Genomic DNA, 66927 nt, shown 5'->3' with positions numbered 1-66927 from the left:
AGTCGAATTCCTTCCCTCTGTTGTTTGGACGTCAACATCAGAGTTCCTTACATTGCAAGGCACCCCGCTTCTCGTTAGTCTTGAACCCCTTAAGCAGATGAGGGCCCATCTTAGAAGGAAAAAGATGTTTTTGCCCTGCTTTGCACATTGCTCTCTCCTAAAAAAAAAAAAATTATCAGTTCCGTTGGGCGGTAAATGTTCCGTGTTCAATGTCGAGAACTTTCCTTGAGTACCAGCGTTTCTTCTCATTCTCATGCATACTGTAGATATTTTGTGGCTCCAGGCTCTTGTAGGACTCGGCATTTGGGTAGAGGCCCCGACATCCAAGAATACCTATCGTTGGTGTTCGTAGAATCCAAGTACAACAATGACTAGCCTTGTACTTTGTTAGCTCCTCTGTTCAGTTTTTCTCTGCTGATGTCTTGAGGGACGGGTTCGCCCTCAACATAGCTGCATACCGCATCTAGGAATTCAGCGTCCAGGTCTCTCGACTCATTATGTCGTTATATGACAAATCCGCCTCGTTTACAAATCATGGCGTTGTCTCACTTAAGACTTCTCCACATACATAAATGGACAAAATATGACTGACAAGCCAGTCTTAGCGTAGTTTGACAGCTTTACGGAACTCCCCTTTTATCAGGTTAGAGCCCATTTCTAACAGAGAAAGTACTGTCACCCTTACTGATGACCCTTTTGCAGCTGCCAGGTCTAGCTTTCGCTTGATATCTAGTGGTCCCTTGACCCTAATCCTCTCTTCTCTGACTTTGAGTTCTTCTTCTCTCTCGCAACTGACTACAATCTGTACCGACTTAACAAGAGACTCGTCTGGTAGCTGGTGTGTTTGAGATGTTATAAGATTAACGGGGGGGCGGGGGGGGGCTGTCACTTTGACTGATTAATTTTGATCCTGAACAGTCTTGCTCCATGATGACTGAAATTTGTCTCGCGTTAGCAAAAGATAAGATGAAAAGGTGCTATATGTCTTGCTGAGAATTTGCCATGCCCTCATGTAGTGTTAGCTTCCCGGAATATCAGAAAAGACAGGGTACGGCACCTTGAACAGGTTTGATGGCCTATCACCTCCAAAGCATATGGTTTTACTCTGTCACAATATCTCGCAGCATAATTCCTATCATTAGAAGACCCTCTTACAATTTGTTTGTTTGGTGGTTATACCACTCTATAGCTTTGCATAATTATTATTCTGACATAAATCACGTTTACGTTTTGTATATAGATTGACGTTTTATCCTATAATTGAAATTTGCAACGCGCATTCAAAAGCGATGATCACATCCTATAGATCAAATGCGCAGTGAGGAGGACTCTTAGAGAACCTTATTGAGAGACTCGAAAAAATGACATCGGGCCTGAGTTTTCTTGTTGTCCCTCCAGGTCTCGTGCATCCATCGAAAATAGTCACCTTTCATGAGCTTTCTTTCGCACGCCAAGTAATACAGGTCTTACCGGTTAGCACTATTGACTTTTGGGGCCTTGAAAACCGGTCACATCGAGTTAACTTTTTGACCCAACAAGGTGCAACTCGGATGCTAAAATAAATAAGTAACCTAAGTACTTAAAATGTGACCTGAAGTTGCTTTGATTTTTCACATAGTGGCTTGAGACTTTGTAATGTTGCAGCATTGATGGTCTTTTAGTTATCTTCCGGCGTAACTTATGAACTCATCCTCGTCAGCATATTTAAAATCAAGCACGATTGAACTAGACAACGAGACGCCCTTTCCTTTGGGAAGCATAAATAGGCCTGTAGTGGCCCATCCTTCTCACCCACCCTTTCCTTTCTCATCTCGATGCTTTAAGGTCAAAAAGTGCTCGAATGGATTACTATAAATTAATCATTAAAACTTTTAAAGGGCGAAGTTTGGGAGTGCAGTCTTTGACAGAGAGATTATACAATATAATAAACTACGATTAGAAAGGGAATTCTTGTTGAAACACCAACTTTAGATCACACTACCTTCGGAATACACGTCACAAGTTTTCTTTTCTAATTTATATAGCGATCAAAATTTGAAGATATATAAATGGGAATGGTATGTAGTGTTCAGCAGAATTGAGTAGAGGGATGTAGCTAAGTGTGTCTGTGTCTTTATTGTTCAAAAGATAAAATTACATATCTTATGTTACATTAAAAAGAAAAGGATGTAAATAAGCTTAGGTGTATCTAAATAAGATAAGTATATACGTGGAAACAAATACAAAAGTCTAATACAGGAAGTACACTTTTACAAAGCTACATTGTACTTAAAAACAATTCTATTAAAAAATGTATTCTTAAAACGGTTTGTGCGAATGGCGGGCATGACAGGGGATTTATTTCTCAAATTATACCTCGTGATCTTGGTCTCAGGGAAGTAGGCTCTAAGAGGATGGCTCAGGATAGTTGAAACCTTGCGACAAATTTTGTGATCTTGCGTTTTAAGTAAGTCACCTATCATTAATTTCTTAGATATGTAACTACGTTTAAAACAACGATCTAAAAACTGCTGGGCTATAGTTAGCTCTGACTCAGAGGCCCCATGCACAGATAGAGCATAAGTAATATTAGGTAGGACAATGGAATTAAATAAAACATCTACTTCTGCTTGGCTACATCCTTCTTTGCGGAGGCATCTGATAACGTATAAACATTTATTAGCTTTACCTAACTTTTCTTTTAGGTGAGTACTGAATTTGCAGTTCGGCTGAAACGTGAGAACAAGAATGGTTATTGTACTAGTCTGAGGTATGCCAAAAATACTTTTGTAGGCCTCAGCAGTGTGACCTTTTTTATACATAACAAGCTCTTTACATTTAGTAGAATTTGAATTCATTCTATTTTGGCTTGCCCACTGTAAAAACTGATTTATTAAGTCTACAGAGTGATCTTTATAATAATATACCGGAGCAATAATCGTACAGTCATCAGCGTATTTGAAACCAAGTGTCTCGTTTCCTAATTTAATTTCCAGATCGTTAAGAAATATATTGAACAAATAAGGTCCTGAAACACTACCCTGGGTTGTGCCCTTGTTAACTGTTTTCCAATTACAGACATGATTCCCGAAAATAACTCTTTGTTTTCTATCTCGCAAAAAACCTAACCACCAGTTTATGATATACGGGTTAAGTGGTAGACTCTTAAGTTTCTCAGCAAGGAGTTGATGGCTCACAGAGTCAAAGGCCTTACTGAAATCCATCGCGAACATCCGCACTGCCTTGCACTTGGGATCATCAAGAAACTTGCAGATCTTATTCTGTATAAGTAGCAAAGCATCTGTGCAGCTCCCTCCTTCTCTATACGCGAATTGACTATTCAACAGCTGTTCTTCTACCGGCCTTTGGGCGTGAATCTTATAGACTGCCTTTTCCAGGGCTCTTGCTATTACAGGGGTTACGTTGATCCCCCGGAAGTCCCCTCTTGCCACTGGAACATCAACTTTTGGCAGTGGGTTTATACTTGCCCTTTTCCACGATCTAGGCCATTGGTGCGTAGCGAGAGACAAATTCCATAGCTTAGTAATGATTGGAGTGAAGATCTCCGCATGGTCTTTCCACACCCAATACGGAATTTGGTCAGGACCAGTTGCAGTCTTCTTTAGAGTACTCAGTGAGTTCCATACATATCGTTCACTAATTTCCGGGACTTTCACCTCAGGACCAATTTCAAGTAACGCGGGCTCAACGTAATCGCCATCCGTACACAGGTCACCGAAATACTCGTTCAAATCTTGAGCGGTCTCTCTATCCAGCGAAACGTTTGTGGACCGCCGGCGTTGAGATATCAAGTCTACGTTTTTCCACCATTCTCTGCTCCCCATTTTGCCCTCCAGAAGCATCCTTCTGTTTTCGCCAATAACCTTCAACACATTTCTATTAAGCTCTCTATGCTTATTGGTGCGTAAAACAGAGATGCGAGACTTGCTACGTAGCATGTATTTAACTAGCGGTGTCATCCAACTTGGATCACGGGACGAAAGGGAAACCGTTCGTAAAGGCATGCACCAGTTAATATTTGACAGGATCTTCAATTCTAAGATGTTCACAGCTGTTTCGATACTATCCGCCTCCAAAACATCATCCCAGCATTCTGATGCGAGGGCAAGGTAAAGAGCTTGCTTCCTATGCTCACGACAATCCCTAAATTGCACTTTCTTACGAATAGGCTTGAGTTTCTTGCCCGCTGGAACTATAAATCCAATGTGATCCGTCTTAATCAGCATCTTTATAGATAAAGTTTTTCCGAAGAGCTCTGGCCTATTTGTAAGACAATTATCCAAAAATGAATCCCCTCGTGTTGGAAAATCCACTAAAGCGGTCCAACCAGTAATACGTTTAAGTCTCGTGAGATCAAGGTGATTAAGATCGCCACCGCAAACAATAGTAGCGTTTGGGTGATTATCCAGCATTGTGTCAAAGAAATTAAGAAGATAATCCATTAAATCGCATTGCTGGTATGATGTTTTCGGGGGGTGATAAAGACCAGATAAAATAATGTAATTCCCACTTGGCAGCAACACAGTCAGGCAAATAAACTCGTATAAATTAGAACGATAAACATCAATAACTGAAAGATTACTCCTTGTATAGATAGCAACACCTCCCCCATTCCTTAGATCGCATCCAGACCAATTCCTATCCCTTCTGAAGATATTATAACCCGAGATATTAACCACCGTATCGGGTACCTCAATTTTTAAATGAGTTTCCGACACAACACAAGCATCGATGTCATTATTTCTTAAGTCGGCTTCCAAAGCCACAACCGCTCGCACCCGACTAGTTGTTTTCCCCAAACTACAGATATTAATAAACAAAAGTTTAGGGACAGCAAGCTGACCAGAACTAACAGAGGTGTGTTCGCGGGACACCACTTGTTTTGGTACACTGACGAGATTGCTAGGGGTTCGTCGTTTTTCAACCCGCAGCCGGGGAATAGCAAAACCACTTTCCGCCCTTCGTCCAATGACGACAGAAATATTCTGAATAGTTCTCTCCTTCACATGCTGAACATTTTTTCTCAAACCTCCCCGATTACCACGAAACCTGAGCAGCTGTAGTTTCTTAAGCGTCTCTAAGACAGGGCTCGAAGGTTTACCAGATTTCTTTCTCAAACCGAGTAAATAGTTTCTTCCATAACATGGAATCTTACTTTCGTCAGACCAGGTTTGCTTTCGTAGATCATAGCTCTTCTCTGAAGAAATAGGACCAGGGTTCGTCTCCACATCCATAAAAACTGTAATGTCTATCGTTAACAGGGAGCAATCCGTCGCCGCAAGCAGTATATAACCATGTTTAACCCATTTCATGATAGGCCTTCGAAGTCTATCATGGCGGTGCGCCCTTGTTGAGTAGCACTTACGAGCTGAGAAGGAAATTCCAAAGACGTCGCAACCAACCGAACTTTTTCCTCTCCAAATAGGCTTGAGAGAGTCAAAGTCTTCATCCAAGTATATATTGTAATAAAATTGAAGCTTAAAATTGATTAAAATAGCTAATAGAAGAGGAGCCAATATCCTCGTGGCCGCCATACTCGGCGCCTGCGCTGATGATGTCAAGCACAGGTAGCAGGAGGGTTTAGTCAAAGGGTGCATCTGACATACACCACTACTCCACTTTACTTGCAGGGGAAAAAAATTCCATGTTTACAAAAATAAAACATTCCTGCTTCGTAGCTGATTTTATTTGGAGCTAAGATATCGCTGCTCGTATCTGTTGGAATTTTTATCAATGCACGATGGATTTGACGCGTTGCTTACATAAATAAGACAGACTCCAAACTTACAGCCCTAGCAACTCAGTGTTGTTTCTGTAAATGCCTGATGGTAATTTCTTCAACTGGTTGTTGTTCAAAAACCTACCAAAAGTAATAGAAAGGGGTTTTAATTACGTTGTGCTTATGAACATGGTGCGGGCACCGTGTATGCTCGAAAATGACGTATATTTGAGAGTTATAATCTGCTGACAAAGTCATATTGTCCAAGAACGGATGTCTTCTGTCCAATTTTTTTTTTCATGTAGAGACCTAAGATTGCACCTTGTCATTTAAGGTAGTCCTCATTATAATCCAGGCGACATTGATTGCAGAGAGGGGGAGTTTAAGAAATACCAAGACACAAATTGTCTGAATAGTTTTTTTCAACTTTACATACATATTGTATTCACTTGTACCAGCAGAAATGATAACGCCAGATTTAAACTTATTTCGCTAATCAAAGTGTAGATGTGAAGTATTTTTTCTGTTTAACGTAGCTTGTAGAATGGTTGAAAATCAAAATAAACCCGGCATGTTAGTCTTGTGGTAAGGCTCTATTAAGCAAAATGTCTCTCAAGGTATGGATGGGGGAGGAATGTTATTACAGAGAGTCGTCCACAATGGAATAGAGAGACAGTTTGTGTTCAGACTAATTTTATGCTGTATTCTATACTATTTTCAGTGTTATATCTGAGGATATATAACAAACAAAATCTCTGCAAAAAACTTAAATGTTCCTGCCTGCCCCCTTTCACAAATTTAAATCATTTTAGGCAAAAGAGTTAAAAAACGGAGAAAAAGCCCCCAGATAATTGTGAACAAGTTAATGATTAAATTGAAATGAGGCGGGACTCTACTCATTGAACCCTAATTAACATGCTCAAAAATAGTGTATATAAGTAGCAGAGGTACAAAACCAAGCTTCTAGCCCCAATTGGGCTTGTCAGCTTAGTTGATAGGGCACTGTACCGGAATCACGGAGGTCATGGGTTCAACTCCATGAAGGCCTGGGTCCATTTATCTCCGGGTTCCTTTATTTCTTTGTTCAAATGTCTTTTTGGGATAATTTTCATTTTTCTTTTTAGAGTATGCAATAATCAAATTTTGGACAAAGAGAATTAGACTGTATTTTCTTTCAAAGCTTTCAGATCTGAAGCCAGATTTTAATTTAACCCTGGGTTATCTTAACCCAGCTTTGAACAATCCGGCTCATTGTTTTAAGGCTCTATTTCCACAACTGCTTTAACAGTGTTCATTGCTGTGATGATCGCTCATCTTCAACTTTAACGTAGTTTTAGTTGTGTCGAACGTGAAAGCTTTTTGACCGGACGGAACCATCGTAGCACAATTTGAATTATATTCGTCATCTCAGGCTAATATTCAGTCCAGCAAATCAACGTTAAAATGCTTTCAGGTTTAGCTAAATCAAAAAATTCCAACCGGCCTTTAACCCTGGCGAGAAACAGCTTTGAAGTAAATGAAAATACGAGTGACTAGTGGGCATACCATGCAGTGGTGATTGATGATTGAAAAAAAGATACTTCTGTTGATAGAGTGCCAGATGAAATTGTCACTTCAATATGGACTTGTTCATGCCACTCACATGGCCACTGGTCCTTTGTGGCTCACAAGGTGGAATTAAAAAAGTTGAGTGAAACTTACCGGACATTAAAGTTCGAAAGGAATTCCACTTGTCACCTTACACAGAGGGATTACATGCCCTCCCTTGGACCCCACCCTTTGTTCAAAACTTGATGCCCTGTGGCGTTGCGGTAAAGACTGAATTTAGTTAGGTGCAATGCGTTCTCAAGTAATCCCTCTGAGTATGGTGACAACTAGAATTCTACTTGGGCAGTGTTTCCAGAAAGTAAGTTCACCGATATTTTAAGCCAAAGGTGAAAGTGGCATAGCATGTCTGTGGCTGTGTCTGAGCGAACTCTGCCAATTAACCTATTTCACTGACCCATTCAGACTCCTTCTCACTGATGAATTCCTCTTGATACTCTGTGAGCCTTTTGCCGTGCCCCGTTGTGCCTTCCATTCTGTACTGTTATGTTAATGTCCGTTTCCTTAAATACTTCCTTTCACACTTTCTGTCTTGTCTGGCTTTACAATAATCCATCACTTCTTTTTGTTTGAAAAGAAGCCAAAATCTGATACATGAGCGGATCGCTCCATCTTGACTGTTGCCTTTTTCCATTCCACGTCATCACAAGTCCAATGAATGGCGCTTTGCTTCATTTGAATTCCAACTTCTCCTTTTTCAATTTGATCTGTTTTGCTCAACTACAGTCTCACTCTATTAGGACTGAAAATTGTGTTCGTCTCACCTATCAGTAATTATTTCACATATCTGTATGTGAGATAAATTACATGCTTAGCTTTTTACATTGGGGATCAAAGGGTCTATTAAGACTGATGTATCAAACAATAATTCAAATCTGGGACTTAAGCGACAAAGTATAATTATTGTAATGCCTTAAATCCCACTAACTATCCTTAAAAGTATCTGTTTATGTCCTCTTTTCTTACTATTAAAAGTCAGTAGGATTAAAATCGCTCGATATTTCTACTGAATATGTCTTTTGGCAAGTCCTTCAATTGGACGTTGTCCAAACTCCTGTCAGCAAATGACGATAGTTAGTTTGTGTAACAAGCATTCAGCTGCTTTATCAATCTAAAGGCATCATCATTATCATCAATACATTCAAGTAGCTAGAGATGTTTTGGGTAAGAACCAATCAAATCCATCTCTAAATTTCGCTCTTCGTGGATGTCGATTATAACATCCATCTATAATTTCTTCAATCAAATACTTATGGGGATAACGATAAATTTATTAGATTTCCTTTTTACCATTTGCGACTTATTCGTTTGATTCCTTTTAACCATTTACGACTAATTCAAGTAAGATCCTTTGTCTTACAGAGAATCTTACTTGAAGGTCAATAACCTTTGGGGACATATGAAACACCTCTATAAAAATGTAAAGAATATTTCTGGACTCAGAACCGAGTACTTCCATTTTATTCTACAACGTTTGCTCGACTTTTGCCTAGTGGTTTCATTGAAACTTGGTTCATCATCCTCTGACACCTCGCAAGCGTAGAGCGGCAAAATCTCATAGTTGTTTATTTGATGTCAGTGTGTAAATAACGCTCCTTATCTGGTTTATCTGGTTAGATAGATAACTTTATTAAAAATCCATTACAGCCAGAAGGCTGGATTACAGACTGTACAAATGTTTACTTAATACTAAATACAAAAAGAATAAAAATAAATTAAAAAAGGCTAAAAAATACTACATATGTGCATTGAAATTCATGAACGGAAGAGCAAAAATACTATTGATATATATTATTATATTTATTATACGTAATGAAATTTAAGAGATAGCTGCATTATACACGATAAAGCCATGAGTAAATAGCCGCGTTGTACATAATAAAACTATTCTTCAGTCTACTTGTTCGGCAAAAAGGATAAGTAAACTGGCCAATTAGTACTTAACTATTACGTTCTTAAATGGGTTCAAAGTTTGGGTTTCAACGTTAATGATACTGGCTAAGGTGTCCAAAGCCGACTAGTTCTGATGAGAAAGGAATTTGATAAGTAGTTGTTTTGCAATTATAAGGAACAAATTTGATGACAGTGTTCGTGTGGCGCGTGGTTCTTGCAACATGCTTTACAAGTAATACAGAACCATTCATAGAGACAAGGTTATGCGTAGCCTTGTAGAAGAATATCATGTCCAAAAATTCGTGCCAATACGTGATGGGTAGAAGTTTCAGCGATTGGAGTCGTGTCCTATAATCTATAGATGTTGAGAATGATAAACGTAAGATGAACTTTGTGGCACGTCTTTGGATGGACTCTAACTTGGAAATTAGTTCAATGGAATGAGTAGCCCACACTGGGGTGGCATAATTAATATGGGGGCGTACCAGGCCGACGTATGGAGTGCACCTCTCAGGTGTGTTTATGGTGAATCTAGCATTCCTCTGGATTTATCCCAAGAGCTTGTTTGAACGGGCCGCTTACTCGTAACCCTGGTTGTTCCAGGTCAAGTCACTGGATACAGACACACCTAGATCACGCTCGGCCGCTGTAGACTTGATGACACAGCCAGTAATCTGGTAGCTTGCTGAGATTGGACGTCGTTTCCTTGTAATGGTTTGGACCTTGCATTTGGTCACGTTGAAAGACAATTCGGAGTCAGCGGACCACGCAGAAAGGCAATCAAGGTCCTCCTGGAGAGAGGCACAATCGTCCTTGGACTTTATCTCTTTATAGATTTTTGCATCTTCCGCAAACTTCATTACCTCGCTTGTTTCTTACGGCACTTGTGAGACTGTTCACATAAATAAGGAATAAGGCTGGTCCCAAAATGGACCCCTGCAGGACCCCGGAAGTGACTGGTAGATCACGTGAGAATGCAACAAGTACGGTGACACATTACCGTCGGCCTATGAGGTAGGAACTAAACCATCATAGTAAGTTTCCGCCGAAAGCCGCTTCTTGGAGCTTGTGCAATAAAAGGTCGTGTCTGACTTTGTCGAACGCCTTAGACATGTCGAGGTTAACAGAGTCTATATGACTTTCCCTATTCCAAAGTGAGCCGATGATGTCAAGCGATTCGTGCAAGTTGGTTATACTCGATTTGCCACTCTGGAATCCATGTTGCCTGGCACATATAAGCCCGGATAGTTGTTCCTTGATACTGTTAAAAACACAACGTTCCTTAACTTTGGGAACGATACTGAGTAAAGGGATAGGGCGGTAGTTTTCGACGTATGCTTTTTCATTCTTTTTGTGGACAGGTACTGTGCCAGCTTCCCCTCACTTGGAATGTTACCCTCACGTAAAGATCTATCAGACAACACGATTAAAGACGGAGCGATGATAGCATCGGTCTCTTTGAGGAACCTGGCAGGAATCTCATCGGGGTCGGTAGCTTTTTCAGGTTTTAACGCCTCAAGAATTGATTGAACTTCTTGCACTTGTCCGAAATGACGGAGTTTGACGTAGAGTCCTCTGTGAGCAAGATTGAGTTCGCAAGACGACTGTGTTATCCGAAGTCAAGCATTCTTAGCCCATTCCACCGGTTGTGGTAAATATTAAGGGTGTAAATGTTCTGTGTTGAATGTCGAGAACTGTCCTTGAGTACTGTCACATCTCCTAATTCTCATGCATGCTGTAGATATTTTGTGGCTCTAGGCTCTTACAGGACATGGTATTTGGTTGGAAAACCCTGACATCAAAGAATGCCGATCGTTGGTGTTCGCAGAATCCACGTGTAACAATGACCAGCCTTGTGATTTGCTAGCTCCTCCGTTCAGTTGTTCTTTGCTGATGTCATGAGGGACGGGTTCGCCTTCAAATCGTTGCATACCGCACTTAAGATTTTTTAGGGTCCACGTTTCTCAGCTCATTATTTCGTTGTACGAAACCATGGCGTGGTCTAACGTAAAGACTTCCCCGCATACACATATGGACATGGAGAGGGAATATCATCGACTGGCCAGTCATACTATAGTTTGATAGCATTACAGAACTCCAGTTTAATCTGGCTGATTATAATTGCGTTCCGTTATTGCAACAATAAGTAGTAGTGATGTTGCATTTCCAGTGGCTCTAGTAGATCCTGGTTCTTAGGAGGTAAGTCAAAGGATATTTTAAGCCGAAGTTGAAGTCAGCACAGCATGCCTGTGCCCCTTGTCTGAGCGAACTTTGCCAGTTGAACTACCTCACTCACCCAATCAGACACCTTCTCACTGACGCAGTCCTCCTGGTACTCCCATGAGCTTATCGCCGCGACCAGATGTATCTTCGCTTTCATTGTCATGTTAATGACCTTCTCCTTAAATACTTCTTTCACACTGTCTTTCTTGTTCGGCTTTGCGATAATCCAGCGCTTCTTGCCGTTTGAGAAGTAGCCAAAATCTGGACCTAGGGTACTCAACATGTCTCACTGTCTCTTCATCTCTGTATTAGAACCTGTCCCATCTGCATCATCGGCGAACGAGCACTGCTTTTCTGCGGATGTTACATGTAGACTCGTGATCAGAGGTTGGATGCTTAGAGCACAGAAAACCATTGCGATCGGATCTCCTTGTGTGGTACTTTCTGCTCAGTGACAGGATCTCTCTACCGCCAGTGATAAGTTAATAATTGTCTCTACGTCTTAGTCACGAACGTGCTTACAATGTTTACCTCTGGTTTTATGATTTTGTAATCGTTCCTTTGAGCGTCAACAACGCGCACATAAAAGCTGAGTTAGCATTCCTTTAAAGTAGTTTTCCCATTGATTTCAGTGGCCTTGTCATCCTTGACTTCTTGAAGTTCTGTAGATGATTACCGATAAAGGACAAAAATGGGAGAATTTAAAATAATGAGAAAAAACCTCTCAATAGTCATATCAAAAATTATAAACAGCGTGTTAAATTGAGCAGGTGCGAGCTAGAACGCTATATTCAGGTTTATAATGCCAGGTATAGTCATGACTTAAAATAAAAATTACGTTTAAAATAATTTGCTTCAGACTTCAAAAGAGATGATTAAAAGAAAACTGGCATGTTAGTCTCCTGATTAGGCTTTATAAAGCAAAATTTTCATGCCCTACAGTCAGTCATATGTACTCTGTGGCTTTGAACTCTAAAGCGGCAGATGGGTGAGAACGTTGGTCTGCAGTCAGTCGTTCGATTTTACCTATGGATGGTCCTGCAAGTAACGTGATGGCTTTGACAACCGTCAAGATCTAATGGTCTGGTCTCAAATACTTAGAGCTTGTCAGGCGTTACAGAAAGTGACTGCCAGTTCTTGGTTTTGCCGCTGTGGCTTTGTCTAGTTGTTAGGTCATTGTAGCGTCTGCTAACGGGGGTGCTTGAGGCTCGTCTGGAGTGGCTCGGATGGATGACTGCTGGAGGATCATCTTTTGTATCAGGGAAGCCATCCAAGATTGTGCTTTTTAGCCTCTCTAAAGTTGGGTCACAAAATCTGTCTCTCTGGGTTTCATTGAGTTGGTGATCTGGAACGGAAAGGAAGTGGTTGGTACGAGTGCCATCACAGTCCCCTATGAAAGCTCTCGATAGATAGCCGGCCGACAGCATACCTCTCCTGGGCTTGTAGCTTGTCTTGTAATCAAACTGCTGAAGTGGTGACAAGACACTCTAGCTTCTTGAGTACTGATGCTAAGGGCTTCTGCATAATGAAGGCCAGGGCTTTTTGATCAGTCCGCAAATGTCTTTCTTAACAAACACATATTGGTGGTTATGCTCCATGCCAAAGACCGGGAACTAAAATTACTTCTCGATCATAGAATACTTCCTCTCTGCCAACGGGAGTGTCACTGGTTCACCATGCTGCATCAGTAAAAGGTCAAGTCTATTCTTGGACGCGTCTCCCTGGCCCTTTGTTGGGTCACCCTTTCTGAAGTACTTGAGTTCTGGTGTTTTCTTCAACAGCGTCTTTGATCTCTTCGAAGGCATCTCTCTGGTCATGAGTCCAGATCCACTCACATTGCATGTCAGTCTCACTTTACTAGGACTGAAATTTGTTTAGTGCTCGAAAACTGTGTTTGTCTTTCCAAGTAGTAAGTATTCCACGTCTTTAATACTTTATCGATCCTACCTTTCTCTTCCTTAGAGGCAAAGGGCAAACCAGACTGTATATCGAGGGCTTCTAACGCGATATATGTGATGGAAGACACTACTCGATAGATGTCCAGCTTCGAGTGTAAATCGAGGGTAAACTACATGTTTGACAGGTTTGATGGCCTATTAGCTCAAAAACACATGGTTCTACAAGGTCACGATATCAAGCACCACAGTCCTACCATTACAAGACCCTCCTACAATTTGGGAGGGAAAACAACAAATCGTGCATAATTTCATGCAAGTCGAGGTTCATATTCTGCATTGGACGTTTTTCGATTATGGTACATCACAAAAATCCTTCTCGGATATTCTTTAATTGAGAAATTGAAGCTTGCGACCGCTATCTACACTTGATTACAAGCAGATTTATTGCCAATGAAGAAAATCTGACTAATGGGTATACCTCTCGACAGCCTCACTTAATCAGCATTCTAGCATAAATAACGTTTACCTTTTTTACTCAGATTCTCGTTTTATTGTGGAATTGAAACTTGCAATCCTCATTCAAAAGTGATGATCACACCCTCTGGACAAAATGCACAGTGAATAAGACTCTTAGAGAGCCTTATTGAGAGATTCGCATAACTAATATCGTGCGTGAGTTTTCTCTTCATCCATCGAAATCAAGGACGATTGAATGACACAACGAGACGCACTTCCTATTGGGTAGAAAATGTATGCCACTAATGCCAATTCCCCCCCTCTCCCCTTTTCCCACCTCGACGCTCTAAAGGGAATAAGACTGAGAAGTGCTCGAATGGGTTACTATATATTAATGATTAATGATTAATCCGATTTAATTGGGGTAAATAAATACCAAGTAGATAGAAACTACACCTTTCCTACGTGTAAGATGGATTCAATAGACGACGACGCTTTCCAATGTTTATTCACTAGATGATACTTTATAGAAGCTTTTCTTTGTTTTACTGGGTTTCTTTTCAATCAGACTGGCCAGTTTTTGTGCGAAGAAACCTATCATGGAAAATTTCTTAAATGCGAAATTTAGGAGTGTAGTAATTGAGAAAGGGAAACTAGGAAGGGGCTTAGGAAAATTTTAAAATTGCAGTAAATAGCTGCTTAGTTCTAATGATATCCTTACCGAGATGGGATGAATTTGATGTGTTTTTACTTAAGTAAGGCAACAAGCTTACAAGTATGTAAGCTGGATGTTGTTATTGGAAATACCAAATAGCCATCTCTCTCACTGGTTGTTTCGTAAGAACATACCAAAATAAATTCAAAGTGGGGCTGACAACATCGTTTTTGCACATAAAGTTATGTCATTAAATTTGTATGCTCAGAAATGTTTTTCACTCATTGTTTGACCGCCACAGCTGAGTCATGTCACCGAAGACAACCTAGGTTCTACACTTTTCAGTAAAAGTTTTCTTGTAAGCAATTTGATTGGTTCATTTACTCTCTGTTTTCACTTTTCATTTTCGGTGCCTCTGTCTGATCAGAACTATGAATGTTTACTGTAAAAAAAAGTCAGCGTGCTCTGATCTGCTGGTATCTGGCCCAGTGCGCGATAGATTTTAGGCATTTTTTACAGAAAGAAGGATGAGTGCTAACTTACAGGAAGAACAGCTTGGTATTGTTACTGAATATGCCTGATGGTAATTCCTTCAACAGGTTGTTTTTCACGTCCCTGACAAGAATTGATAGAGGGTGTTGTTCATTGCCATGTATTCGATAATTACGTTAAATTAGAGTGTATATCCGGTAATGCTGTGCTTTCTTGTATGCTTTGATATGGAGGCTCAAACAAATCTATGTAAGCCTTCCTTCTCTATATGAATATAACCTATTTTTACATAACTAGAACGGTAAGTGAGCATGTTCCATTTTCACGTTGAGTGTTTTTTTTTAATTTTTGGAGACTGCGCCTTAGTTCTTAGATTTGGGAGCTGTATGTAAATTCAGAGCTTGAAGGAGGGGGAGGGGGTATTAGTTAAATTCCATGAACATTAAAAAAGCAGGGAGGGGATTTCGTAATCTCTAGCGGGGAGGCTCCCCAAATGAAGAAGATTTTATCGGGTAGTCATTATTGTACGGGTGAGAGTGGTGCTGCGAAGAATTGTGTTCGGAGCCAATTTCCAACGTTTCTATAAGTCCGGGGGAGGTTATCCTAAGGCTTGATTAAAGAATATTGTCCTTCGCAGGACTACCCTCATCCGGATGATTAGGCCACAAGGTCACACGTCAGTCCGTGTCAATGACACAGTGATTGAAGGAATGAGTTCAAGTACACTTGAGGTGTTCAAATAAAGGTTGGGCGGAGCTGGTCATGATTTTTGGGAGCTAGAAAGACTCAACATTATAACTGCAAATTACTCGGAAAGGTGTCCGTTAGTTCACTATTACTCACATTCATATTTCTGACACGGATAAGAAATAGTTTTGGCTTACAGCAATTCCAGCTGGGTATAATTACTGAAGATTCCTTGGGGCAAGTCTCTCAGCTTGTTGTTGCTCAAGTACCTATCAAGATAACGTTAGAAACGTGTAAAGTACATGCTGAATACAACCGTTACGATAAGAATGACGCCTGAACGTTAAATATCTTCACTATGAAAACTATAAGGAGATACATAAAGAAAGTAACTAATAAATTATTGATATCGTATCATGAATCATAGTTTACTCTCGTCAGCCTAATGACCCATCACCACCAGATATTTTGCCACTTTCTGAAGAGTAGGGTTATTAAAAATAGAGATAGTCCAATTGAATGGAAAGATAGCCCATCGGCGGGAACTTAATCAATAGTCTTTGTAGTTTCTTAGTTTCGCTATATCTATTTTTGACCCCTGGCTGGAGAGTATTTCTTTCTCCAAAACACCATACACTGATCTGGCCAGGGCTTAAACCCGGACCTGTCCATCTGGAGTCAGACACCCACACCAGTGGGCCACTGAGCTTTGCAATGTTAATAGCAGCACTAGCAATTGGCTCATGCAGCGGTTCCTATTATTGGCGTTCTTTTACTCCTTTTGGTATTGAGCAGCTGTTTTATGGTTCAAATTCCATGGATCGAAGAGTTTATTCCTTACCTGTAGTCTTCATATAAATAATGTTTTGTTTCCCAGACATCAATATAGTTATATTGATTTCTGGTCAGTTATTACATCAGTGAAAGTGAATAAGTAGGGCAAACTAAGTTCGTCGCAGACAAACAAAACTTAACTGATGAGTTTGTTTTTTTCACTTTTTATTTCAGTGACGTATTATTGAACAATTCCAGCTCTGTATACTGCAACCTTTATTGAAATTAAGAGTTAAAACTTAAGTTGAGTTTAGATTCTTCGTAAGCGTGGCTTGACAACTTATTACACTCTTTGATCAACCCGATAAAGCAAATCCCTCATTTCCCACTTTGTTATTATACTACACGTTAGGACATACGCGTTACTAGTTTTAAGAGAGGATCAAGTAAAGTGACTGAATCCCACATGCAAGCCTTATTCTTGAACTTATCTCTCTTAAACTATTTTAAGATCACACCCTTCCTTGTAGATCCTAGGAGGATATAGCCAATCCAACGCAGAAAATCGTGCACATTAAGAATTCCCACGACTCGACTACAAGTTATGGTACATTTACATTGTCCTGTGGTTGTCCTAATTGATTTGAGTCTTGCAACAACATGAAAGTAATTCCTTTGAGAATAAGGCCTACGATAGCATAAGAGGAATTCCTCTAAGAATAGGGCTTTTAGTGGAGAGGCATTCCTCTGGGTCAATATTTCCTTGTTTATAACTTTTTTAATTACACTCACAATTTTGACATGGCAGGCAGAAATTTCCATGGAATTGAATGAAGGCTTTTTCCACTACAATTCACACTAACGATAGTTTGGTGGAAGACGTCACATTCGCAAGGGTCTGGGCACTCTAAAATGAGGCAAAAAATGATTGGCCGTTAAAATTTCGTCAACAAAGGCTTCAAACTTGAAAGAGTTAAGTCAGTTGTTTTGGCAACGAAGGATGTTTCATTTTGATAGAACATTACTGTAAAATCAAAATTACCAAGATTAGAGGAACGCTTCAGAGCTACGATGTAAATTAACAGATCATGAGTCAAAGATGAAAACCGGAACCAAAACACGAACTTCAGTTACACTGTATGCAGGCGCCAAAATCGACAAACTGTGACATAGTAACTTCACTTGGAATAGAAATAAGTTTAAGCATATAAATGTGAATTTCCTTTGGTTGTCATCATATACGTCGTTTCCTTCACTAGATAACTATCATACCAATAATTAATATTCAAACCTAAAAACAACATACAAGTTAAATTAAAGTGATATAGAAAGATTAATTTTGAAAGGTTAAATAAGATCCAACCACCAAAGTAGCTAAAACGTTTTTTTGGGTGGTTAGAATTTTGAGCAAATAAAAAAGTACAGGTTTAGACAATCCAATTATGCAAAGTGCTGATATAAATCAATAAAACCTCACCTTCAATTCTGAGGCTGATGTTCCTTCTTGACACCTCTCCATCTCCTCTTACCTCGCAGCTGTAATTCACGTTGTTTTCCGATGTTACTTTAAGCTGAAATGTTATGCTGGTACTATTTTGAACAGTGACACCATCTTTTCTCCATACAATGTATGGAGCCGGCGCACCTTTCACTGGGCACCACAGTTTAGAGGTTCTGTTCAAAAATACATACTGCGTCTTTGGAGCTTGGTCCATCGTAGGATTGACTGTATCAGTTAAAAAAAAAAATAATAATAATGTCAGGATGACTATGGTGCATGTATTCAGAATACCTTAGAAACAGTATGGACGTGATAATCTTTTCCATTCGTGTGTGTTTAAAACTTGAATGTGAATGAAGAAAGATGAAAAGGAAAAGAGTCCATATGTGGAAAGAAAAAAGAAGCCTTGCTTTAAGCAAAAGAGGTAAAGAAATTCGTCACGGAATGGCGAAATAATCTCATCAAAACGAATAAATCATCGTAGCTTGGGAAATTTTCGCTGCCCACAGTCGATCACCAACCATTCATTTTTGCCGCGGCGTGCTTAGGCCGCTTTTTAAGTTGAAAACAAAAAAACAAAAAACCTTGAACTCAAAATTGCCGTTCGGCAGAATTGAACTAAAGGTCTATCACAGGTTACTGTTAAATAGCTACCGCAAATCGTGTTTTTGCAAGGGGTCTCCTGAGATTCTGCAAGACGCTTCTATGTTTCTATTAGGAGTTAGCATTCTAAGTTTTTCAGTTTTGACATAACTTGACATGTGGTTACCCAAACGCTTGAACTGTTGGGAAAACCTTGGAAGCATATAACAGTCTACGTCGTCTGCATGCCAATGTGCATTTCTTTGAAGAGTCAATAGAGTATGTAAACTTCACTAATTGCCTTGAAATTTGGTCCGAAGACTCTTAAGATACTAACCTAAAAGGCTTTGTTAGGGAATTGCGTTTTCCAAAATGGATCTCCCGCAATGGCCTCCGTCGTAATGCAAATCGGTTAAGTTTTCATTGGTAAACTTGACAGATAAATTGCAAAGCCTATAGGAATATCGAAATATCCTCACACAATTTTGAATACCAACCTCTCAGAATTGAAATTGTTCAGAAATTGTAAGTTGATTTCGAATTGTTGCGCTTTTTTGGTCTAAGATTAGATCGAGCTGAAACGTCATCACACTAGTGAATTAATTAGCTACTTATCTAATTTGTATATAAGGAGGTATATAGCACTGCACTGATGAGGCCCAGAAGGCCGAAACAGTACTCTCTGCAGTTAGTTATATATATATATATATATATATATATATATATATATATATATTGATTTATTGAAAGAAACATCATGCCTGTTTCATTGATGGATCTGGCGGTATAGAATACAGAGATAGAGTTATAGAAATCTGTCCGGATAAATTTTAACCACATGTATCGTCCACTGGATCGCACTACCCCAGTTCCGTAATCTCCACAGAATTCACCAAGAAGATTTGTTGCCTGATTACTGCCATCGCGAATTTCAAGATTAAATCCCCATAGACATGTTTGTGGAAAGTAGCTGCGTATCGTAAAGTTTAATTCCACATAATGTCCCCGTGGAACTAAAATAAAATTTTTTCCATCGAACTCCTGCACTCGTTCCCAGCCTTGTGCTTGCTTATCATATTCCAACAAACCTGAAATTACTGCAACAAATCAATTAGTCTGGTTTCAACAAAAACAATTAATTGTTATTAGATTTTAGACCATTAGAAAAATCGTTACAAAAATACACTTTACTTTTTTTTTTCCTCCGCACAGGAAAGAGTGAAGCAGTACCTACAAATCGACCTCTGCTTGAAATGGGACGAAAGACCCACAAAACGAATGACGATTTCAAAACTTCAAGGTTTCAACTTCAACGGAATTTTAAAAAATACGAATATTACTCCGCAGAGGTTATCCTAAAATGAGCTATCTCATTCACAGAAATAAAATAAACAAAAGCTCAATGAAAAAATAAGCAGAGACGTTCTGTAACGTAAGTAGCTCAATAACAGAACAGAAATTTTCGGTCAGCGCTGGTGCTTACTAAGCTTGGGATATAGCCACTACACCAAAGAGTCTCCGATTCCAAATGGAAATTTTTCCACCGTTTCAGAATTAAGAGCGTCAATGTAATTTCAGCAGAACATGCAGCATATGCCTATTTGGACTTCAAATGGGACAATCTTGACGTCCGGACATTTTGTAAGAAAGAATGCGCCCATTTCACATCATAGTTTAAGTTGTATGATACACTCATATTCAAGAGATAACTCTTCCTCATCTTTCAGCAGATGCCATCTTCGTTCATCCTTTAAGTCTTCAATACCTGTTTTCCCTTCCCAGTGGCGCCCATCCCACCCATAGAGCCTCCCCTCCCTTAAAATTAGAAAAAAAATTTAGAAAGCTTAAAAATTTTAGATAATGGTTGTAAACAGCCGAGGCGCTTACAGAAAACAAGGATGAAACTCCAGTTGGCCATTGAAGATACCATCACGATGTTGTGAGCTGAAGAAGAAAAGTTAATATGCTTTATTTTTTTTTTCTGCTCGTGAATTTAAATATCTATCCTTTTGGTAGCCATCGGTTGTTAACGTTGTCAAAAAATATTGTGTACTTGTTTAGAACTCGTTTAAGAGTTCTATCTAGGTACAATTATAAAAAGCGTCAGTTAATATGCTTCTATAAGTCCAAAAGCAATCGTTATCCGTCGATGCCGATGATTTGGCCTTCGGTTTTCCTTTCTTTATATCTTAGATTATTTGCCCTGGGGAAGTGGAAAATTCTGTCTGGTTCATTATAAATTTGAGGTACGCTGTCGTCGATTGACTCAGCGCGTTGACCTTTATCTTCATCCTCATCAGACGCCAGTTTAAATATTCTAGTATTGGAAGCAGACGTGATATGTTGACTTATCTTAGAACCACCTCACTATTCATTGTAAGCCTTCATCAAGCCAAGTGAGATTTATAAATGTAATTCATGTAGACGCACTGACAGGCAATATTAATTGTTCTCAAAGAGAAAATTATATTTATGTATACTTTTATCTTCGACGAGTTGATTGACACTTTTCTATAAACCGTTATTTCACCTGAGTTTTGGAAATCATTGCTAGTTTGAGAACCAACTCTGAAAAAAAGTGTATTGAAAAGAAGCCGAATCTCTTGTTCGGTCCATTACGTAGGGACCAAGATTGAAAACAGCACGATCCTTTATTATACGGTTTATTCTGGATAGTCTATGAACGATGAATCTTGTTTTTCTCGACACCTGTTTCCTGAAAAAAATATGTTGATATGTCGAGAGAGTTGACTCTTCTTTAAATCTGAAATTGGGATGGGTCATTCTGCTGAAAACTTTACAAGCTTCCTGCTTCTTGTTTGTGCTCTGATATCATTTGAATTTTTCATTTGATCGAGTTGATTGTTTTCCAAAATTCTAAACACCATTGTTCTTGACAATGTCATGTTGTTGGTGGAGGGGAATGAGATTTCAATAAATTAATCTAACGCATAACTCAGAGATACTATGATTAAAAATTGAAAGTAATCAAGTTTATTTTGCAGTAGAGAATTACTTCGGACATATTAGAAACTAAATTTCGGTGAAGCAGGTAGCATATTCATCAACAGGATTGACATCTCTACAGATTGCGTACATGCATTTATCTTGCAATGAAAAAGGAAGGCTCGCCGCCTTTAGATAGAAAGTGTTCGTAATAGAATGACTAGGTTCTTCATCGTTCTATAATTTGTTTGTAATTCGAAAACCGTCACTATTCGTTCTTTTTGGCAAGAGAACGGCCATCGCTCTTTAAACAACAGATGTTTCAATATCTATATAAATATACTAGTTATATTTTGCATAATTTATGGTGCGAACGTCGCGAGAAACTATTTAAAGTGTTTTTTAATCATTGGATGAAGAAAAGCCGCAGAAATGTTGGGTTTGCGATTTTGTGGTTTAACCGGTCTCGTTCTTCTCAAAGTAAATCTGCTTAATATCATCATATATTGAAGATAGAAAGAGAAATTGCAGTTTGTCACTCTACTGCAATAATCGTTAGACAGCACATCATCAAAGAACTGACAGAAAAAAAGATCTGTATGCGTTGCGCACTTTCTATATCACGTAAAAGAATAATTAATTCAGCAATTTTTCAATTTCTTATCAGGACATAGATTTTTGAACAAGGCTTCTAGAAAGACTCCACAAAATCGAAGAGTTGTAAACTTTTTTTTAAAAGATTGTGTTCGTTTCTCGATGAATATCACTGTTTATCGTTCACAAACTGACTTCTTCCTGTCTTTTTTCTCAGGTGTCATTTGACTTTCAAATTAACGTTTGAACAACTTAAAAGGAATATGTTTCCCTTTCATTAAAATTCGCATCTCTATTGTAAAATACCATTACAAAACATACACTCTTGTTTATTATTTCGATTATAATACTACTATTTGCGTTTTTCGAAGAAATTAGACTCTTTTCTATATCGATCAATTGGTTGATTAATATGTTTAACTTTTTTCGTGTCCTTTGTTTCTCAAAAAAGGCGGAAAATGCACCTAACGATAAGAATCACAAAAATAGAGAAAAAAAAACTAAATTGATCGAATTACAGAACTTTAGAAGCTAGAATAGTTTAAGATAAATATTGTGGTAACAAATAGAGCAAAAATAATTTTATCGAAAGGATCGCCATCTGTCAACATCTATGAAGCTTATTTCCTATCAACAAAAAAATTCTTTCTACTTTCAGATATAACTTTTGTACCGTAAAGTGAGCGAGAGAGATGAATTAAACTATTATGAAATAAGAACAGAAAGAAACAAAGCTCTTATATTTAGTACCTGAATGTTGATTGTCCCTTTACTCTGAAAGAATCTGATCGCATTTATCCGCATAAGCACAAGATAATTAATTCACAGGGGTAAAGGGTTTTACAGCTGTTTTAACTGTTGTTTTTAATAAATTAAGTTTTAAATAGACAAAAATTTCCATCACGTAATTTTCTAAGTCCACGTCTACCTCAAAAGATAACTGAAATAAGGTATATTTGTTTTTTTTTCTTTTCCCTTTTCTCTTTGAGCAGTTTTAAAAACTAATTTATATAATGTTGCAATGAACTGAATAAACTGACTAAATTATATGACTAACGTGACTATTCATCGGCAACCAACGCTTTTATTATTTCATAACAGTATTTGACTTTCAAATCCAAATTATGCCAAATGTTTTACCCTAAATACATTTTTTTTATTTTTTTATTTTCATGAACACAGACTTACTTTTTTGAACCGAGAATCCAAAACTACGGATCTCATCTCAAAAGCATTTTCATTTTCTTCTTTTATCAACTTCTCGTAAACGAAACTTATTTCCGCGTTATAATGTCCCTGGATTGAAAATGACCCGTCAGTGGAAAGATAAATATGTTGTTTACCGACTGGGAGGTTCTTAGGGTTTAAATCTCCGTTAGAGGGCACGGTTTTCAAGTTTACCCCACAAGGATCTTCCTCAGCCGGTTGATAGTTTACCATCACTTTCTCTTTTTTTTCTCAGTTCGTGAAGGGGGGGGGGGGGGGGTGTATTTTACAATTTTCTGATCTGATCGGTTCTAGGAGCGGGCAGTCCCGCTTCTTCCCTAACCGCCCAACCCCCCCCCCCCTCCTCTCACACACCCACACACGCTCACAGCGGGTGATATCCGTCAGGTGATGAGTTGTGTTCTATGTAGATATCCATTTTTTGCCAGCGGGGGACAGCGTGTTTAAAGCCTTTCTCATAGATCACTACTACTAAGGTTGACCTACAAATGACTTATGTAAAGTTTTACTCCTCAAATCATTTTCGTTGTTTGCGTAAAATTGGTTTCCAAACAAATTTGCTATCGCAAATATATCATTGATTGGGTTATAACTCTTGACACGCGGTCTAAACACCATAGGTATTTTTCACTCCTTTGCAAAATGACTTGGAGAGGTATTTATTGGCATTTTAATTAATAATCCTCATGTTTAGTCATTTAATGCCTGGATTCTCCTAATTTTTTCGGTGAACAAAATTTATAGTTATGAGTTCTTCTAAACTAAACTTTCGGTAAGTTCTTTCAATTGGGGCTTCCACATCAGAAACCGAAAGAATTCAGGGAGCGAAAGCTGAATTAAATCCCCTCGTTTCTTGTAAAGTTATCTCTTCAGTTAACCATGGCAAGGAAATAAGATGTAGAAGCGCCATTACGAGCAAACGAACAAATTCTACGAACCGTGACTTTCCATGTCATTTAGTGAGTAGCATTACCATTGAATAATCGTAAATAGAGGCGGACAATACTTTTCGATAGATCATTTGACTGGTTCTTAAGAAAATGTAGAGTAATCTTCGCTGTCTAAAGCAAGTGTGAAGTGTCAAAAGCAAGCCAAGTTCGCTTTGGCTTTGCTTTACTGCGCTCTGTGATTGGTCCAGAAAACTTGCACCATCCTGTCAACCAATCAAATCTAAATTAAAAGCTAGTCGCGAATTGGTCAGTCGCGTTTGCCCACGCTTCAGGCAATGTACTTTAACCCTTTAACTCCCTGAAGTGATTACCAAGTAACTTCTCCCTCTAGTATCCTTACATTATACAGCAAACAGGTAAGGAGAAAACTCAGACTCATCAGGTACAATTTATTACCTTGATTGAACACCTAATTCTCGTAATCAATTAACAAGGAAATGTGTAGTAGCTAGAGGGGAGAATTGAGAATCAGATCTTGGGAGTTAAAGGGTTAATTGTCACCTTTCTCAATCACTAACCGAGTTTTGGTTTCTACGCTGATTGCTCCAGAGTGGTCGACGAATTTTTAAGCGTTGCGCATGGAAAGTTTCCAAAATTAGGGTATAAAATCGTGTCATAGTCAACTGATGCCGAGAAAGAGGCATACTCTGATATCATTTACGAATAACCTCATTACTAAAAAGGTTCACAGTTTTATTACTTCCTTTTATTTTTCTTGCTCGACTTTGTTTCAGGCTTGCCAGATTTCTTAGATGCCTTTCTATACAGATAGTACAAAATCACTCCAGCCAGGAGCGGCCAAAATCCTATTTGCAGCAGTAACTTTGGATCGAACAGCGACTTCCTCTTAATGGACATGAGCTCGGTGGTAAAAATAAGTACAGAGTCGGCTATGTGTGAATAGAGCAAAAATAAGAAAATGTTAGGATTTGCTTTTTATTCAGTAACGTAGAATGATATTAATATCATCATTAGCAGAAAGATTTCTTCATAACCCCATACTATTCTAAAACAAATCAAAGATGTAGTCCTAAAGGCAAAATATTGTTTCTGCCATTATTTTTTTTTAATCCATAAACTATCTGCATAGTGAAGAATGGGGCTGCGCAGAAATCTTGCTAGGAGAGCGAAAAGGAAAGGCTTCTTAACCATTCCCATTCTGTGTTATAACAAGAAATTTAAAAGAAAATTTTTCCCTATTTGGCTATTACCACATATCCAATAGATATCTTGTTCATGATTGGTCAATGACTCATGCTAAATAAAATAAGTTCTAGCTTGCAACACAGGATTTACATATTGCATGTGCTCAGAATTAAAGACAAACAAAAAATGCTAAGTTCTAAACATTTCAAAAAACTTTAATCTTGGTTGAAATGTCATAATTATTTTATCAAATTGTCATTACAAAGAAAATATGAGCATTTTCCGACTCATTGGAAATTTCTTATTCTAAGTAATGTGTGACTGAGGACATACAAAGAGATTTGAAAAATGACTTAAAAATCAAAATTCATACAAACTGCTTTTGCATTTAATGATTAATGGCTGCTTGTGATGTTCTGAAATGTTTTGGTTGTCCAAGTTCAATTAACCCTTTAACTCCCATAAGTGATTAACACAAAACTTCTCCCTACAATATCCATACATTCTTCAGCAAACAGGTCATGAGAATATTCAAACTTATCAGGTAGAAGCTGCTATCTTGATCTAGCATCAAGTTCTCATAACTAATTTATAAGGAAATGTGTAGCAGCTACAGGGGAGAATTAACAATCAGATCTTGGGAGTTAAAGGGTTAAGTAAACTTCCCAAATATCACTTGTGTCATAAATCAGGACTTGCACTTGTGCTTAGGCAATTTTCTGTATTTATAGGCCCCCTTAGTTCCCCCATGGTCATTTTTACAATCAACATTTACTTACGAGGAATAACATTCTGAATTCCACGAGCTTCATACCCTAGGTGAGGAGGGATGATCAATTTTCTTTTTTCACTGAAAAGAGAAAAAGTAGAATCGAGGACTGTTGAAAAATATCAGCCTGAGCACTGCTTCTTTAAACTCATTTGAGGGAGCTACAAAAATGATCAACCAAAAGGGTTTTTGAATTTATTTGTAGAGAATAAACAATGTGAAAAGAAGAATAAGAAAGGCAGTTAAGACAGTAAGGGGCTATGAAGCCCAAAGGGAGTTTTACTTAAAAGTTGCCATGCCAATCTTATTGTCAGTTATGTTTGCAAATAGCTTATTTCAAATTAATAGAACTTGGAAAATAGTACCAATCCATGGGCACAATTTTTTGCACCCCAACTTGTCGCTTAGAAGTAAAATTTTAAGCAGGTATTTTTTTTCCACTTGAGGAAATCCTGCTAAGCTAAGACCCACTTTAGAAGAAATCCCTTCCTCAATGGCACTAATTGCTAATGACAAAAACCTGCTCATGATGAAAATATTTGACCTTATTGTTGTTTTTTATCACATACTGTAGTATGTATAGCACTTGGATGGTATATTTGGACCCAACATATTGACCAGCTCTCAGTTGGTAGAGCACTGCACCGGTATCACAGAGGTCATGGGTTCAAATCCAGTACGAGCCTGAAATTTTTTCCAGGTCCTATTTTCAACTACTCATTTCAGTAGAGTTCTTAGCTGCGAGGATCCTTTAATTTCATCTCTTCGCTACAGTGCAAATATATGAATTTCATATATCTAAAATCATTATACGCATACTGTAATATTTCTAAATCTTACCCTATGCACATTCCTTTTATACCCATCTCCCAACCTGTAAAAAAAAAATTACAGAAATAAGTGAAAAAATTAAGGTGGCAATTACTTGTAAAGTGGTGAACTTTCTGTCACTGCAGTTCACATATTAAAATCTTAACATCTCTAAAAGGGCTTTAACTGAGAGCTTTTAAAAAAAGTATTACCAGCCAGGCAAAAGAAGAACTCAAAATATTGGAAGTCATTATTATTCATCACCTGGATGGTTTATTTGGACCCAACATATTGACCTGCTCCCAGATGGCTTGTTAGCTCAGTTGGTAGAGTGCTGCACTGGTATCGCAGAGGTCATGGGTTCAAATCCCATACAGGCCTGAATTTTTCTCAGGTCCCATTTTCAACTACTAGTTCAGTAGTGTTCTTAGCTGCAAGGATCTCCTAAATTCGTTTCTTCACTGCAGTGCAAACATATGAATTTCATATGTCTAAAATCACTATACAGTAATTACACTTTGGTTTTTATTTTCAATGATGCTCACTACATTAGATATCACAAAAGGTAACCTCATATGATCAAATTCACTAGCACACTTGACTGAGGACACAGTGGTTCCTTTCTAGTTTAGCTTTTAATGTTTCCTCCTTATAATTTTTATACCTCACTATGTATGTCTACATGACCAACAAAATGTCGCATAGTTGTAAGCAAAACTATAGTACCTAAATAATTCCCAAATCATAAGTCAAGAGAATACTTCATTCACATGAAATGAAGAATTGGGATATCTTAGCATCTCTAAAATTGTTTTAACCCTTTAACTCCCAAGATTTCTTTAGCAATTCTCCTTACAGTCTGCCAAATGATTCTCATTATGCCAGTTTGGAGAATTTGGTATTGGATCAATTAGTAATCCCATAATTGATATTTTTCTTAATTCTCATCACTTGTATGGTACAGATATAGTAAGGAGAAATTCTGTCTTGGTCACTCATGGGAGTGAAAGGGTTAACTGGGAACTTTTAGAAAAGAGTCAGAAACCAGATAGTAAAAGAAGTCAAAATCTTGCAATTAGAACAATTTTTATTTGACTTTGTATAAGTATTGACAGTAACCATGTTTGATTTTATGGTTTAATACTTCATGTTTCTATGTGATTGGCCAAGAACACTTGCTCCATATTCTCAACATATCAGATTAAAAAATAAAACCAATTGCCAGTCAAGTGCTCACTTGAGTTTTCTCATGCTTTATGCAATTTAATTGTTGCCAAACTGTGTTCTCGTCAGCTCATGATTTTAAAATGTTTTACCTTTTTTGCTCTAGAGAGCAGTTGACTGATAACTTTGGCTTAATGGCTTTATGAATCCGAAATTAAATCATCCTGATAGTATAGCAAAATAATCAGAGGTCCTGATGCAAGTTACCTTTGATAACCTTCCCTTTGCCCAACTGGAACTCAAGTGGCTCCCTTCCTTTTGCCAGGGATGAGTCAAACATTTGTCCATTCACCAGTGTACCCTATAAGAGTTCATTGAAAAATTAAGGAAATTCAAACATTTGCAATAGCTACATTTTTAATAAGAATTGAGAACAGGTTTTTACTTTTTGTTGTTGTTTACTTTGTGCTATTGTTAGTTTTTTTTTATTTTTTATTTTGACGGTTTATTTTTGTCTTTTTGTTTAGGCAGTCTAATTTAAAATGATAACAGAAAGCTAAAGGGAGAGGATGCCAAATTCTATTTACTTATAACAGCTTGGCACCCAAGTGGTTAAAACAATTTTGGTTCAAATTTCTGGCTTGAAAAATGTAAGGATGTGAGCACATCCTTTCCTTAGGAATTCACTGTAATGCTTTCAAGTAAGAAGCAGACAACATGAAAGTCATACATGTACATACTGTATAGTGAACAGACACAATGTTGCCATTATCTGCTTTGTCCTCACATGTAGCAGGCTTGTACTGAAATAGAAAGATCATATGATTTTATATAGAATACTTCATGGAAAGTCTGTCCATATGGTAATTACACACAAGTCAGCAGTTAAAATATTCAAGGACTGAGATTTCCGATATAAAACCAACAAGTGCAGACAGATAATGACATAACATAAACATATTTACTAGCTCTACTAGAAGCTTCTAAACTAGAAAAAGAATTGAAAACTCAAAATTTCATCTAGACTAATAAGTCTTCATTTTTGCATTCTTTCCTGATTAGTGTGAAAATTTCTATAATTTAAGAAATTAAATAACTGCATTCTATGCAAACCCTAGGGGGAATTTAAGTAATGTCTTTAATCTCTTGGATCTGATTTTGCCGCCTCACTTAATTATATTTACAATACTCATCTAATTTAACACAATTTACTTGATTATGTCTATTGCCCACCAGTTTCCAAATTTGGCAATAAAATAGTTCATTGAAAAGAACACCAAAAGCCATCACAGAGCAGAGGATATTCAGATTACTGTGCAGACCATCTTTTCTAATGCTAAAATTATAGTGGCCCAAGCTTTTTTTTGTTTACAACTATTTTGAGAATATTCTTAACAAAATTGTTGTGTCACTCGTATTCTACTGAGTTTCAACACAATACTTTGAATGAAAATTCTAGTAAATGTTTTAATGAGACTGTAGGATTTTCCCTTCTCAACTCCATTTTGTTTGTCTTAATTCAACAATATATACACAGTCAGGTATTTGAACTGACTCTTCAGAAATGCACAAATCATACTTTTTCTCTAATATATATTACAATTAAAATCTTGTGCTTATTGGATTGGTACATGTATGAATATAATTCATTGTTACATTGTATGAGTTACGTTGTATGAATCACATGTGAACCAGTTGCACCCACTGATCTATTGAAAACCAGTCTACAGATTTCTAATAAGATCTATGCTTTTAAGTCCTTACAAATTATATTTCATGTAAACTAGAAGATCAAAGCCATGGTATTAACCTAATCACTGCTGCCAGGAGACGAAATTTGTAATAAATTATTAATTTCTAGCATCACTTTAGACCACCTGTCGTGACACTCCTTCTCAAATAGCCCAGACTATTATGTAGTGTACATGTATTTGAACAAAAAAAAGCAAAAATGTTGATAGTTATTTGATTTTCCACTTTTTTTCCATGAGGAGCGCTTGAAAAAATATTATTTTGAATATCGATGAAACAAATACCGCGATAAAAGGACAAAAAAAAAAAAAAAAAATAGCGCGTGATATTTTAGTATCTTTCGCCCGCGAAGGACTAATGTCGTTCACATTTACCACAGAAGTGTTATCAACTGGCATACACAATACATATCAACAGTTTAATCGATATTCCAACAACAACCTTTAGCTTAGCCTCTTTTGGCTAACAAACGAATATGGATTTTTTTTCAGTATAACATATTTTGCTATAAAGTTCACCCAAAGTCCTCCCGTACGTACCGTACGTATGCAAAGTTTAAAAACTTAAGCTTCTAATTTTCTCGACTGCATAACAAAATCCGCGCGGGTAGGTTATCGCGACAAATTTCGTGAATTTTCCCTCAAATAATACCAATTTCACAAACTTTATAAACGTTCGCTTTTTTTTTTCGAAGAAAGATAAAATCCAAATTCAAAATTGCAGAAATTAGCACCCGATCGATCACAAAGAAATACTACCAGTAATTTAAGCACAAGAAGCTTGTCTGAGATTTCAATCTCTTCACATACCTCAACAATAGTTTATAGATCCTTCTTCTTTTTGGCTCCAGCAGCATACCCACATGAAAAAAAAAAAAGTACCACAGAACAACAATCTTAAGTTGTTCTTCATTGGAGATCATCATTCAATTTACGCGATCTTTGAGTGTAATAAAATGTCGGCTGTAATCTAATTGTGGCAAGCGGAGGCAGGCGACTCTTTTTGCACCTCGAGAAAGCCTGGGAATGAACCTCAACTCAATATGGCGGACGAAGAGAGCCCAGAAGAATCGGAGGAAAAGATTGACTCTCTAACGCATCCAGAAGTGATGGCTCTCTTTGGTGAAAAAAATTGGGGGAAGACAGTGGAAGATCCACTCCTTATATGTATATAATTTTATATACCTTTTAATAAACTTTCAGCTGTAGTTGTCATCCAAAATGCGACAGTGCATCACCTAAAGAAGGCAATACAAAGACACATCTTACTTAAACTCTCCAGGGAAGGAGGTCTGCATATTGTCTCTTGGTAAGTGGATAAGGAATCAAATAATGTCAAGTTTACATAGTATGGTTTAACATAGTTTTATATTTCTGATTGATGTAATCAGATGGCCCCTATACACTGTACTTGAAAAATCAACATATCAGTCCACTGCATTGTGTGATTGATACATATTTATGTTTTCAGCCATGAAAATTTAATACTGAATCAAACAATATAACCTGATATTCATTTATTCGACCATTAGCCGACCATTAAGGACCTGTCTTCTCATTAGCTTTCTGCATGAAAACTTGTCAATATTCATAGTACAACACTCAAGGTGGTTGAGGGTTAGATATTAACTTTAACTGTTCAACTTATACACAAATCTAATACGTCAATAGAGATGATGGAATTGAAATGCTTACTATCAAATAGCATAACAGCTGATCAGTAACAAAGTAGACCTTTAAGGGAATAATTAATGAGTATTGAAATACTCCATTGACAGCAAGCTATAATCCACCAATAATTACAAACCATGGTGCTACAAATAGTGACATATCAACTTTTGACCTCAACACCTGATGAAGGTGTTGATGGATTAAATGAATGTTGATCTATCAATTAGCCTGACTCTGACATCATGAGACAAACAGTTTAATGTTTGTTTACTTATACACAAATCATAATGTAATATAATTTTGTAATTAAAAACTAATAGGAAGTACATTTGGAAAACTTATTGGTTGTCATTTGAAGGACAGAAGCTAACAGAGAATCATCAACCTCTCACATAGTAAGTCAACAGTAGATGTAGTTATGTAGAATTAAACAGTATAATAGTTTGACCCTTTTACTCCTTAGACTGACCAGCATCTAATTTCTCCTTACAGTATCACCCCTGAATCAAACATTAAGGTCATGAGAATTAAATAATGATCAACAAATACCAGAGCTCTTGATTGTTAAGCAAAATCTCCATGTCAGCACTGTAGGAAATGTACAGAAAACAGCACAGAGAATATGCACACTGATCTTTGGGTGTAAAGGGTTAATTATCTGGGTGAGGGGCTCCTCTGCCTTTTTACCTTCCACTTTTCTTATTTTTAAGTTACAGCCATTGAATATATGGTGGTAAGATGGTGACAACTTCGCTTTCCATAGTTTTATGTCTTTGCGCCCATTTTGTCATTAACTTCCTTTTATAACTGCAAGGTGATTTTTAATGATAAATAATAGATCTTATATTCATCTGAAGGTGTTAGACTCCTTATAAAAATTAATGTACTTCTTTTCTTTGCAGAAGTCTGTAAGGAAAATGAAACTCACAAGATTCTACCTGAGGCAAAACATAGAACCCTTGGGTAGTTTATGCATATGCATTGGTAGTCTCCCAGTTGGCCTTGACACAAGCAAATACAAAATTTTGATTGGCAACATTCTAGGAGAAAGTAAGTTCTGTTTTGTTTGTTTTTTAGATGCTTCTAAACAAGTATCTTTGTTTTACGAGGGGCTAATGTACGTTTCCTGAGTCCTCGTTCCCCTGACCATCTGCCATGTCCATTCAGCTATTTAAGAGTGACAGAGACCCTGGTAACAAGATTGACGACACCTTGGTGACCTAATATTTTACACATTAAAATACTCAAAGGGAGGCTTTTGGCTGTTCTCATATTTTTTCTTGTAATTGTTTTGTAGCCATGGAATTTTGTGAGGTGAAAAGTGTGTTTTCAAGTTGTGGTGAGTTACTAGTAATCCTAGAGCTCAGTTCATGTATCTAATAATTAAGACACATTATTATATCACTGGCAGTGCCCATGGGAAGTATAAAGTGAATTCTGTGTTCTTTCTGTAGAGCATTTCCTAGAAGTACTTTAAAAAACAGATGAACTGAAAAAGACTGACTGGAATCAAGATTTCTGTTTCTTGCATATCGGTATTCTCTTCCTACAGTTAAGGAGTTATGCCTATTTTGATTTTTTTGTTATTCCCTATAGCCTGGACTGTTCCCCCCTGGAAGCCAACCCCTTCTAGTACTGGTAAACTCCAAAAGTGGTGGTGGTCAGGGGGCAGACATGTTCACAGCTTTCCAGAGACTGCTCAACCCTAATCAAGTGTACAGCCTCTTAAAGGGAGGCCCATTATCAGGGTATGTTAAACTCACTCCCCCTCCATATCGAGACGAATTCCCACCCAAATTTGTTGAGGTTACACGGAAGTTGTTTACTTAGTAAGAACTATTTCCTTAGACTCTTGTGTCCACGAGAATTGACCGAGGCCGAGCTAATCAAGCCATAGTGCAGATATGGGTGGGTGCAGAATCTTTCCAGTGCAGATTGCACCCTTTAAAGGGCGATACCCATATTTACATGAGATGACCCAATGTCTCCCCCAAGCCTCGCTTTCAAGATGGAACAAGCAAGGAAGTGGTAAAGATTGATGTAAAATTTTTAGTCCAAAAAAGGCATGGGGGTTAGTTTTCCTTATATGACGTCGTCCTGCAGAAGAGCGATTTGTATTTTGTCGTATAGGTTGCTTCCCAAATTAATCATTTACAGCTATTCTTTACTCAAAACTATAAGCCTTGTCTTCTTCTGTCAGCTTTGTCCCATCGTCTTTAAATCGCTGAATATCTAAAATATGAATCGATTTGTATCTTTGTTTCAGAGTTTATGCTTTGAGATCTATTTCTGATTTTCGTGTCTTGATCTGTGGTGGTGATGGCACAGTTGGCTGGGTGCTGTCATGTTTGGATGATGTTGTTCAAGAGATGAAGTGTAAGCTACCTGCATCAGCAGTTCTTCCTCTTGGCATTGGTAAGTGGATTTTTTCCAAAGTATTCGTGTTCCCCACGATTTAGAGCAAATTTATTTCCAGAGACAAAAGTACCTTTGTACGTTTTGTTTTTCTGCGATATGTCATAGATTTCAAGACTCGTTCAACAAACTTGGTCAATGGGATGGAAATCTGAAACTAATCATGACTTAGTCATTCGTGTTTTCTAGGCGATATAGACCCTGGAAAGTCATGCAGATTTTCCCTTTTTAGGCCTGAAAAGTTCGTAGTATTTGAAAGTAAATCAAGTAGTATTGATTACTGAAAGTCTGGAACTCTATACGGTAATTATATGAGCATTTTCAAGTTACGATTGTAGCGTATTTTGAAAAGCTGCCGTTCGGGTGGTATAGCAAAGTGAAAAGAAAATGGGTGGGAAATTGAACGAGACTCTCGTATGAATGAATCTCTCTCGTGATTTCTATAGTAACAAGAGAATTAGTGGCAAATTGAATGAGATTCCCAGCTTATATGTATTCATCTCTCTCGTGATTTCCATAGTAGCTAGAAAATGAGTGGGAGATTGAACGAGATTCTCAACTTACAGGAAATGATCTCTTTCGTGTTCTCCATTGGGGAGGTGGCTACTCTGGTGGCGAGAGTCCTGTATCGCTTCTCATGGCCGTTGATCAGGCACACGAAGTGTTTCTTGATAGATGGTGTTTCATGTTTGATTCAGCGGACACTAACGACAGTGTGCTTGGCTCGATGGGAGGAAGAGAAGACAATCCTAGTATTTTTACCATGAATAATTACTTTGGCAGCGGAATTGGAACTGAGCTTTGTTTAGATTTTCATCTCCAGAGGGAGGAAGAACCAGATAAATTCCATAGCAGGTGAGGATACAAAGGATTCAATATACAGGTTACAAAATTAGTTGTAGTGTCTTCGATCGAAGAAAAAGGGTGTTGATTGCGAAAGCCATTGGATGGTAACAAAGGTTCCATAGTCTTCTGAGATGTACTGTTGTTTCATCTTTACTGCGTTTAATGTACTCAAACTCCGGATAAATTTTAACTTCCGTTGAAAGCTCTTTTGAAAAGGGATAGGTTGAAAAAACCCAGACTTTGTGTTTTGCAATTTATTGTTAGTGCGACTCTGTTGAATCTCTAATTCCCCCCTTTTTTTTTTTGGTTTCTTTTTGTTTCAGGCTTCATAACAAAGGAGTTTGCTTTAGAGCAGGTATAAAGAAAATGGTCAAAGGCTACTCGCGGACATTTACTCAAGAGGTCGAAATAGAGGTGATTAATCTGTAGGACGATGGTATTGAATTGCTGATCACAATGAAAGGGGTGTACCGCTGACTATAAGACCTCTTATTGCTTTTTGTTTACCCTGAAAGCGGGCTCATGTTTGGGTTTCACCATACTGCCCCTTTTCGGGCACAGCCGCCTATTTTACCATCGACAGCTGCTTATGGAAAAAGGTTATTGAAACCCCTATATCAGAATTAACTTTCTTAGCATCGAGTGTTGGTCCAAATCATCATCGTGTGTCAGTTGTATTCAAATCTTAATGATTGCATGCGTATCAGTTGCACAATTTTTTATTTCATGCTCCAATCACACCTGAGCGTTTTGTTTTGGCGTTTTTCGGTGCTTGTTTGCCTTTCGTCCTCTTTAACTTTCTAGGGACCAGTATCTTATTTACTTCCTTTTCGCTGCAGATTGATGGCAAAAAACTTGACTTACCAACACTAGAAGGAATTGTAATTCTGAACATAGGCAGGTAAGTAAAAGCTTGAAATTGAGGTCAATCAAATTAATTCGAATTAACTTTGCAGTGGTTAGATTTTCAATTTAATTGCAAGAAAATCGCTGCACATCGGCTTCAACAAGTAATTTTAAGCTGCACAGTTTTTATGCCCGGTGAAAGTATGATTCGTGTTGGTCAACATTATTTGTTTCATATAATTATGATCTGATTCCTTTACGGGAACGAACAACTTTTTAAAATTTGTCTCACTCACATCACGTGTCTTCGCAGCAGTCCCCAACTATTATCTGGGAGGCCCGGGTTCGATTCTAGTCAAAGTCTGAATTTTTAAGGCTTCTTTTCTGAGATTACTTTGATAGCAGCTGACCTGCGATTATCAATTCATTACTTGTAAAGTCTTTTATTCTTTTGTATAAATTTTGCGCTTTAACTTTTTTTTTTTAATTTGTTTTCCAGCCAGTTGGGGAGCAGGCACAGTTGCATGGGGACCAGACAAAGAAGATGTATGTAGTACTTCATGAATTTAGTGGTGATATCTGCTCATATTCTTAGCACCAAACAACTGATAAAATAACCATGACATGTTGTCCCCAGAAGATGAGGTCTGGAAAAGACTCAAAGATTTAGCGCATTAGCTATAAAGAAGTCAATAAGTACGAAGAGTAGAATTGTCCAAACCGCCAATAGCGCGGGAAGTAGCAAATGACCAAATCACCGTTGGTTTTAGTTTTGCCCGTGATTGGTTCAGAGAGTGGCTTGAATTATCTGGACCAATCGCAAAGCGAAGTTAAACGAAATAAATGCAATCCCGGATTCCTTTTCCACACACAATTGAAATTGCTTGAATCTTTTTGCAGGGTCATTCCCCAGCTTGTCACTGTGACGGTCTTGTCGAGGTGGTTGGACTTCAGGGAGTAATGCACCCAGTGAGTCAGAATCACCACCATCTTTACCCTTCACACCCTAACATCAGCAGGCATATGCACCATACTGTTCTCTCCAATCTGCTCCGCGTATTTTTTTCTACTAACTGCCACAATTTTTGTATCCTGCCTTTTCCTTTCTTCTTAAGTATTTGCATAGGAAACGTTTTTATTTAGCGATAAAAATGGTGCATTAGTTCTTAATTGAGGCGAATTCTTTATTGAAAGGGTCAGATTCAAAGTGGAATCAGGACTGGTATTCGGCTAGCACAGGGAGCCCAGGTATAGATGTCTGGTTGTAATCCAGTAAATAACATAATGAAGCCATAAGTTGATTATCCTCGTACTATTATCTTGTTATTTCTGTGTTTCACGTTACTATGTTCCCACCAGTGGCGTAGCGTCATTTTTCCCGGCATATTTACTTTATAAAATCAGTTGATAAAAGGAACTATCTTGTAATACCACCCCTTCCCTCTCCTCCCCCCCCCCCCCACACCGACGCAGAACCACAGTTTCTTTAGAAATTTACCCTATTCATTCATCCGCTTCAATGCTTTTTTTTTAATTGATGACAATTGTTATTACTTCATTACAGATCAACATCAAATTAAAATCAGAGATGCTCGTACAAATAGATGGTGAACCTTGGATGCAGCCTCCTGGAAATGTGATTGTACGGCCCATACTAGTACAAGTATTTACAGAAAACTGTGTAACGACGCTGTAAAAGATTACTGTTTGGGGGAAATGAAAGGCTTGTGATTGGACTTTCATATCTCAGTGTTAAAAATGGACCTAGAACATCCCGAAAAATCAATTTAGTTTTATCTTTTTACCTGAGAAACTTTTTTATTTTTTTTTTTGTCAACATTTACATCTAAGAATTCAAAACGTTTATAACCGGACGACTTTGGTTCAAAATTCTCTGGAGAGTCAAGAAAATATTGCTAGAACCCAAACGGCCATCGAACACTTCTCGAAATTTCATCGTAAGTTCACTTATTTTTTTCTTTAGGCGCTGATGCTATCGAAGAGGAAGGTTAAAGTGAAAAACAAAAGAAGACCCACAAGTTCGTCTCGCCCTCCTGCAAGCCCCAGCGCAACAAGAACTACTTTTTATGATGATTAAACACTTACCCCGGGCTTATGGCAGCTTAATTAGAAACCATACTTGATATTTTTTCCAGCTCTGATTTATACTTAACTTGGTAATCTAGTAAAGTTTCATCCAGTTAAGTATTGCTTTAGCCGAGAAAATGTAATTCGAAATTGTAAAGGAAATTACTGTCATTTGTATCGCTTTGGGTATACGCTGTATTGTAAACAGTGCAGACTAAAATTCCATCTTTATAGTGCGTTAAATTGAACCAATTGTGAAACTCTACCAGCACGAAATGCATGCTGGTTGAGCAATCACATGAACATCACGTGCTCGTCATATAGGCTGAAACAAGGAGAGCGGCTCAGTCCTCACCATTCGAACCTCTTCAGTATACATTACCATTCGTGCTATTGGAGTCGATTTCTATCACCGGCCATGATTTGTTTATCGAAGTGGTATAAAATGTTTCTGAACTAGTCTCGGCCACATTGTCTTTCCCCGTTCCGCCCGTAAATGCGCAAAGGCGTTGTAGTAGACGCTACGCGCTAACGAACCAAACTCGTAACCTGGTATTCCATAGTCGTATGTAGGAAAAAAAGGGTGGCGCGAGATTTCTAGACGAATCACAGTTTATTAAAGATTTCATGCTTAAGAAAAAAGCGAGAAGAATACGATTAATTAACGCAATTTCAGATAGGAATGAAAACGCTTGAGAGTCGACGATACGCGTACCCTGGTGTTCCACAATCGTATATCACAGATGCGAACTAAAATGTTGAAATCTCTGTCTCGCGGTGGAGTTGAAAGCTTAGCTTGTCCCGTCAATGGAGTTTTTACAGAAGACACCGATGAATTTGAAGATAATATAAGTTCGAGTATATTTCAAAAGAATGTTGTATTTGTAATTATATGTAAAAAGTGGTTTAACTGCAGAAGTATTCATTAACAAGCTAATATGCATGAATGCCTTCTATTGATTAACCTTTTCTCCATATGATCAGTTCATGTAGATGTGATCCGCGTGAATTAAATTTGTGAGAAAACCTCTTTATTCGTCGTTAAAGGCATAGCTGGTGATAGGCTAGCGGTAAGAGGAGAGAAGAGTAAAAGAGAGCGAGCAAAAATCGGCGAGGTTCTGGGAAGGTATGACACCTTCCTTCATTCTAATTCGATTTTTCTCTCACCCCAAGTTTATGCTCGTCCTCACTGTGTCAGGCTTCCAGAGGCAAGGTTAGCTGTGTAGCACGAGGAAGAGTGTAGAATGGAAGGGAAGATTTTCCGGTTTGCTTCTAGTGGGTTGTACAGACGTAAAGTTATTTAAGTTTAGTTAGTTTCACTCAGGATTTGTGACTCGATTTACTCAGGTTTAACTGAAGGTCTCTTTAAAGTGTGGTCATAATTAGCTATGTATCTCTACATGTTACACCTTCGAGTCCTCCACTGGAAATATAACTTTGGAGCGTAAATTCTAGTCCCCCAGTAAATTTAACCGCAATGGCAAATTATTGAATTTCTTAAGTTCGCTCAGCGGTTGACAAGAAGGAAATATCACAAGCAGTCACTAAGGACTAAAATTCATGACGAGTCAACACCCTAAAAGGCAGAACAAAGGGTGGTGCGAGACTTCTAAACCAATCACAGTGCAGTAAAGATTTTATATCTGAGGGTTTTTTAAATGCTAACCGTCACTCCCACCCACCCTTGGTGGAAGTCTTAGGATGGAAATGTAAAGCTTGAAAATGTTTCCTAACCTCCCGGAAATATACATTTGTTACCCCTTTTTTTACATCGGGTATAACCAAAAACCTCCAAGAGAGTCGCGTCAAGAAGATATATTATGGTTTTAAAAGAAAACAGCTCAGTTTCTGGGAAAAATTCAGACTGAATAATTCATTAAAAAGAAAAGTTCAACACTATGAGAGATACAGAAAGCAATTTTGTATCAGTTTTTTTGTCACAGGTCATTGTGGCACATAATCCACACTGTGGATGAACCCGAAGCGTGACTTAGAAACCTTGACAGGGTAAACTGAGAACGGACTCATGTGTAAGGTCATAAAGATGTTTTATTGAAGTCTTCGTTAACGTTTTACAGTAGATCTGGAACCCTTCTTCGTAACTCGGTCTTACTTCCCTCAAAAAGCCACTCACACATTCAAGTTATTCTTACTGTAGAAGCCATGTAAATGATCACTTTGAACAAAGTTAAAAAAAATACCACGTACTACAATGAACTAGAATTCTCGTTGTGAGTTAAAAAAATCTAGAAATGGGCTACAAAATTAGATTTAAAAACACTACTAAATATCTAAGTTAGTGGTATTCTAAGACCTTTTTTCTTTTTTTGTCGATTTTCAGGTTAATGTTAATAATAATGTAAATTGTGTAAAGAGGCAGGCTTCAGCCATGACAGAGGTCACTAATGACTATAATTCTCGCAAACGAGTTATAAAAACTCTAAGACAGGACCTATTTAAATTATTTTCATTCTATAAAACCTCTAACAAACGAACTCTGACCTTGTTTATTTCCTCTAACAATTCTAAACGTAGTTTGCATGCAAAGCACTCGCAAGCTTGTTGTGGAGGTGAACTATCAGATTGTTGTTGTACCAATTAATATCCTATATCTGACTTGTTACTCGTTACCACAACATCTTTCTAATTTCTTTTTTAAGGAATTTGCGTTCATAAAGAACGTAGTAACATAACGAAAATAGACGTCACTCTACCTTTTAGCTATCATTATGCTCTCATACGAGTTATAAAAATTCTAGAAATGCGCTAGTTAGGTCATTCAATATATTGTTAAATCTCTAATGCATGACGTCTTATCCAGTAATTGTTTCTCTTTTTTTGCGTCACATTTTTACCTTTTTTTTTTTCAGCTAGAGATACTAACGAAATTAAACAACTCGACACGTACTCTGAATACTCGCCGGACGAGTTGTAGTAATGTTCGAACTATTCAGATTGTTACTGTACCGCCTAATGTCTACTAGCTGCGGAAATCTTAACCGCAAGTCTAAGTTCTTTAATTTAATATACAACCCAAGATTAGCGTCACTTTAACTCCTCATGACTTTAATGCTCGCGGATAAGTTCTGAAATGTTACGAAATGAACTATTTAGATTACCAGCGTACCTTCAAATATCTAGTAAGTGGACGTCCTCAACCCGTGCATTTGTCTAAGTTTTTCTTGTCAAATTTTAGATGATTTTTCGTGTTTAAACAAAACCTAGAAATGAATTATCTAAATAGTTGTTGTGCAGATTAATATCTGATAATTCTTTTTAAAGCTCGTTAGTTTTCTATTTTTATCACATTATTAACCTTCTATGCTCTTTTCTATATTAGGAACTCTACAAGAAAGTTCTTCTGGGACATCGAATCCCCTCTAAACTATGAGTAAACTCCGAATAATCTTAACACTTTCCATGGAAATGAGCTTAAACATTACTTTTAAAACCAGAGGCATTCCTAATCAAAACATTTACTCAGCTATATTGTAATTAATGATGGAAAGATCAGCATGCAGAATAGAATATCTTATCACATCAGGACCATAGCCAGCTTTTCGAATTGTCGTGGGCCTATACTCTGAGAAAGTTCAATTTTTGTTTCAAAATTTGCAAGAGTGATATGATAAAATTTAATGGTACAGGACTCTAGGCTGGCTACACCCCTGATATTGTTGTGCTCCGTTTTGAGCCATCTGACTTAACTGCGGTGTAGCAATCATGGTCTTTAGAAATACGCTAAAACTAACAGACTTAAAGTGTCAGGTAGATGTACATGTTACAAAAACAAACAAACAAACAAACAAACCAAAAACAGGAAAAAAAAAGCAAAAGAAAGATGAACTACCACTACACGCCTACTCAGATATAGCACAATATGTTCCACTCCAACTATACTTAATTACCATAATATACCATAATTACCATAATTACCATAACTATACTTAATTACTAATTATTTTTAAAATTAAATCTAAAAAAAGGGATTAAAAAGCAGATTTTTTTTACTAAGATGTTACCATACGACCATACGTATTAATTACTAGAATTGTTTTTTTCCCTTTTCTTTGAACTTTTTCTAGTTTTTCTCTAGCACTCGCGGTCTCCATACCAATGGCAATGTTTTTGGCTCTTGTAGACTGTCAGACGCAAAAGAAAAAAGCATGCTAATCAATGAATGCAAAAATTAATTATCGATTAGTTGTTTGTTTGATATACTGACCCGACAATCAGTCAGTCTAGCATTAAATGTTTACATGTCTGCATTGAAGTGTATTGCAGCCATAATATAATCTAGTTAGTAATAACCATGCCCACTGGCCAGGTGGAGAGTCCGGAAAACAGTCAGGCAGATAATCATCCATCTGTCAGTCAGCCAGTAGTCATAGCTCAGGTAGTCAATTCAATTTGACGGCTTACCGGCCAGTTAGTCAGAAAGTCAAGTGACCCGGACTGTCAGTGAGTAAGCTGGTCAGTGCTTTAAGGACAGAAGGCAGATATGAATATACAAGCATATACAGAGAGAGCACTCATCAGTGCGGCGTACTCGCCACCCAGAAGTTTTTTTTTTTTTATTATAATTTTTCAAATCATACATCAACAAAAGCAGAGAAAAAAATTGATCAATTTGAAAATGTTTTGGTACCCTTACTGCCAACAATGAAGGGGATAGCTGAAAAAAATTCGCAAGTGACTTTGAAAAAAGACAAACAGCATATTATAGCAATAAAAAAAAACAGACTTCCTTCTTCATATCCAATAACTTCAATCATTACAGTTGCGTTGAAATCTCAAATTTGAAATTGGTTTGAATAAGCCAAGGATTTTAAAAATTTAGCATAGAGTTCACCCTACATCTCAAATATTACACGTATTCTATAAGATTAGAAAGATGCATGCAACAACAAAAAAACAATTTCTTTAGAGGGATTTGTTTTCCACAACCCTTTAGTCCACGGTATTCAGTATTAAAGCAGACGTAATAAGCATTTACCTTGGTTCGAAAACAAAGAACTAAAGTCTGGTATCAAACACCTCTTCTTCCCCTGGATGGAATACGAAAAGAGATTGAAATACAATGCGCTCATTTTCTTTTAAGCGATAGAATAATAATTTTCACAAACACAGAAAAGAGGGCTGCCACTTATCAAAGCTCATTAAATTTTTGCATGTCTGTGTTGAGGTGTTTTGAAAACTGAGGTACACAACATCAAAGTAACCATGTCCTTTCAATGAGCTGGGGTAAGAGGCGGCTATGTTTTCTGTTTCTGGGAAAATTATTTCTGTATCCATAAAAAACCCAAACAAACAAAGTAGTAAAACGGCTTCATAAATTCATAAATGTTTGATTTTAGCATTGTATAAAAAGGAATGGCTCTTCGTTACGAGGAGGTATAATAATGCCCAAGTGGTGTCGTTTTTTTGTTTTTTCTCAATGAAGTCGCCTCCCGATATGAACCACGACCTTTGGACTAAGCACTTCAAGTGATCTTTAGCCAATTGAGTGGACTGATTATGCATCACCTAATAAGGCATGCGTGGACCAATTTGAATTTATCTCTTCTGATTTATAAAAATGTTACCTTCCTTTGCGACATCCATGTCAGGCTCAGGCGCCTTCTCTTCTTCTTCAGCTATTTTAGCTCCTTTAGAAGATGATTTTTTTGGTACGAAAAAATTTAGTATACAGTCATTAAATTTTGTCTTTGTACTTAGGAGTTAAAATCATTAATGGTTCACCAATTTCCACACTTCAATTGTTCCAGTGACTACCAAGGTAAAAGAGATGTTTTCATTACTCATAAAATGCCTTAATCCCTTTAGTGACCAATCAAAAACCATTATCTCCTTTACCTTTGTTACTGGGCACTGAAATCTCTTCAACCTCCACCTGCTCCTCAGATTTACCAGCTGTGTGAAATCAGATTTATTATTAAAAGTTACGTTAGTTACATTTAAGTGTTAAGTATTTGACGACAACAAACTTTCCAATAAGGCTTTTTTAAATTCATCTACCCATTAGGTTTAGTAACTGAGAAAGGGTTTTGTACCTTACCGGAAATAGAGACCGACAAGCTGCTCTCGTAAATTTTTTCATGTGACAGACTTAGAATCGTGATTTGATTGGTGATTAAGCGTTGACATTATAACCCCAGTCTTATTGGTGTGACGTACAAAACCATGCAATCAAGTATACCAAGTGCGCCAGCTTGATAGCACCAGCCACCATTCGCTGTTTTTTTTTAGAGTTACGAAATTTCCGAAAAAAAATGAAATGAAAATTGAAAAGGTGTTTACCTTCCACAGTCTTTGTAGTGGCTGGTCTGATGTCAAAATCCTCCTGATAATCTGTTTTAAGGAACAAGTAGAGTAAAATGTTTCATGATACTTATGGTTCATGTGTTATTCTGCAATAAATATCTCTACAAATTTTATTTTAGGTACGTCAGAATTTCAGATGTATTCAATTATTTATTGATTTATGAAATAACACCGAGTTACAAAGCTCACATTTAAATCTGAAAGTTAATTTGGGCGCAAGAAAATAGTTGCTGAAATAATATCTCTCCAAAATACAGTTGTTAAGACGCATTACCTTTTTTCATTTTGGCGATTCCTATGACCGTTTGTAAAAAGCAATTTGCAGTTGAAGTCACATTGGGCAACTGTGACTTTTGCGGTACTAGTACTTCTCTTAAATCAAGCGGTTGTCTACGCCTTCTTTTTATATTTCTTTCATAAATAAATTTTTACCTGAGGAAGATGGATTCGCATCCCCTCCACAGGCTTGTTCAATTGCTGTCAACAGAGCAAAGAATTATCATTAAGTTATTCTGCATACAATATAAGTGAAAACTGGAAACAATGAAAGATCATTGTCAATATATATGTATCATTTATTAACTACAACCGTGTCATATGGGAGACGATGGTATCTTCCGTCCATAATACACTGTACAGGTTACCAATGTAAAGGAATAGGGATCTCATGAGTGGAGGTCTTAAAAAGTGCATATGGCAATTTAACACCAGAATGTCTGGAGGTAACTTATCAACCAAAAGTAATATAACTTAATTTCGTCACATTATTGTCATATGGGAAACCATTCCTTAATCTATCCTTTCTCAAAATGCACCTACAGATATTATCAGAGCAGAAAAGGAATGCTTTGGTTTCTATAGGTATTTCAATCTGAGAGAACTAACATTTGCTAGGTTAATTGATTAAACTATACATACCTGCCAAGAGAGTTGGATTGCAAAGTCAATTACAGCTTTATCGTTAGCATCAAAACTCTTATATTTCTTAACTGACCTGGTTGCGGTGCAGGCAATTCAGGGGCTTCCACTTCTGGGATTTCGTTGTGTTCCAATACCTGCATTTCAATTTGCTCTCCTACGGGAAAGGAAATGAAAAAAGGAATCAAGTATAGAAAAGAGAAAGGAAAGAAAAGTATCATACAGAGAACCCCACAAAGGCGTGAAGAAGATATTTCGTATGTGACTACACTAAGAAGCACTCTATTTGTACCCTCTTCGAGGTTAGCATGTTCATCTCCATTTCCAATCTGTCCCTGCTGATCATTATCTGCTTCTTTCATATGAAAAAGTAAAACCAATTTAAAACTTAATACCATTGTCAGGTTTATATAAAAAAAGCATTCTACAATTCAGAATCTTAACCTTATGATTTAAGACAGAAGTATAGCAATTCATACTTTGAGAATTGTTTGCTGAATGAGTTTTGACTTGCATGCTATTTTAAAAATCTATCGCAAATGGCATCCATTTGTCTCAATGTTCCCTAATAGTTTAGTTTTAGAGATACTAACCTTCAAAAATCGAACTGAAAGCATGATTTCCACCATTAAAATTGATGATTTAATACATTGATGCCCTCTCTATTTAGGATCACTCTTGCTTTCTCTTTTACGTATGCTACAACTTTACATATTGTAAGTTGTACATTTGTGGTTTCAATAATTTGCTCAGTTTCTTTTTCGAAAAAAAAAATACATGTGTTTTCTACGATTTCATGCCAGTTCTATCCTATTCCCCCTCGAAAGCCTTGGAGTAAAAATCACATAAGTCACTTAAAGAAAACTGGGTTGCTCATGCTCAATTTGATAAAAGTTAAAGTTTCTTCATTTCAAGGTTTGAAATATAATTATTGTTATCGTGGTATTTTTCAATGGAACTTAAAACTGTACCTTCTTGATTTTGTCCTCTGCTGAAAATAGATCGAACATTGGACCACAACTTCCTCAGTTTTGCTTTCAACACAGGCTGAACCTAGACATTCAAAATATATTGAATAGTTTACGTTAAGACTTTCAAGTAACGTATTTAGAAGTCACGTTGGTCTCTATGGCTAAAGTCAACGGCGGAGAAGCTAAAAAAATCTGTCCGATCATTTACTTTTTCATGCTTGTTTTGTATGTTAATCGTTACAATTAGAAAACTGAGTTGCCAGCCTGCTCTTACACGAAACCAAATTTGGACATAACGGTCGGTGCTATTCCAAAGTAACAAAAAAGAGAAACATGTTACCTGTGGAGTAGAAAGCGTATACAGCAATGGGTTGATGGCTGAATTTATCGGCAGAGCGAACACTGCAATCCACACTGCCAGATCACCAGGTGGATCAAATGTTTTCTCGACGTGGGAACGGATACCAATAGCAACGATTGGCATCCAACACAAGAAATCGGTCAGAATAATGAAGAAGACTCTTTTGGCAAGTGCTCTTTCTCTTTTGGCCTGAGCACTTTGTGCTCTTGCTCGTATTTCACGAACAGTTCCATGTGCACCAAGCTGTCTGCTTGACGACCATGATTTCCACAAGATGGCAATATAAGCAACCATGATGAAGATGAATAGGGAAAAATTCAAAACGATAAAGATGGAAGTGGAGTATTCCCAGCCTTCTTGTAATTCTGGGGAAAGCTGCAGGGGCAGACACACTACATTATTGCCGTAATACCTCTCACTGAAATAGTGCATTCCGGACAAGGGAAGGAATGCCATAATGCCTCCCACCAGCCAGATAACTACGCACATTATACGGGTCTGCCTTGGGGTAATTTTTGCAAAGGTGTAAGGAAACACGATGTTCTTGAGTCTGTCCAATGCGATCAGAGAAATCATCATCACTGACACTTCACTTGAAAAGACAGACATGGCACCATTGAAATGGCAAAACCAACCGGTGCGCCACTCATAGTCATGCAGGTAGTATTCCCCTGACCATTGCAGGTCTTTTATGCCTATAATGATTAGGTATATGCCCATGATACCGTCAGATACACCCAGATTCACCAACATGATAGACTGGACCACATTGTTATCAGGGTAGAAATACTGCCACCCAACTACGAATAAAGACCCTAGCAACGAGAGAAGACCGACAATCCAAAGAGTTCTCCTTGGAGCATGGTGGCGGAACATGGAGTGGCAGCTTGCGAAATTGTCATTGAAGGAGTATTCGCAATCAGCATCCTGCCTGAAAAGATCGAGATGGCAGCACATCAGGTTGGTGTCCAAAGTTCTAGAATTCGAAAAAAGAAGAAAAAAAAAGAAGAAAAAAAAAGAAGAAATAATACTATTATTGCATCGTTGAAATCCCTTAATAATCATTAATTGATTAATAACATAGACTATTATTAAAATAATTGTTTGAAGGGGCGAGTGAAGGAAAGGATCGTCATGGAATCTTACACTCTGATGATGTGCGTCAAATGCTCGAAAAAGCCTTTGGGGAGCTCGGCCATCAGGTTGTAATGCATGAACCTATGATTTAAAATAATCATAATGTGAATTTTAAGTTGGTTTATATTATAAATAACCTAAAAAAGTGAATTTCAATAATAAGATTCATTAAGTTAATGTTAATGTTCAAATTGACTGTCCAAATAGACAAAATCAGGAACCTAGCTGAGGATCTTCAGTACGGACCTTAGCTTGATGTTTTCTCAAAGGTTCTTTCAAAAGTGGTCATTTAGCCTAAGATAAGTCTCGTCTTGCTTTCTTGGAAATTTTTGATGGCTACTGATTTTATGGACGTGGCAGCCCATTCGGTTGAGGTCGTTCGCTGTAAAAAAGCCTCTTTCCGGACTCTTCCAGGGAAAAATTCCTTTGGTATATATTTGTTATTTTCCAAAATTACTTTGCACGAGTCTTTTCTTCGACAAAACGAAATGAAAAGAATGTTATCTGATTTCAATATACGCAACTAAGTTTAGTTGCCTAGATAAAAATCTGTCATTTGCAGTAAACTTACAACATTCGCAATTCGTGGGCATAGTTGAAAGTCGTGCTGGTAACGTTTTGTATCCTATTGCCGAAGATATTCCTGAAACGAAGAACGTAACTATTTACAACTAACACCAAAACGGGGACTTGCAGCAGTCACATTCCTCATTCTAATAAATTCTCAGAGAATTTCTGTTAAGACTACATAGATCTCCACAATGTTTGTTTCCGCTTTTTCATAATATCCACCTAGGTGCACCAAAAGTATGTTATATAAAGGCACATTTTTAGTGCAATATAAATTAAAAAAAACATTGCTTTGTTGAGGAAGATACCTGGCACCACCCCTGTTCTACATCGTGGTAAATTTGTAGACAAAAATCTCAGATTTTGAACGCTGATATCATATTCATTCTATCACTTCAAATATTCTGGAATGTTTTGTATGTGATTAACTGTACTTACAGAGATCTGAGCTTTTTAACGCCCTTGAAAATTTTATCAGGCAGAGCCTCGATTTTGTTCTCCGAGAGATATCTTAAACAAAGGAAACGGATAAGGAAATAAATATTAAAGTACAGTTACATAATATGATTGGGTAGGGCAAATTTTATTTGAGCAATGACGGAGTTAACAGTAAAAAAATATTACTGTATACGGTTTGAGATTCAGATCATTATGGAAAATGGTTTAAACTCTAAATGCACTTACAAATCTAATAGCTCCACCAAGCCCTGAAACTGATCTTCATGAATCTTCTTAATTTTGTTGTACTCCATTTTCCTGAAGCAAGCATTATGTGCAGTTTAGAATGAAATGTGTAGTGATATCTTTAGCTCTACTTTTGTTGTTGTTTTAAGATTTGCGGTTAAGGCAGGGAATGGCAACGTTTTCCAGCAAAATAGCTCCCAGTCTTTATATCTTAATCTTCAAAGAACACATTAGACTTATCTATAATGATCTCAAGATTAAGCGCGAAAACTCTCAAGTTCACTCTCTGTTACAAATTACAAAATTAGTGCCAGGGATGTGGCAATACAACAAATTCTTAGATATTGTCAACTCGGATAAAAAGGAAACAAAACAACCTTTGCCTTCCAGAAGTTATTACAATGTAAGTTGTCATTCAATGAGAAGCTTTTATAGTCACCAAGTGCTGTTATTTTCAAGAAAATCTTTTAAAACAATTCTTAATATTTTGGGACGGTATCAATCTTACTTACAGAAATTTTACCGCTCTTATGTTTTTGAAAGCATACGCTGGCAGATTTTCAAGTTCATTGTTTGATAAATCCCTGAAAACAATTATTACACAGTTACTAAAATTTCGCTTATGTTAGAGCTACCAACTGAAATCTGGGAATTGTTAAGGTTGCTATTTAATCAGAAGCTATTAAATTCTTACACCACAAAGTGACTTAACATTACTAACCGAAGCACAAGAAATACATAAGATAGCATCGCCTACTTCAATTACGATTTGCAGATACGAGCTGGAAAACGTCATGATGTTTCAACTATGATGGCTGTGCTTTTAAAAAAAATATTTTAAGAATGATCATTTGTTTCTGTCCAATTATCTCTTTGGTTAAATAACTAACTCACTTACAAATATGTCAGCTTGGAAAGGCTGTTAAAAAGTCCGTCTGGTAGACTCTTCAACTTGTTATTTGACAGATAGCTGATAGGAATGACGAAACAAGAAAATGCATTTTCATTAAGTCTGCAAACTGAAATTTATAGGTAAAAATACATAAAGATTCTGGTCATCAGAAACAACCAAAGAACAAAGGGAAGTACGTAGTGATACACATGCAATGTTTTGTCTTACAGTAGAGAGAATATTCAAGAGTCACTTCATTTATTTAGTTTGGTCAATATTTATAACAAAAAGCAATTGAAGGCCGCTGAAAACTTGAAATCTGCGTGCATACTGAACTCTTTTCCCCAACACTGGCAATGGCCACCTCTTGGATCAATAATGAAATCATTAAGCTCGTGATCTAAGAAAATATGCCAACATGGTTCAAAACAGAGAAAGATAACCCATAAAAACAACTCTGATATTCATAACATGCGTGAATTTCATTGTTGTATGTATGATCGTTGTCACTGAAATGTTAGTTCAGCAACAAACACAAAATTCTAGATGGTTCAATTTTAAAACGTGTTATAAGTGCAGATGGGAAGATTTTATAATGTGCAACTGGAAAAGATTTTCTTTCTATATGCTCTAATTAGAGAAAGGGACGAAAAGTATGATACTACCAGAATCTGTGTTAAAATAAACCAGCAGTGATTTAACAAAAGAAAGGAAAATTTTACTAAGTGTTGGAACACTTTATGTAGTCATTGAGTTAAAACAGGGGAAAGCTTGGAATGAAATAACTTACAGTTCTTTCAAGCTTTTTAGATCTTGGAATAAATTAGGAGGCAATTCCGTGAAGTTGTTGTCTTGCAACCATCTGTGTTGAAATTAAAAAAATATATATGTGACCTCTATGTAAAATATGTTTAGTTTCATTAAAACAGTTATTTACCGAATCGTCTTTTGACCACTGAGTGGAAGGGAAGAAAAGAGAAAAAAAGAGAAAGGAAAGAAGTTAATTTGAAAAACAAGTATAGACAAGGCGGTAAGAGAGGGGAATGCTGCTGCGTTACAAAAACAGTTTTCCTTCTACAACAGTATTGATACAATAACTTACAGTTCCTCTAACATTGTCAAGTTTTTGAAGGCACTTCCATTCAACCCTTTCATGTCGTTGTCATTCAGGCGTCTGCGTTATTTACCATATAAAACTGACAATTAGTTTAAAGATCCACCAGAAGTTTATCTGCTTAGATAGGGGTACTACTGAAACCTTTCAGGGCTGTTGTCGAAGACAGTTACGGTTGCTTTGACTTGTGAGCAAAAGTCGGCATCACTGTCATTGAGCGAAGAGTTGTTTGTGCTAACTTCACCGTTAACTCATTTTACAACATAAGATTATAATTAAATTTGACATGGATACGGAAATTTGTTTTTGATGGAAATTGGAATGATCTTTTTATTTAAAGAAGGCACTTCTTGATGCCTTTTATACAGAGGACAGAATCTCATAAACGGTCAGTCCTGGACAAAAATCCAGAATGCAACAGTCGATATGTGATCTTCATGATTTTTCATATTAATTCTTGATTTACAAAGCGAGACGAATAATCTGATAAATTTAATAAAACAACGACAACAACAAAAAGCAGCTGGAGGCCTGTAGAACTGTTGTGCAGCTGGTCTGAGATTAGAGTTCTTATTCTGCAGGTGCGAAAGTTGACTAGTAGTGTCAATTAAAGGTGAACTTATTTTGTACTTAAACAGATACATATTATGAATGAAATATTTGCAAATTTTGTCAATCTTATAAACGCTTGCATTGCATCACTAAGAATCTAGGAGCGCGGATCAGACAGAAAAAAATGAGGTTACTTACAGAACCCTTAGGTGTGTGTTCTTGTCAAAGATTCCTGGAGGTAGGTGGTGCAATTGTATTTCAGACAAAAACCTATGAATTCAACGAAAATTTAGCACATTAAATAAAGGCCAGAGCTGGGATGCATATAAAGTAATAAACCAGATGACTGGTGGAATAAACTCAGTTTTGAAATGCAGCCTGAGAATTGTGTAGACAACTCAAAATGATTATTATTGAGACTTTACCGTGAAATCAAAATGGTGCAGCCATGTACATGTGTTTTAATATTCTCACTTGTCAAGACGAGCAAGGTTTTGTCTGTCGTGCTTATCCTAACTCAGTTATATACCCTTTGACGGAGAAACAAGCTACTCATAAGGCCTCGAAACAATCCTCCAGCTACATCGGTCTTAGGCCACCTTTCGGGCCTTTTCCCATGATAGATGAACTGAAGCAGGCTTTCTTTTTTTTTGGCGGTTCATCTTACGATAATTTGTGGTTCCCCGTTTCCTTTCCGAATCTGTTGCTCCGAAAACATATAGAAAGGTTATCTTTCTGATTCTCGAATACACCATCGTATTTTCCTCCTCACATGATTCCGAAAGTTCTTGCGATATCTTGTCTTGTATTTTGATCCTATTTTCTTAAGAAATAAGTTTCATTTTGACCTGCAGATGAAAATCAAGTACAAAACTGATCTTCGCAGGCGCGGTTGTGCAATTGCACCTTACCTGCAGGGATCATTGCTTTGCTTGATTTTCATCCGCAAAATTTATTTCATCAAAAAATATGATAATATTCCTCTACGGGAAAGAAGAACCCTCCAAAAGGTGCCCTGATCTCAACGAGTGGCGTTTTAGCTCAGTTGGTTGAGGCACCCCACTAAATTTGGGGAGGCACGGGTTTGAATCTTGTTGAAGCCTGAATTTATCTTCGGGCTTATTATGCTTAGAATACTTATGCATAGAAAAAAGTACTATGTTTTGTAACAAATGCATAGAAAAAAGTTTCATTGTGGATATACCATTCAATTTTAATTGAAATTAAATTTAGCTTGATAAATCCTCTATCATATCATGATGTGTATACTTATGGCGTCTATCAAAATCTAGGCTTTTGAATGCTTTGGAAACAATTTCTTCAAGAAGCAGATGAATTTACTAACAAAAGTAATCCCCCAAAGCAGTTAGGTAAGTTTAATTGCTCCTGAACACTCGCGTGTCAAAATGGCGGACACTAAGTTGAATACGTGACTGCGAGTTTTCCAAATTCCCATCTCTTAAACAGTTTTAATTTGTCTTTTTTCCAAATAAATAGGAACCTGTAGGATTACTTTCATTGACAGCGGTTGGAACCAGGTAAAGGCTAAGATGTTTTCGGGCAAAAACCATGATAGAGGAAGCAGCTTCGCAGAGACAAAACTTAATTTAATCTGCCTAGCACATCTCTCTTTTTTTGGCAGCGATTCCAAATGGGAAAACAATGAAAAACGTCTCAAATATTCATAGCGATAACTGCATTTTGATTTGCCTTGTGTTTAGTTGTGGGAATTTGCTCAAGAAAGCAACCGACGAATTTGGCGCCTAAATTGACTGTTTTTGGCTGTTGAGAGAATCATATTACGTTGCCACAATTTAGTCCGAGAGAGATGGTAGTGATACACATTTCTGCCAAGTATGAGAAAAATCCCTCGCAAAATAGCTAAGTTATTCTCAATTTTGTGAAAAATATGGGTTAAAGGCAGGGTGACCCAGGCCTTAATTAACCTGAGAATTTCGTCATATGATCTGTTAGTCTCAGCGTATAATTATAATATCAGAGTGAAATATTCTTGTTTTTCAAACTAAAAGTGGTACCCAGACATTTCACATAAGAGTGAGTTGGCGTGTTTTAAAATACAAAGACAAATATTGTTTGATGTCCCTTAATAGAGGAAAAATTAACTTACAGCCAAATCAATTTAGTATTTGTAGCGAAAATGTCAGATGGCAAATTCCTCAACGGGTTATCAGACAAGTACCTGAAAGATAAAAAACAAAAAAAATTAGAAATGTAACTTGAACTTGTTAATAGTGACCTTGTTTAAGCCGTCAGTTTGGCATTGTTAGGTAAAATATCGATATGCATAAGACATTTGTCATACTGATATAAAGAATAAAAAAAAATAAACGGTTATCCGATAAAACGCTCTCAACATAAATTGCCTCCTTTACATGTCAGAATGTGTCACTTAATTTACGTGAAAGACCTTCACGTTTACTCACGGTCAATCCTCATGGAATTACAAGATTATGATTATAAATATTGACACTGACACGGAGTCTACCAAGTAAAAACGTCGTACTTCTACCTTCTGTACTTCTAAGAGATTAAAATATAGTAAGTAATAATACAGATTTGCATAGATGCCGTGCTACAGATATAATGAAAGGAGAACTGACTGGAAAATTGGGACGGTTTATTAAAGTTTAAATTCTGTAAGCGATGACGCTTGACGCAAGTGGCGACGTAAGCTATTTCACAACACTGCATTGCCGTAACTAGAGCTTCACTTCAAAAATTCTGTGTGGAGAAGTGCAATTATGATCCCAGTATTTCTCAGATTATACGAAGGAAGTCGTTCCTTTCAATGAAATTGGACTTTAAATATTCTAAACTACTTATATTTTGACGTCTCTTCTTGTGCAAGTTAAACACCATAAGTGTCACTAGCAAGTACTTATGACTCTCATATCACATAGATAAAGAAATAGGTAAATTAAGGAGTGCTCCACTGAACATTGACCTGACCCTGTTTCGATTTGTTGCATGGAGTTTAGAGATCGACGCTGTGTAATGATGCTTCATTGAATAGATTTCTTTCTCTGGTCTACTTGGTTGTCTTTAAAATGAGCTATGCCACTTTTTTGACCGAGGAAGCTTACCATTAGAAAACTTGTAAAAGGCGAAACTTAGAAGTGTAGTATTTGACAAGGAGATTGTGTAAAAAAAATTAAATTAAAATTTAAAAAAACCCAGAGATAGAAAGGAATTTTCGTTCAGAGCACTAACTTCAGAACATACTAACTTTAAAATAGACGTCATAAGTTTTCTTTGATAATTTGCAGAACGAGCAAAATTAAAAGATCCAAAAACTTTTAAGATTCGTAAAGTAGTGTTCAGCAGAAGTGAGGACAGGGACGTAACACGGGGGTAGGAGGGTGGTGTCTGAGGATGCACTTGACCCACACCCATATCCAATTTTACTTGCAGAGGAAATAAATAACATGTTTACGAAAATTAAACATTCCTACTTTGTAGCTGATATTTATTTGGAGCCAAGACAATGCCGCTCGTATCTGCTGGTTTTTTTTTCACTAATGTGCAATGGATTTGACGCGTTCCTTAGACAAAAATAAAACAGAGTCCAAACTTACACATATTCAAGCTCGGTGTTGCTACTGAAAATGCCTCATGGTAATTTCCTCAACTGGTTGCTGTCCAACCACCTACCAAAAGTAATAGAAAGAGGGTGTCGGGTGTTGAAAATGTCGTATTTTTCTTAATTTTCTTATCTTCTAACAAAATCACATGTCAAAGAACCGATGTCTTCTTTTCAGAAATAGATAAGGAGACCTAGGGTAGCGTTACGAATTAAAATCTGGCTCAAAACTAATTGAGACTTCTTGGCTTTTTTTTTTAAGCACTAAAAACAACTGAAGCCTTACATATGCCTTTTCTCTCTCCTTTCATTACCCAGCGATGCAATACGTAAGGCTTGTCATTCAGAATAGTCTTCATCATGAACCAGGCGACATCGATTGCAGGGAGGGGAGGGTAAGATACCTCGACACAAATTATCTGGATAGTTTTGTTTTAGTTTACATACACAGTGTCTTCAGCACAAGTGATAACGCCATGTTTAAACTTATTTCAAATTGTTAAAAATTTCAAATTGCTTTCCACTGAGACTCTTAGAAAACTTTTCTTAGATAATTACAGCTTACAATCTTTATCCACGTGATGCCACGTGAGGAAGCCCGTGAAGAGAGTGGTGTTCAAGGTTAGAAACCAACATTTTAAGCATATTAATGGAAAGCGGAAAAATTATGCCTCAGAGAAAGATTGAATAACGTATGTTACGAGTGACGAAGGACTGTTGTCGGTCGCGGCGACTGTTGTAGAAAAGAGAGATGGAGAAATCTTTGTCAGTCACGCAAAGCCAAATGTTTGTCATCTCACCTATTTATCGACCGAACGCCGACAGATCGCAGCAAGGTTATTTGTATCGAAATATCTGTTTCAGTAAAAATTGTTTTGTTTTAGGTGTTGATAAACTTTCTTAGGTACTGCCCGGTCATATCTGTTTTGATATAATCCTACGTGTCGCAAAAACATTTGAACAGCATCACATAAGAGGCTTTATGAGGTTTGAAGATACGCTCGTTTTGTATCCCAAATTAAGTCATTTCAGCATATCAGGGCACTGGGAAGCAAAAGTGTGAATAAGCACTAGAAATATTGCATTCTCCAGTGGCTCTAATAGATCCTGGATGTCGGGCAGTGTTCTTAGAAAGTAAGTCCAGCGATGTTCAAGCCGAAGGTGAAAGGCGAGGCATGCCTTTGGTTATATCTGAGGAAACTCTACGAATTGAACTATTTCACTGACCAAATCAGACACCTTCTCATTGACGAATTCCTCTCGTGAGCCGATCGCCGCTCTTTAATGGTTCTTCCCTTCCATTGTCATATTAATGTCTGTGTCCTTAGATATTTTTTTCACACTTTCTTTCTTGTCCCGCTTTGCGATAATCCAGCACTTCTTGGCGTTTAAGAAGTAGCCAAAATCTGGACCCAGGGTACTCAACATGTTCCGCCATCTCTTGATTTCTGTAGTGGAGCCTGCCCCACCCGCATCATTGGCGAACCAGCACTGCTTTGCTGTGGACCTCATCCGTAGACTCGTGGATAGAGGCTGGATGCTAAGAGCACAAAGGGCCGTAGCGATCGGATCTCCCTTTGTTTTCCCTTCTTCTCAGTGGCGGGATCTCTTAACCGCCAGCGATAAGTTAGTAGTTGTCACTACGTATTAGTCTCGAACGTACTTATAATGTTTACTTATGTTTTTATTGATTTTGTAATGGGTCCTTTGAGCATCACCATGTGTATATAAAAGCTGAGTTAGCATCCTTTTTTAGAGAAGTTTTCTTTTTGATTTCGAGTGGCCTTTTTTGAGTGACGTTTTTTGACTCTTGACCCTTGGCCCACCTTCGTTATTTTGTTGAGGTAACGTTTGATAGTTATGGGCAAAAAATACAAGAGAACATATATTTTTTCATGTTCTACCTAAGGTCCTGGAACATACCCGCTAACAAACTTTTTGTGCTAACGTTACTTTTTAAAGAGTGGGACAATTTAAAAAAATAACACAAAATGTCTCAACAGTTTTATTTGAAATAATGCCCGTAAGACACAGCGACAAAATGACTGCGCATGCTTCATTACTTGTGCCTTTTAAGCGTTTAGGGCTACCATTCTTATTCCTTTGCAAACAAAGCTGACGCTGGTTTTCCACCAAAAAAACAAACTTTTTCGCCAGGGATTTGGTCACCGAGGAGGCGATGACGTAAAGAAGCGCTAAAGCCGGTGACACACCTGGCGATTTTATGCGCCGATCATGGTGATCGGGGAAAATTGCCAATTGTGCTCGGTGCGGCGATTGCGATATTCGCCAATCCCCGCGATCGGGGTATAAAATCGCCGATATCTGGCATGTCAGATATCGGCGATTTAATTCGCCGGCATTCGCTAAGTCTGCCCGTTCCCGCGATTTTCTCACCTTTTTACTCTGGCAGTCGGCAGTAAAATTAACCAATCAAGTTGGGCGATATTATCACATGATTTTTCAAAATGGCGGAAGGCATCGAAAATTGTTTCTGAACCGAAGAAAGAGGTAAATTTGACCACACTGTGGTCAGAAAAGCCATGCTTATTTGGTGTAACGTCGAGCGACTACGGTAATCGTCTCAAGAAAGAATCTGCGTTTCAATAAATCCATGTCTTTGACCACACTTTTCCATTGTCCCACTTTTAAGAACGCTTCCTGGAGCGCTTTGGGTGCAAAATTATGGCAGCAGCCAACAATTTTTTTGCTTCGCTGTCGCCATTCTGTTTGTTTATATTGGTTCGCGCAATTTTTAAACGTCAGCCTATGGAACCTGGGATGAAGTGCCACGTTGTCGCGATCGGCAAAAAAAATCGCCAAGTGTGTCCGCAGCTATCTGTGGCGATCAAATTGGCTGCAATTGGCGCATAAAATCCCAAGGTGTGTCGCCGGCTTAAGGCAAAAGGTGCTACGAACTTTGTAGCCATATTAAGGATGCTCTACTTCGGTTGATGAATCCACACCTGCTTCTGCAACATATTTTTATTTTGTGACGTAGAAGGTTTTAAGGTTTTAGAAGGTTTTACTGACGTAGACGGAAACTTTCCTGAAAACGGTAGTCTTATCTCTTTTGGTTTGGGTTTATCCTGGTGAAATGAAAACAGACAATGGGAATTTAAAAAATGCCGCCATTTTGCCTCGATAGTTATACTATGTAATATTGTCGTTCCTATTTCTTTACGTGCGTAAAATTTCTTGTGTGTTACAAGCATGTACACTTATTTATCCGCTTTGTCTACACCGTCTGAGACTTTAAAATAGGTGATTAAAAGGGAACCAGCATGTTACTCTTCCTTTCAGGCTTTATGAAGCATAATTTGCATGCTTTATAGTCAGTGATATATACTCTGTGGTTTTGAACTCTCGAGTGATGGATAGGTGAGGACTAGGCACATTATTTGCTCTTGGTGACGAATAACGTCAAAGATAGTGGTCCACAGTGATGAAACCATGTTGAATATAGCTGGTTCTATATTATTTTTCAAAATATTTGAAATGAAAATACCCGAGGTTGTTTAACCACAAAATCTGCACAAAAAATTCTCTCGCTATCAATTTTTTTACACCTTTCTAATCCTGTTAATAGCCAATAAGCCCTCACATATTGAAGAAACTTCTCGGAAAAAAAAGCTCAGTAGAAGGACGTATGGCATCTTATTTTTCATTAAGTGTGGTCGCCTCGTAGGTTTAAAGCGTATCCCAAAGTTTACGTGATCAGAAATACAATTGGTAGTGGGCCTGAACCTTCAAAGGAAACAGGACTTCACGTGCAAACACTGTCGTGATGAGTGTATATAGGCATTATTACTACTAAGCCTTAAGCCCTCGGAAAAAAAGGCGCTTTAACCCTTTAACTCCCATGAATGACCGAGACAGAATTTTTCTTCGAAATATCCTTACATTATCTAGTACACATGTGATGAGAATAGAGAAAAAGATGATTTAGTAGATTATTAGTCGATCCAATGCCAAATTTTCCGCACTAACATCATTTTATGGCAGACAGCAGAGAGAGTTAATGATGAGATCTTGCGAGCGAAAGGGATAAAAACACTTGAAAGCTAGGGATTGGTGATAACATCTTTCTTACTTCATAAAAAAATATCTTATGATTGTTTATGGTCCGCTTACAAAATCTATCATTGACGGAAAAATAGTATGGGCTTTCTCATATTTCAAGGAGACGTCAAATGCGAGAACTTAAACATAGTTTGAATTCTGTTGAACGGTAAATAATATCAGGGTCATTATGTCATTAGTTAAAGTATGATGGTCGTTTCAATTTAATTTTCATCTCAGGAAGCTAACGAATAAAAACGTTTCGCGCCTCAGCCAGCAAAAGAGGCTCTTCTAGTGCCCCTTGTTGTAACGTCACGGAATCTTCGTCTCGGTGTCAAAATTTCGTAGGGAAAATAATGAAATATGTTAGCAATGTTAGCAGTCCAAAATATCAGAGGGGACATGGTAAACACGGCTTTGATCAGGTTTCCTGGCCTGCCAGTTCATACCAATAGGGTCTACTAGGCCACGTGACCTCACACCACAGGCTTACTATTACATCCATCTTCTCACAGAAAATGGTAAAAAGACACAATTTTAACACTTTTGAAGAGGCTTAAATTTAAAGAAACTTACTGTGAATCTTTCGTACGAGTAAAGTCAGGCTCTATGTGTTCAATGTTTCCCTTTTTTTAGATTTTGGGTGGTCTGCAGTCAGCCATTCGAATACACTTATGCATAGTCCTGCAAGTAACTTGATGGCTTTTACAACCGTCGAGATCTAGTGTCTCCGGCTTCCACTACTTGGGGCTTGCCAGGTGTTGCAGCTTAGGAGAAGCCTAATTTCCCACGGTCACAGCAGAATAAAATAGCCGCAAGTAGTGTCATTTTATTATATTGGAACCGCAATGAATATCATTGTATCACTAATACCGATGACGAACAACTGTAGCTGCAGTTTAAGCTGTCTCCAGCATAAGTACCGTTATCACAAACACACAACTTTAGCTTACAGAGGATCTTACTTGAAGGGTTAATAATCTTTCGGAACATATAAAACAGCTCTATAAAAATATAAATAACATTCTTTGCAGTGGCCCTCTCATTTCTAAAAAGTTTTAAAGAAATATAGAAAGATACCTCCTAGCCCTATAAATCTTTGCGCTGCTGATGCATCTGCTGGTCGCTCCATTTTGACTGTTGCCTCCGATCCATTGTTCTTCATCACATGTCCAATGAATGGCACTTCGTTTCATTTGAATTCGAACCTCTCCTTTTTCAGCTAGATGAATTTTGCTCCACAACACTCCTGTTCTATTATGACTGAAATTTGTGTAGCGGTAGAAAATTGTGTTCTTCTTACATACGCAGTAATTATTCTACATCTCTACGACTTTCCATGGCGGAAAAGGGTAAACCAGAGTGGATGTCGATGGCTTGTGTCCCGATACATGTGAGCTCCTGGAAGACCTGGCCTAGAAATGGAACAGTAGAAGTGAAGATTTGCCGCGGTGTTTGAGGCTTAGAACTGATGCACTACTGCTACTATCTGGTTGGAACGTCACATTTTTCACTGTCATATTTGTCACCATTTCTCTGTCCAAAATCAGCTTAAATTCGGCTCAAACACAGTTTAAAATGTGCTTTATGTCTTGGTGAGAACTTCCCATGCCCTCAAATGATGTCACGCCTAACTTTTCTTGTTGTCCACCAGGTCTCATGCATCCATCGAAAATAGGCACCTTTCATGGGCTTCCCGTACGTAGGTCTCACCGGTTAGCACTATTGACCTTTGCGTCCTTAAAAACCGGTCACATTGAGCTAAGTACTTAAAATTTGACCTGAAGTTGCTTTGATTTGTCACATAATGGCTCGAGACTTTGTAATCTCGCTGCATTGATAGTCTTTTGTTTATCTTCCGGCGTAACTAACGAACTCATCCTTGTCAGAGTATGTAAAATCAAGCACGAATGAACGAAACAACGAGACGCCCTTTCCTTTAGAAAGCAAAAATAGGCCTGTAGTGGCCCATCCATGCCTCAAGGCCGAGAAGTGCTCAATGGATTACTATAAATTAATCATTAATGAGTGATCAGATTTCATTTAGGTAAATAATCACCAAGTTATCAAAACTACAGACTTCCTGCATATGAGATAAGTTCCAAGCTTACCATTTATATTAGGGGCTGGCGGGTGTATTAAGACTGATGTATCAAACAATGATACAAATCTGTGACTTTGGTGGCAAAGCCTTATTATTCTGATGTCATGAATGTCGCTATCTGTCCCTAAAATTATCTGATTATGTCCTCTTCTCTTGCTTTTTAACAGTAAGTAGGATGAAAACTACAAAGAAGAGTCTCAACTCTTTGACTTACAGATATTTAAGTTAGTTATTTAGTACGTATGAAACAGCTCTATGACAAGTTATTAGACAAACTATGCGCTTCCACTTATGGAAGTTAAACAAGACATGTTCAACTTGGAAACTCGTCACGATGGTTTAAACCTTCGGACTTCGAATTCCTATAGTAAATACATGCCGAATATGAACGAATGGCTAAATCGTAATAAACAAACTAACTACTTGATAACATTTGAACGCCCCTCCCTGTGCAAATGAAACACTATAAATGTCACCACCGGTATTTTTGACTTTCATTTCACAAAGATAAAGCAATAGGTTAATTAAGGAGTGTCCTAGGGATTATTGACCTGACTCTGTTTCGATTTGTTGCCTGGAGATCGACGCTGTATGATGTTCCTTCACTGTATAGATTTCTTTCTCTGGTTTACTAGATTTTCTTTTCGACGAGCTATGCCACTGTTTGACCAAAGAAGCTTATCATGGGAAAACGTTTAAAAGGCGAAACTTGGGAGTGTAGTCTTTGACAAAGAGATTATACAATATAATAAACTACGATTAAAAAGGAAATTGTTTTCGAAAACACTAACTTCAGAACACATTAACTTCGGAATACACTTCACAAGTTTCCTTTGATAATTTAAAAAGCGAGCAAAATATGAAGATATATAAATGGAGATGGTATGTAGTGTTCGGTAGAAGTGAGGAGAGAGTGTAGCACAGGAGGCAGGAGGGTGGAGTTGATGGGTGCATTTAACCTACACCACTACTCCATTGTACGTGCAGGGTAAAATAATTCCATGTTTACAAAAATAAAACATTCCTGCTTCGTAGCTGATTTCATTTGGAGCTAAGACAACGCTGCTCGTATCTGTTGTTATTTTTATCAATGCGCGATGGATTTAACGCGTTCCTTACATAAATAAGACAGACTCCAAACTTACAGCGATCTCAGCTTGGTGTTGTTACTGAAAATACCTGATGGTAATTTCTTCAACTGGTTGTTGTTCAAGAACCTACCAAAAGTAATATAAAGGGGTTTTAATTACGTTGTGCTTATCAACATGGTGCGGGCACCGTGTATGCTCGAAACTGACGTATAATTTAGAGTTATAATCTGCTAACAAAGTCATATTGTCTAAGACCCGATGTCTTCTGTCCGGTTTTACATAAAGAGACCTAACATTGCACACTGTCATTTAGAGCAGTCCTCATTATAATCCAGGCGACATTGATTGCAGGGAGGGGGAGTTTAAAAAATACCAAGATACAAATTGTCTGAATAGCTTTTTTTCAACTTTACATACACATTGTACTCACTTCTACCAGCAGAAATGATTACGTCATGTTTAAACTTATTTCGCTAATCAAACTCTAGATTGACGCGGTGTGATGTTCTTCCATTGTACAGATTTCTCTCTCTGGTTTAATAGATTTTCTTTTCGACAAGCTACGCCACTGTTTGACTAAAGAATCTTATCATGGGAAAACTTTTAAAAGGCGACACTTGGGAGAGCAGTCTTTGACCAAGAGATTATACAATATAATAAACTACGATTAAAAAGGAAATTGTTTTTGAAAACACTAACTTCAGAACACATTAACTTCGGAATACACTTCACAAGTTTTCTTTGATAATTTATAAAGCGAGCAAAATATGAAGATATATAAATGGGAATGGTATGTAGTGTTCAGCAGAAGAGAGGAGAGGGATGTAGCACAGGGGGTGGGAGGGTGGAGTCAGAGGGTGCGTTTGAGCTACACTACTACTCCATTGTACGTGCAGGGTAAAAAAATTCCATGTTTACAAAAATAAAGCATTCCCGCTGCGTAGCTGATTTCTTTTGGAGCTAAGACAACGCTGCTCGTATCTGTTGTTATTTTTATCAATGCGCGATGGATTTAACGCGTTCCTTACATAAATAAGACAGACTCCAAACTTACAGCACTCTCAGCTTGGTGTTGTTACTGAAAATACCTGATGGTAATTTCTTCAACTGGTTGTTGTTCAAGAACCTACCAAAAGTAATATAAAGGGGTTTTAATTACGTTGTGCTTATCAACATGGTGCGGGCACCGTGTATGCTCGAAACTGACGTATAAGTTAGAGTTATAATCTGCTAACATAGTCATATTGTCTGATGACCCGATGTCATCTGTCCGGTTTTACATACAGAGACCTAACATTGCACACTGTCATTTAGAGCAGTCCTCATTATAATCCAGGCGACATTGATTGCAGGGAAGGGGAGTTTAAGAAATACCAAGACACAAATTGTCTGAATAGTTTTTTTAACTTTACCTACACACTGTGTTCACTTGTACCAACACAAATGATAACGCCATGTTTTAACTTATTTCGCTAATCAAACTCTAGATTGACGCGGTGTGATGTTTCTTCATTGTACAGATTTCTTTCTCTGGTTTTACTAGATTTTCTTTTCGACAAGCTACGCCACTGTTTGACCAAAGAAGCTTATCATGGGAAAACTTTTAAAAGGCGTCACTTGGGAGTGCAGTCTTTGACAAAGAGATTATACAATATAATAAACTACGATTAGAAAGGAAATTGTTTTTGAAAACACTAACCTCAGAACACATTAACTGCGGAATACACTTCACAAGTTTTCTTTGATGATTTATAAAGCGAGCAAAATATGAAGATATATAAATGGGAATGGTATGTTGTGTTCACCAGAAGTGAGGGGAGAGTGTAGCACAGGGGATAGGAGGATGGAGTCAGAGGGTGCATTTGAGCTGCACCACTACTCCATTGTACGTGCAGGGTAAAAAAATTCCATGTTTACAAAAATAAAACATTCCTGCTGCGTAGCTGATTTCATTTGGAGCTAAGACATCGTTGGTCATATCTGTTGGTATTTTTATCAATGCGCGATGGATTTAACGCGTTCCTTACATAAATAAGACAGACTCCAAACTTACAGCCATCCCAGATGGGTGTTGTTGCTGAAAATGCCTGATGGTAATTTCTTCAACTGATTGTTGTTCAACCACCTACCAAAAGTAATGGGGAGGGGTTTTGATTACATTGTGCTTGTAAACATGGTACAGGCCCCGTGTTTGCTCGAAAATGACATTTTTTTAGAATCATAGTCTGCTGACAAAGTCGCATTGTCTAAAAACCGATGTCATCTGCCCTGTTTTACGTATTGAGACCTAAGATTACACACGGTCATTTAGAGCAGTCCTTATTACAAGCCAGGTGACGTTGATTCCAGGGGGGGGGGGGGAGTTTAACATACCAAGACGCAAATTGTCTGAATAATTTTTTTTTTTAACTTTACATACACAGTGTCCTCCCTGTGATTTTTATCTCTCAATGGATGGATTTGTTATTGAGAGATTCCAAAAAAATGATGTTATGCCTCAGTCTTCTTCTTGTCTCTCTAGGCCTCGTACAGTTATCGAAAATAAGTTCCTTTCTTCACCTTACATTGAACGTTAAGTTCTTTACTTTTCACTGGTGAGTACGTGTGACTCTTAGATCCTCATAAACTTGTCAGATTGAATCAACTCTTGGACGCAACAAGGTTCAACTGGGATGCTAGGATAAATTAGTAACCTGCCTATTTTAAATATGACAGGACTTTGTTTTGATATGTCACATAGAGGTTAAAGACTTTGTGATGTCACTCCATTGATGGTGTATCGTTCATCTACGGCGTAACTAACAAACTCGTCCTTTTTAGCAAATTCAAAACCAAGCACAATTGAACGACACAACGAAGCGCCCTTCTCTTCGGGTGGCAAAAAAATAGGCCTCTAGCAGTGGCCATCTCCCCCCTCCTCCTCCTCCCTTTTCATAGAATGTTCTTTAACTCTTTTTCTTTCCATGGCGTTGTATCTTATCTTTTCTTACCTCATTAAATCCTATGAAATCGAAATTTATCGCATTTCAGTGACAAGGCAGCCGGTGTAGAGTCTGAGTGTTAAGGTTAGCAAACAAGGGCCCATTTTGTGGAAGAAAAAAGCAACCATAGCAATAATAACAATGATAATGATGAGAAAGATACAATTATGACACTACTTTCGAGTACTATCGTATTTTATTCTTATCGAAGTCACTCTTCCTGCCGGTGGTGGTAAATATGAGGGATGTTAATGTTTCGTGTTAAATGTCGAGAACTGTCCTTGATTAGCGGTGCTTCTTCTTATTCTCATGCATATCTATGGGTTTTTTGTGGCTCTAGGCTCTTACAGGACTCGGCATTTGGGTGGCAAACCCTGACATCAAAGAATGCCGATAATTGGTGCTCGCAGAGTCCACGTGCATGAATGACCAGCCTTATGCTTTGTTAGATCCTCTGTTCAGCTGTAATATCATCCACTGGCCAGTGATATTGTAGTTTGACAGCAGCACGGAACTCCTGTTTAACCAGGTTGGCGCCCAATTCTCGGAAAGGAAGTATTGTCAGCCTTTTCCAGCTACTTGGTCAAGCACTCGCCTGATCTTTTGTGGTTCTCCTGGTCTTTCGAAAGTGATTACGTTCTGTGCCGACTTACTAAGAGACTCACCGTTAGCTGTTGTGTTTGAAATGTTTGAGATACTTAACGAGGTGCGTTGACACTTTGACTGATGAAGCGTACTTCCGGCTTAGATTTGCAAGGCACAGGCGCCTCCAAGGCGAACATTAGAGCTAGCATGGTCGTTGCCAGCTGATTACACTTGCGTTTCGATATTCCAGGAATAAGTCTCAGAGTTGTTGCTTTCTCCAGTGGCTCTAGTAGATCCTGATGCCTCGGGCAGCGTTGCCAGAAAGTGCGTCTACCGATGTTTTAAGCCCGAGATGGAAATGACATAGCATGCCTGTGTCTGTGTCTGAGCGAACTCCACCAATTACCCTACTTCACTGACCCAATCAGACACCTTCTCACTGACGAATTTCTCTTGCTACTCTCGTAAGCCTATGGCCGCGCCTCGTTGTGCCTTCCATTCTATAATGTTGTTTTGATGTCCTTTTCTTTAAATACTTCCTTCACACTTTCCGTCTTGTTTGGCTTTTCGATAATCCATCACTTTTTGTTTGGGAAGAAGCCAAAATCTGGACCCAAAATCTGCATGCCCTACTATCTCATTTCTGTAGTATAACCTGTCCCACCAGCATCATTGGGGAACTACGTCTGCTTTGCCGCGGACGCCACCTGTAGACACGTGATCATAGGCTGGACGGTAAGAACAAAAAGAGCCACAGCGATCGGATCTCCCTGCGTGGTCCCTCCAACTCAGTGACAGGATCTTTTTACCGCCAATAATAATTTAATAATTGTCTTCACGTCTTAGCCACGAACGTACCTCTAACATTTAATTCTAGTTTTTTTTTGTTTTTGTTTTTGTCATCGGTCCTTTGAGCATCATCACGCGCATATAAAAGTTGAGTCAGCATCCCTTTCAAGTAATTTTCCCTTTGATTTCGAGTGGCCTTGACAACCAGGACCTCTTGATGTTTTTTTGACTCTTGACCCTTGGCTCAAGCGATACCGATATGTAAGTACCTTTGTAAGTTTGTTTTTAGGTCTTTCCTACAGTTATGAGCAAACATTACAAAGGATCATATCTCTTTCATGTTCTACATGAGGCCCTGAAACACACCCGCTAACAGACTCGTTTGTTTAAGATGCGATGTTTTCTCTTCGTGTTTCATATTAATGCCTTAAATAGATTATGAAGCTGCCCAAAAATGCATGTAACGGTAAGATTATGTTCGGT

General features: G+C 37.7%; 5 protein-coding genes across 7 annotated transcripts; 1 reads left to right on the top strand and 4 right to left on the bottom strand.

The window, feature by feature from the left end:
* Nucleotides 1–2100: 2100 nt before the first annotated feature.
* Nucleotides 2101–5545, bottom strand: LOC149053511 (uncharacterized). Its single transcript, XM_089202599.1, has one exon. It carries the CDS (start codon nt 5532–5534, stop codon nt 2250–2252), a length of 3285 nt encoding a protein of 1094 aa, XP_089058725.1. The 5' UTR covers nt 5535–5545; the 3' UTR covers nt 2101–2249.
* Nucleotides 5546–17190: 11645 nt separating this feature from the next.
* Nucleotides 17191–20412, bottom strand: LOC149053510 (uncharacterized). The gene is made up of 4 exons (XM_089183142.1): nt 20373–20412; nt 19247–19573; nt 17880–18128; nt 17191–17309 (listed from the first exon to the last, which is right to left on the bottom strand). The coding sequence occupies exons 1-4, from the start codon at nt 20401–20403 to the stop codon at nt 17191–17193; spliced, it is 726 nt and encodes a 241-aa protein (XP_089039268.1). The 5' UTR covers nt 20404–20412.
* Nucleotides 20413–24571: 4159 nt separating this feature from the next.
* Nucleotides 24572–30847, bottom strand: LOC149053509 (uncharacterized). 2 transcript variants are annotated; one of them, XM_089202786.1, is made up of 6 exons: nt 30653–30847; nt 28832–28894; nt 28359–28452; nt 26958–26991; nt 26128–26198; nt 24572–25092 (listed from the first exon to the last, which is right to left on the bottom strand). In XM_089202786.1, exons 3-6 carry the CDS (start codon nt 28429–28431, stop codon nt 24899–24901), a joined length of 372 nt encoding a protein of 123 aa, XP_089058912.1. In that variant the 5' UTR covers nt 28432–28452; nt 28832–28894; nt 30653–30847; the 3' UTR covers nt 24572–24898. The 2 variants fall into 2 exon arrangements, with proteins under 2 accessions (XP_089058912.1, XP_089058920.1); XM_089202794.1 differs by lacking the exon at nt 28832–28894 and having other exon boundaries at nt 30653–30838.
* A 20-nt stretch (nt 30848–30867) lies between these two features.
* LOC149053508 (diacylglycerol kinase theta-like) lies at nt 30868–36868 on the top strand. Of its 2 annotated transcripts, none has more exons than XM_089202707.1 (10): nt 30868–31151; nt 31877–31908; nt 32416–32563; nt 32811–32852; nt 33110–33261; nt 33780–33928; nt 34495–34783; nt 35098–35188; nt 35614–35675; nt 36124–36868. In XM_089202707.1, the coding sequence occupies exons 5-10, from the start codon at nt 33188–33190 to the stop codon at nt 36182–36184; spliced, it is 726 nt and encodes a 241-aa protein (XP_089058833.1). In that variant the 5' UTR covers nt 30868–31151; nt 31877–31908; nt 32416–32563; nt 32811–32852; nt 33110–33187; the 3' UTR covers nt 36185–36868. The 2 variants fall into 2 exon arrangements, with proteins under 2 accessions (XP_089058833.1, XP_089058831.1); XM_089202705.1 differs by having other exon boundaries at nt 31834–31908.
* Nucleotides 36869–42224: 5356 nt separating this feature from the next.
* LOC149053507 (G protein-coupled receptor GRL101-like) lies at nt 42225–50720 on the bottom strand. Its single transcript, XM_089183136.1, has 17 exons — nt 50668–50720; nt 50356–50427; nt 49572–49643; nt 49186–49257; nt 48674–48745; nt 48428–48499; nt 47991–48062; nt 47429–47500; nt 46262–47258; nt 45922–46003; nt 45243–45305; nt 45027–45107; nt 44465–44509; nt 44009–44059; nt 43565–43621; nt 43294–43356; nt 42225–42756 (listed from the first exon to the last, which is right to left on the bottom strand). Exons 1-17 carry the CDS (start codon nt 50718–50720, stop codon nt 42725–42727), a joined length of 2028 nt encoding a protein of 675 aa, XP_089039262.1. The 3' UTR covers nt 42225–42724.
* Between the last annotated feature and the right edge of the window lie 16207 nt (nt 50721–66927).

This window comes from Pocillopora damicornis, chromosome 1 (genome assembly GCF_964200805.1).
Source record: "Pocillopora damicornis chromosome 1, jaPocDami1.2, whole genome shotgun sequence".
In the NCBI taxonomy this organism is placed as follows: domain Eukaryota; kingdom Metazoa; phylum Cnidaria; class Anthozoa; order Scleractinia; family Pocilloporidae; genus Pocillopora; species Pocillopora damicornis.
Note: the sequence above shows the minus strand (reverse complement) of the source record. Positions and strands in the feature narration are given on the sequence as shown.

Excerpts from the sequence above, each read along its gene's own strand:
- LOC149053511 (XM_089202599.1), bottom strand. The coding sequence starts at position 5,534 with ATGGCGGCCACGAGGATATTGGCTCCTCTTCTATTAGCTATTTTAATC.
- LOC149053509 (XM_089202786.1), bottom strand. The coding sequence starts at position 28,431 with ATGTTTGACTCATCCCTGGCAAAAGGAAGGGAGCCACTTGAGTTCCAG. Across the intron at positions 26,992-28,358 it reads CAAAGGGAAGGTTATCAAAG|GTTGGGAGATGGGTATAAAA; the intron begins GTAACTTGCATC and ends TTTTTTTTACAG. Across the intron at positions 25,093-26,127 it reads AATTCAGAATGTTATTCCTC|CCGACTCTGTACTTATTTTT; the intron begins GTAAGTAAATGT and ends ATTCACACATAG.
- LOC149053508 (XM_089202707.1), top strand. The coding sequence starts at position 33,188 with ATGTTCACAGCTTTCCAGAGACTGCTCAACCCTAATCAAGTGTACAGC. Across the intron at positions 33,929-34,494 it reads AGTTCTTCCTCTTGGCATTG|GAAATGATCTCTTTCGTGTT; the intron begins GTAAGTGGATTT and ends CTCAACTTACAG. Across the intron at positions 35,676-36,123 it reads GTAATTCTGAACATAGGCAG|TTGGGGAGCAGGCACAGTTG; the intron begins GTAAGTAAAAGC and ends TTTTCCAGCCAG.
- LOC149053507 (XM_089183136.1), bottom strand. The coding sequence starts at position 50,720 with ATGAAAGGGTTGAATGGAAGTGCCTTCAAAAACTTGACAATGTTAGAG. Across the intron at positions 44,510-45,026 it reads ATTGCCTGCACCGCAACCAG|CAATTGAACAAGCCTGTGGA; the intron begins GTCAGTTAAGAA and ends CTCTGTTGACAG. Across the intron at positions 44,060-44,464 it reads TGCGAATCCATCTTCCTCAG|ATTATCAGGAGGATTTTGAC; the intron begins GTAAAAATTTAT and ends TCCTTAAAACAG.
- LOC149053510 (XM_089183142.1), bottom strand. The coding sequence starts at position 20,403 with ATGGCCAACTGGAGTTTCATCCTTGTTTTCT. Across the intron at positions 18,129-19,246 it reads CAGATCCATCAATGAAACAG|TCAATCCTACGATGGACCAA; the intron begins GCATGATGTTTC and ends TAACTGATACAG. Across the intron at positions 17,310-17,879 it reads CATCAGCCTCAGAATTGAAG|AGTGCCCAGACCCTTGCGAA; the intron begins GTGAGGTTTTAT and ends GCCTCATTTTAG.